This window comes from Ipomoea nil, unplaced genomic scaffold, assembly GCF_001879475.1.
Source record: "Ipomoea nil cultivar Tokyo-kokei standard unplaced genomic scaffold, Asagao_1.1 scaffold0470, whole genome shotgun sequence".
In the NCBI taxonomy this organism is placed as follows: domain Eukaryota; kingdom Viridiplantae; phylum Streptophyta; class Magnoliopsida; order Solanales; family Convolvulaceae; genus Ipomoea; species Ipomoea nil.
Genome location: NW_017616898.1, coordinates 195516 through 267604, shown reverse-complemented (window position 1 = coordinate 267604; position 72089 = coordinate 195516). Strand labels below are relative to the sequence as shown.

The window sequence follows — 72089 nt, the reverse complement described above, 5'->3', positions numbered from 1 at the left end:
AGTCTCGGCACACCAACCGCCAATCTTCTCGGGGAACGAAGACCCCACGACCCTCGAGGAATGGATTGAGGCTTTTGACAAGATATTCAGGGCAACCAGATGCCCGGAAAACCACCAAGTAAGAATAGCCTCCTTCTACTTCAGGCACGAGGCCGGCACCTGGTGGGCTCACGAAAGACCCACATACGAACAAAGCCCCGAATTCAATTGGGAAACCCTAAAGACACGACTACGAGAACAATTCTACCCCAACCATCTAAAAGCCACCATATACGAAGAGTTCCTCCACCTAAAACAAGGGGCAGCCCCGATCACGGAATACTACCAACAATTTCGCAGACTGGCTCGCCTCACCCCCGAGCTGGTGCCCACCGAGATGAGCAAGATCAAGAAGTTCATAACAGGCCTTGATCCCGAACACCAGAAAACCCTAGCCACACAAGAGCCGAGAACCCTCGGGGAAGCCTATGCCAAGGCACTCCAACTACAACAAGTAATAAACCAACCCCGGGAGACACACCTGGGATACAAAAGGAAACCTGAGGGGAGTCACACAATTCCCACCCGAGGGCCTAAAAACCCCAGGACCGTCTCACCCCACAAGGTCGCAACGCCAACCATCCAATGAAGAATCCTTACCCTAAGCAAAGGCAGGATCGGAGACAGCAACATAGTCTCCGGAACCTTCATAGTACACGCCACCCCCGCCACTATACTATTTGATTCATTCGCTGCGCAACTCGGCCTCAACACCAGCACCAAAGTTCGACTCCAGGTCAAAGTGGCCTCCGGCGAAATCATAAAGTGCGAGAACATAATGATCACCATCCAAGGAGTGGAATTTCCCAGCAACTTAATACAATTCAGACTGGATGGGGTGCAAGTGATCTTGGGCATGGACTGGCTAGGGAAATTCCAAGCACAAATCCTATGCAGAGAACAAAAAGTGGTCCTACGGGGACCGAACGGTAAAAGGGTGTCGTACCGTGGAACCTGCCAGGGTCCAAAAATCAAACTTGTAAACATGGTGAAAATAAAGAAATACCTAAACCAAGGAAGCGAGGCCTTCCTATGCTCGGTCGAGGACCTCAACGCCAAAACACCCGAACCACAAACCATTCCAGTAGTAAACGAATTCACCGACGTCTTCCCAGACGAAATTCCCGGGGCACCCCCGGCCAGGGAAGTCGAATTCACAATAGACCTCGTACCCGGCGCTACCCCGATCTCTAAACAACCATACAGGTTAGCACCAAAATAAATGAAGGAACTGAAAACGCAACTTCAGGAACTACTAGATAAAAGTTACATCCGCCCCAGCACCTCCCCATGAGGAGCACCAGTACTATTCATTAAAAAGAAAGATGGGAGCATGCGCCTGTGCATTGACTACAGGGAACTTAATCAAGTCACAATAAATAACAGGTACCCCCTTCCCCGAATCGATGACTTGTTCGATCAGCTTAAAGGGACAGGGGTGTTCTCGAAAATTGACCTAAGATCCGGATATCACCAAATACAAATGGCCAAACTAGACATTCAGAAAATGGCCTTCCGTACACGCTACGTCCACTACGAATTTACAGTAATGCCCTTCGGACTCACCAACGCACCCGCTATATTCATGGACCTCATGAACCGAGTATTCCAACCCCACCTGGATGACTTCGTCATTGTATTCATTGACGACATCCTAGTCTACTCCCGAATCAAGGAAGAACATGAAAGGCACCTCCGCATAACCTTGCAAACTCTAAGAGAACACCAACTATACGCCAAGTTCTCCAAATGCGAATTCTGGAAAGACAGCGTGGCCTTCCTGGGCCACGTGATAACCAAAGAGGGAATTAAGGTGGACCCCGCCAAGGTCCATGCCGTTAAGGAATGGACCACGCCAAGCTCACTGACAGATGTCCGAAGCTTCCTAGGCTTGGCTGGTTACTACAGGAGGTTCGTACCCGACTTTACTAAAATAGCTCAACCTCTCATCAAGCTCATGAAAAGGAGACCCCCTTCCGATGGGACGACAACTGCATCACGGCCTTTCAGGAATTGAAGGATAAACTAACAACGGCACCCGTACTAGCCATCCCCTCCGGGGTGGAAGGGTTCGAGGTCTTCAGTGATGCGTCCAAAAAGGGGTTGGGGTGCGTGCTAATGCAAAACAGCAAGGTAATAGCATACGCATCTAGGCAACTCAAAACCCACGAAGAAAATTACCCCACCCATGACCTCGAGCTAGCCGCTATCGTATTCGCACTGAAAATTTGGAGGCACTACCTATACGGAGTGCAATGCAAGATTTACACAGACCATAAAAGCCTAAAGTACATCTTCACCCAGAAAGACCTAAACATGAGACAACGAAGGTGGCTAGAACTCATAAAAGACTACGACCTAGACATCCAGTACCACGAGGGAAAAGCTAATGTTGTGGCAGACGCCCTAAGCAGGAAGGCTAACCACTCCCTCAACGCCACCTGGATCCTACCCGACCAACTGTTCAAAGACTTCCAGAAGCTGAACTTGGAAATAATAGAGCAAAATCAAACCCACCCCGAGATCCACATATTCAACACACAAATCATACCCACACTCTTCGAAGAAATCAAAATAGGACAACAGCAGGATCTGGAACTAGATAAAATCCGCCTCGACCTAACCCAAGGGAAAGAAGGACCCTTCGAAATACACGAAGATGGCAGTCTCCACTACCAAGGTAGGTGGTGCGTGCCCACGACGCATCCCCACTTAAAACAACAAATCTTGGAGGAAGGACACAACACCCCATACTCGGTTCACCCAGGGGGTGACAAACTATACCAAGAGGTGAAGAGGTCGTTTTGGTGGCCTGACATGAAGAAGGAAGTCGTAGATTTCATGGCCAAATACCTGAACTGCCAAAGGGTGAAGGCCGAACGATGCAAACCCAAGGGGCTCGTACAACCTCTTGAGATACCACAAGGAAAGTGGGATTCCATATCCATGGACTTCGTCGGAGGGTTACCCCCAACAAAAACCGGCAAGGATAAAATCTGGGTCATAGTGGACCGACTAACCAAAACGGCGCGATTCATTGCCATGAAGAAAACCTGGACGATGACACAACTAGCCCAAGCCTACCTAAGCCGAGTGGTGAAATACCACGGAATTCCCCGAAGCATTGTGTCCGATAGAGACTCCAGGTTCCTCTCACAATTCTGGAAATCACTGCAATCGGCCTTGGGGACACAACTAAAACTAAGCACTGCATTCCACCCCACCACCGACGGCCAAACCGAGAGAACCATCCAGACTCTCGAAGACATGCTAAGAGCCTGTGCGTTAGACTTTCAAGGGACATGGGAAGAACACCTAGACCTCATTGAATTCTCGTACAACAACAGCTACCACGCAAGCATTCGTATGGCACCCTACGAAGCCCTATACGGACAAAAATATAGAACCCCCCTATGTTGGGAGGACATGGTCGACCCGGTGACACTAGGGCCCCAATACCTACAAGACACCATAGCCAAGGTCAAACACATCCAAGAAAGGATGAAGGCTGCCCAGGACCGCCAGAAATCCTACGCCGACCTAAAGAGAAAACAAGCCGAATTCAACCCCGGGGACAAGGTCTGGTTGAGAATCTCACCCACATGAGGGGTAATGAGATTTGAAAGAAAAGGAAAACTCAGCCCTCGATTTATCGGCCCCTATGAAATCATCGAAAGAGTCGGGAATCTGGCCTACCGCCTCACGCTACCCATCGAACTAGAATGAGTACACAACGTATTCCACATATCCCAGCTAAAGAAATACGTACACGACCCAAACCACGTGCTACAACCCGAGGTCGTGGACCTCGACGAGTCACTAGCATACGAAGAAAGACCCGTAAGAATCCTGGACACCAAGACAAGAACCACCCGTCGTCGAGCTATAGAAATGGTAAAAGTCCTCTAGACCAACCATGGGACCGAAGAAGCAACATGGGAACTCAAGGACACGATGAAGGAACGCTACCCCGAACTCTTCACACCAGGTAACCAAGAGGAAGTCGCTCGGCAAGAACCAAGCTTCGGGGGCGAAGCTTCCCGTTAAGGGGGGGGGGGGGGGGGGGAGAGTGTAACACCCCATGTTACGATCCCTAAAACCTACTAATCACTTAACCAATTACCCAAAGAAAGAATTAAATTACAATAATTAATTTGGAAAAGGCCCACCATAGTCCGTGGGCCCTCATCTCTAAACCCAACCCCTAGTCCTAAAAGGAATAGAGTTAGCAAGCCTATAGTATTTGGGCCCTAATTAGGACTCTTAAATATATAAATAGGGGAACATAGGAGGCACCTAGAACCCCCACTACAATAATCCCTCACCCCACAAGGAGCTCCATGAATTCCCCTAGGAGAAATCAAGAAAGAAGAAAGACTTAAAGAAAGATCCTTCATAGCCAAGGAAATTAATTAAGGCTAAGAGGTAACCCATGTCTCAACAAAACCTATTTTCATAGCTATGATTCCCCTCTTAGGATTTCCCCCATATTCTTGTGTGTTGATGATTCGTTATAATGACCTTGATAATTGGTGTTATGATTACATGGATGATAAGAGGTTCTTGATAATGTGGTGTTCTTGATGTTCTTGATGATTATATGGTGTTCTTGATGATGATTATATGATGTTCTTGATGTTTATATGATATTCCTACCGAATCTTGATATTAGAAGACGAATTGTGTTCTTATTGATTTAAAAATAATTAGAACCCTAGGTTGTATCGTGGAATTCGTATGGTATTATTCTTGGTATATTGGGTGGGAATTCGTATGGTATTATTCTTGGTATATTGGGTGGGAATTCGTATGTTTGGGTGTTGATTATGTTTAGAAAAGCATGATAGGTTATGTGCCGTATGTTTTGAATTCGTTGACTGTCTACGTGTTGTTGTCAATTGCGTTTGAAAGTGTCTAAGCATGGTCTCGGGTTCCACAATGGTTCCCGGGGCGTTGTTTTGTGATGAAAGAGTCAGTGGGGGGTAGGTGGGGGTAGGGGACCCGCCACCTACCCGCGGCCAATGTTGGTAACGTCGGCAGCGGGCAGCTGCCCGCCGGGCACCCGTTGCCCGGAAAGCTACCGCCGGCGGATAGCAGGCGGGTGACCCCACACCCACCGGCTACCTGCGGGATTTTACCCCACCTTGGGATTTTGGCTTCCCCGTTTGATGTTCCCCCGACCCCCGTGGTGTCCCAACGGACTCCGTCTATCGTGCCTAAGTCTAGTTTGATGTTTCGGGTACCGTTGGTAGGATAAATGAGTCTTATATATCGCATGCTAGTTGAATTGTATCCCGTTGGCCTAGGTGAAAGAAGTATGAACCCCTTAGGATTATTCCTAGTTTGTGGATGACCACGCATAGGTTTCATTATATGTTTTCTCCCCTTCCCAATGTGTTAATGTGGGTTGCATGTGCTTGCTATGTGTTATGTGTGCATGATACCCCAATTCGGTTGCGATCGAATTGGTTATTCCTGAGCTGCGGTTCAGAAGCTGGCTGCGGTCAGATTTACACTCTCGGACTGCGATCAAACGTTTCTACATGAGTTGCGGTTCATATTTCCTGGCTGCGGTCAGATGACTACTCCTGGGCTGCGGTCCACTGTTTGGTAGCGATCAAACATTATGATGAGATGCGGTTCATCGGTCGGTTGCAATCGACCCCTCCATGTTGCGATGCGGGGCAGGGTGCTGCGGGGCCGTGTCAGAGCTATATGCGCTGACCCTCATGTATGGGCATTCGATTGGTCTTGTGGCGCCAACAAAGTGTGCTATGTGATGAGATAGGGATGGTTTGATTGTTATGGTTGTTATGAAAACGTGACCATAGGATGCATGCTAGTAAACTGTATATGCTTGATTATGACTATTGGATGTGCTTATCTCTATCTGTCATATATGTTCCCTATACCTGAGAATTGTGCATGCTTGGTTATGACTGGTGGTTGTGCTTATCCCTATCTGTCGAGTCTATTCCCTGTTTTGAAAGCTAGAGTCTCTTAGGATATATCTTCATGCTTCGAAATGGTTTTTCGTATATCTATGTATATATCTATATATATTGTATTTCAACGCGTTGGAGTGGGTTACCAGCATCTCTCGCTGAACAGATATATTTGGCTTTCAGGCACAGAAGAGTAGACACTGGAGCGCGCTAGAACCATGGAGCGTAGAAGTAGATAGTTTCCCTTTCGGCCTGCGTGCCATGTTTATACATTTACTTGTTGAGGATATTAGTCAGTTAGCCTGTGCACCTGAGTTCTCTAGCTCAGGTGTGGCATAACACCCCGCACTCTTTATATTATGTTTTGGAATTTAATGAGATCTTACCTTCTTTATATAAGTTTCAAAAGTTTTCGAAAATCTGGGGTGTTACACATACGAGGTCAGATCCCTCGTATACTATGGTTCATTATAGTTAGACTATTTAGATCTAACAGGTATTGGATGCATCCATTGGTTAGTTAGATTTAAAAAAAAATCAAGAAAAAAAAAACTAGATTTTCTCGCCCAATAAATGCTCGAAATGCGCACGTCTAATTTTTCTTCGTTTTTCTCTCTAATGGGGCCCACAAAAAAAGTGTATAAACATTTCACTACAATGATTTCTTGTTTCTATTGATAGTACTAATTCCGGGCTCAGCGTGAATGTATGTACCGTGTATGTATGTGTATGAACAATATAGTAGTAGAACAAAGGCATTTAGAGAGAGGGTGTCTCTAGGGAGGAAGAGGGGGAGGAACCCTTAACAATGAGGGCCAAAGCCCTTTTTATAGGCCAAGGTTTGGCGGGTTTGACCCGCCATCTTTGGCCTTGACTCGTAGACTGGGATCCGAACCGCTTGACCTCGACTCGATTATAAAACGGGAACTGCAATGTATAGAGAACCCAAACCTAGGGTATATAGCCTATCATCTATATTTTTGAAGCTTAAGAAATACTGGGGATTTGTGAGTGATGCATTTTAATTTGCATTGGGGTGATACAACAGTTTCTACTTCAAATATAACAAATAATATTTGATGATCAAATGTGGAAGTAATATAATGATTGTTAAACCTGTTGAATCACCATGATTTACATCCTCCCAAATGTTCTGTCGGGGCGGTGTGTGGGGGGCCCTTAGGGTTGGGGTTCAACCTTTTGGAAGAATATAATAATTGTTAAAGCAAAAAAAGATATAACTCAAATTAATTAGTAATATATGAAACTATCTAACACTAGCTAGGTAGAATAATAAAATATTAATATTAATATTTATATTAATATTGAATTGGTAGTGGTGTGGTGAAATTATGGCAATGGCCATAATGAATTAATGATTATAAATAAATACTAATTATATTTCTATATTTGGAAAATTTTATGAATTATTTTTGTAAGTTTCATTTTACTTTACTTTTAAATTTTTTTTAATTATAGAAAATTAAAAAAAAATTCAATCACTAAACATGGACAAAAGTTATATATCTAATATTTATTCTAAATCTTCAAGTGAAAACAGCGACGAGGGCGACGATCATAATAATAATAATAATAATAATAATAATAATAATAATAATAATAATAATAATAATAATAATAATAATAATACTAATAATAATAATTATTATTATTATTATTATTATTATTATTATTATTATTATTATTATTATTATTATTATTATTATTAGGAGTCCTACCGGTGCGAGATTTGTGGCGCCCAACTAAATGGCACGTGGTTAGATCGGTCGTGCCACATGTTTGTACTACGACGACTAAAGTTGATGTGACAGCTAAGAGAATACTTCATGAATTGTTTGTTTGTCTAAGCGGATTCATCCTCTCGACCTCGAAGGTCGGAAAGTGCATTGACTAGGGTCATCATTAGGTTTGGAACTTGTGAGTGGTGCATTTGAATGTGCACTGGGGTGTTATAGTGGTTTTTACTGCAAAAGTATTGATTATAGTTTTATCACCACAGACAAATATTTGACTGCAAATGGAGAAACATATGATGACAACAATTGCGGTGCAAAGGGTGGGTATTTTTTTTTTTTTTTGCTCCCTTCACTATTGCATTTTGCTCTTTGCAAAAATTGACCATTTGGGATCTTGTCTCCTCAATTTTACTCATTCTTCTTTGATCTTTGATCTTTGATCAAGAAAATTTTTGTGATTTCGAAATTAGTTAATTAATTTTGTCCATTATTTTGGTGATTTTGGCATGTCAGCAAGTGATGATGGTATCGGATGCATTCATTAATTAGTTAGATTTAAAAAAATTCTAGAAAAAAATAGATTTACTAGCCTAGTAGATCATATGCTCGAAACGTGCACGTATCTTACTTTTCCTTGGTTTTTCTCTCTCTAATTGGGGCCTATAAAAACGTGTACAAACATTTGACCGCAAATGGTGAAACATATGATAAAAACATTTGCAGCGCAAAGAGTGGATATTTCATTTGCTCTCTTCACGATTGCATTTCGCTCATTGTAAAATTAAAGTTTGCCATCTGGGACCTTTTCTCCTCACTCTCACTCATTCTTCCTTGATCTTTTATTTGTGTATGATTAAGAAAAATTTTGTAATTAGGAAATTAGTTAATTAATTTCGTCCATTATTTTGGTGATTTTGGTATGTCGGCTAGTGATGACGGTATCAGATGTATTCATTATTTAGTTAGATTTTTTAAAAAAAAATCAAGAAAAAAAAACAAGATTTACTCATCCAATATATGCTCGAAACGCGCACGTACGTGTTACTTTTTCTTTTTTATTTCTCTCTCTAATGGGGCACACAAAAACGTGTACAAAGAATTGACCGCAAATGGAAAAATATGAAAACAACATTTACGGTGCAAAGAGTGTATATCTCGTTTGCTCTCTTCACGATTGCATTTCGCTCCTTGTAAAAATTGGCTATCTGGGATCTTGTCTCCTTACTTTCACTCATTCTTCTTTTATCTTTTATTTGTGTATGATCAAAAAAAATTGTAATTAGGAAATTAGTTAATTAATTTGGTCCATTATATTATTTTTGTGATTTGGCCATTTTGGCATGTCTGCTAGTGATGGTGGTATTGGATGTATTCATTGGTTAGTTATATTTAAAAAAAAAATTCAAGAAAAAAAAAAACTAGGTTTACTCGCCCAGTAGATGCTCGAAACGCGCACGTCTTATTTTTCTTCGTTTTTCTCTCTAATGAGGCCCACAAAAATGTGTATAAACATTTGACTACAATGATTTCTAGTTTATATATTTTTGAAGCTTAAGAAATACTGGGGATTTGTGAGTGATGCATTTTAATTTGCACTGGGGTGCTACAACATTTTCTACTTTAAATAATAATTGATGATCAAATGTGGAAGTAATATAATAATTGTTAAAGCAAAAAAAAAAAAAAAAAAAAAAAAAAAAAGAAATAACTCTAATTAATTATTAATATATGAAAGTATCTAACACTAGGTAGAATAATTAAGTATTAATATTAATATTAATATTGAATTGGTAGTTGTGTGGTGAAATTATGGCATTGGCCATAATGAATTAATGATCATAAATAAATACTAATTATATTTTTATATTTGGAAAATTTTATGAATTATTTTTGTTAGTTTCATTTTACTTTACATTTAATTTTTTTTTAATTCTAAAATATTAAATAAATTTTCAATCACTAAACATGGACAAAAGTTATATATCCAATATTTACTCTAAATCTTCAAGTGAAAATCGCAACGAGGGCAACGATTATTATTATTATCAATATAATTATCAATATTGGGAGTCATATCGGTGCGGGGTTTGTGGCGCCCAACTAAATGACACGTGGTTAGATCGGTCGTGCCACATGTTCGTACTAAGACGATTAAAGTATGTCATGAAGACATTCGTCTAGAAGGCAAAAAAAACCAGCAAATTTATAGGTGCACCCAAAATCATAATACTGGGGATTCGGAATGACCAGATACAAATATCTTTGGGAAATGTCTAGAGTCTGGTTGAATTAGAAATTGCCATTATTTTATACATATGGAAGAAATTTATGAAAAATGTTATAGTTGTCGAGAACAGAATTGCCTTTACAAATTGCTCTCGTTATATGAGAATCTGGATTTCAGAGCTAGGCACCAGTTGTGCCTTGGTAATTTTTTTTTTATTTATGTATAAAGGAGCAATTAAGGCATATACAGCTCAGCTTGCTAAAACTATATTCTCTTTATGACATGTACACCTTTTAATGTTAACCTTGAAGGTTACAAATGGGTGTTTGTACAAAAGAGAAATACAAATAATCTGGTGGTATGATATAATGCGAGACTGGTAGCTTAAGGGTTTACGCAGAGACCCTAAATTGATTTTGATCAAATAATGTTCTCTCCCATAACAGATGGCATTACGTTCCGCTAATTAACGTCATTGGCAGTGAATTATAAATTTAGATATGCAGTTGATGAACGTCATGACCACAAACTTATCGGTCATTAGACGCTAAATTTATTTGTAAATCCCTGATGGATTCAACACTTTTGAAATAAGGAAAGTGAAAAATGGCAACGTGTATCATTAAACTACTAAAGTCTTTGTATGACTTGAATATTATTGACTGGGCGTTTTCCTCCCGAAGAAGGAATATGCAAATAATATGTACCATTATGTGTTCGTTAGCAAATTTCTAATGGAGTTATTTATTTATCATTTTAGTCGATATTGATGGTTTAAATATCATTGAAACACATAGAGAGCTTGGTGATATCAGCTCATGCCGAAAGACAGAGTTTTGAAATAAAAGACTTGGAAATCCAAGTATTGTCTCGGCCTGAAGATCGAGCTTCTCCTTGAAGAAGTTTTATACACCAGTTAGCCTACTTGAAAAATGTCATGAAGATGTTTTATATGGATAAGTATTATTTACTTATCACACAAACGGTTGTCCAATAATCTCTTGAAGTAGATAAAGGACCATTTAGACTCGAAGATGATAATGAGGATATTTAGGGTCTGGAAGTTCATTACTTCATTCCTATTGGAACATTATTATTGAACTAGAAGTTCTATAATCGCATCAGGCCTGATATTGAATTTGCGATGAAATTGCTAGCAACATTTAGTGCTTCCCTCTACAATGAAATATTGGAATTGTGTTTAACATATCCTCCAGGATTTTCGAGGTACAAAGATTTTGATGTTTATGTGAGAAACCAATATTTGGTTTTGATGGGCTACTTGGGTACTGGCTCTTTTATTTGATCCCTATGATGCCAAGTCCCAAACTGGTTATGCTATGTTTTACCCCCAATGTCCCATATGAGGACGAATAAAGATTGTGTTGCCCAAGCAAGTAATAGGTTTGTTAAGGGAAACCTTACAAATCATATTGCACCTAAATCCTGCTACACACGTGAACTCCATAAGAGTGGTAAAATTCTTTTTGAGAAAGTTCGCCCTAGTGAATAATCTTGTAGATATGTTCACTAAGCCTCTACATACATCCACTTCTGAGTAATATGTTTATAAAATTGGGATGTGTTGGCCTTAAAAGATTGTTATCTTCAAGGGGAGCGACAACCCCTAGTTGTGCTAGAATGGACAATCTAGAGGACTTTTGAAATCCTGAAGATTATGCTCCGAAAGCATATAGTTGTACTCTTTTTCCCTTAGCTAAGTTTTTCCCACATGGTTTTCTTAGGCTAAGGTTTTTAATGAGGCAATCGATGTAGGTGCACTTGAGTGGATAGTCCTGAAGACCCTTGAAATCTTGAAGATTATGCTCTGAAAGCATATGGTTGCACTCTTTTTCCTTTAGCTAAGTTTTTTCCCACTGGGTTTTCTTAGGTTAAGGTTTTTAATGAGGTAACCGGTGCAACACAATGGTTTAATATACTTCGTGTACTCTTTTCCTCGTCTAGTTTTTCCCACAGGGTCGAGGTTTTTAACGAGGCATGAGTGTAGTTATTTAATGGCCAAGGGGGGGTGTTATTAATATTTCAATTAGTGGCCATTAATCTTGAGACTCTTTATTTGCCTTCCACTTAATATCTTGTTTATGATGAGTATGTGAAAGGTTGTAATGGTCCCTATAAATTGAGGGTGAAGGCTTAATGAAAAGATAGTCTTATAAAATTGTGTTCTATACATGTGTTCTTCATCTCCCTTTCAAATGAGGACAAGTATATTATAGAGGACTGTAAGGACAGATATATTGTGTGCCATTAGTCTGTATGTCGTGTACATGACCGAATGTAGTCGTGTGCCACAGTTTGTATGTCGCGTGCATACATTTGTTAATTAATAGAGCCTGGGTTCGAAACCTGATGTTTACATGTATTCTTGTTTGTCATTATGTATTAAATTATGTGCTTGATAGTAATTTGTTGTGTGCCCATTATTTGTCATCACAGTCCTCTATATATTGTTGTCCTCATTTGAACTCAACCCTATATATATATATATATATATATATATATATATATATATATATATATATATATATATATATATAATTAGGTTCTGGTGCGGTTGCGGTGCCCAGGTGCGATTGTGCGGTTTAATCTGGGCCATTCAACTCGCTTAAATCAACGTCCAGGATTACCAAAATTTTTTAAAAAAAAACGCGGTGGCAATTTTGTAATTTTTGCATCTAGGCCAAAATTAAGGTGAGCGGACTTGTGATTAATATGCGTGAGGTTTGTGCGTAAGGTGCGTGAGGTTTGTGCGTAAGGTGCGTGAGGTTTGTGCTTAATGTGCGTGGGGTTGTGCTTGATGTGAGTAGTTGTTAAAACTTAAAGTCTGTGAGTTAATAATTAAAGTGCGTGAGTTTTGTGATTAATGTGCGTGAGGTTGTGCTTAATGTGCGTGAGTTTTGTACTTAATGTGCGTGAGTTTGTGCTTAATGTCAATAGTTGTTGAAACTTAAAGTCTGTGAGTTAATATTTAAAGTGCGTGTGTTTTGTGCTTAATGTGCGTGAGGTTGTGCTTAATGTGTGTGAGTTTTGTACTTAATGTGCGTGAGTTTGTGCTTAAGATCTAACACTTAAGGTGCATGTTTCTATCACTTAAGGTGCGTCATTTTTAGCTTATGCTTCTTTCTTCCAGACACGCGTTTTTTTTTTATAATTTTCATTGATTTGAGCCGTTGATCTAAATTTGATCAACAGCTCAGATCTAACCGCACAACCGCACGGGAAGCTATACCCGCACCTGAACCCTTCCCTATATATATATATATATATATATATATATATATATATATATATATATATATATATATATATATATATATATATATTACATTGGTTATTTGGTTTTGAATATAACCGGTTGAATATATAAATACTAATACGTATTTAGAAATAAAAAATAAAAAAAAATAAAAACAAAATTAGAAGACCATACCACGTGGTATGACTATATTTTAAAAATAACTAAATATAATATAATATAATATATTTTGTCACAATTACATTCGTTCCCCCCATAATTATAATGTCGTCAAAATGCAAACAAACAAATAGTAATTTTTGTTACGAAATTAAATAGCGTCACAAATATCTGTAACAATTGCATCAAAAAAAATAAAATGACAATATTAGTGACAATAATATTTTTCTCACAATTGTTTCTCATTTCTAATGGTACTAACCAATTGTATATTTTGACAAAAAAATTTGTCACAAATATTATAAACAAGAGAGACCAAAACTATTTGTCACAAAAAGTACAAAAATTTGTGTCCACATTATATTTTTTCACAATTACATTCGTTCCCGTCATAATTATAATGCCGCCAAAATGCACATACATATAGTGACACCAAATAGTGACAACGTATGTTACGACACTATTATTCTAGTAACAATGACAACTTACTCGTAACAAATACTTATTTGTCACAATTACCATACTGTCTGTGACCAAAAAAATGTTATCACAATTATCCCACACAATAGTGTCGATTTTTTTTTTTTTGGTCACAAAAAGTATATTATTTGTGACTAAATTGCGAAGTATCAAAAATGATTTGTCACTAAATATCTTTATTCTTGTAGTGATACTTTATGAATTGTTTGTATGTTTAAGTGGATCCATCCTCTTGACCTCGAAGGTCGGAAAGTGCATTGACTAGGGTCATCATTAGGTTTGGAACTTGTGAGTGGTGCATTTGAATGTGCACTGGGGTTTTATAGTGGTTTTTACTTCAAAAGCACTGATTATAGTTTTATCACCACAGACAAATATTTGACTGCAAATGGAGAAACATATGATGACAACAATTGCGGTCAAAGAGTGGGTATTTTGTTTGCTATCTTCACGATTGCATTTTGCTCCTTGCAAAAATTGACCATTTGGGTTCTTGTCTCCTCAATTTTACTCATTCTTCGTTGATCTTTGATCAAGAAAATTTTTGTAATTTGGAAATTAATTAATTAATTTGGTACATTATTTTGGTGATTTTGGTATGTCAGCAAGTGATGTTGGTATCAGATGCATTCATTGTATAGTTAGATTTAAAAAAATTCAAGAAAAAAAATAGATTTACTAGCCTAGTAGATCATATGCTCGAAACGTACACGTATCTTACTTTTCCTTGGTTTTTCTCTCTCTAATGGGGCCTATAAAACGTTTAAAAACATTTGGCCGCAAATGGAGAATATGATAAAAACATTTGCAGCGCAAAGAGTGGATATTTCATTTGCTCTCTTCACCATTGCATTTCGCTCATTGTAAAATTAAAGTTTGCCATCTGGGATCTTTTCTCCTCATTCTAACTCATTCTTCTTTGATCTTTTATTTGTGTATGATCAAGAAAAGTTTTGGAATTGGGAAATTAGTTAATTAATTTGGTCCATTATTTTGGTGATTTTGGTATGTCGGCTAGTGATATCGGTATCGAATGTATTCATTATTTAGTTAGATTTAAAAAAAAAAATCAAGAAAAAAAATACAGGATTTACTCACCCAATAGATGCTCGAAACGCGCACGTGTCATACTTTTTCTTCTTTTTTCTCTCTCTAATGGGGCCCACAAAAACGTGTACAAACAATTTACCGCAAATGGAAAAATAAATGATAACAACATTTACGGTGCAAAGAGTGGATATCTCGTTTGCTCTCTTCACGATTGCATTTCGCTCCTTGTAAAAATTTGTCATCTGGGATCTTGTCTCCTTACTTTCACTCATTCTTCATTTATCTTTGATTTGTGTATGATAAAAAAAATGTAATTAGGAAATTAGTTAATTAATTTGGTCCATTATTTTGGTGATTTTGCCATTTTGGCATGTCTCCTAGGGATGGTGGTATTGGATGCATTCAGTGGTTAGTTAGATTTAAAAAAAAAAAAAAATCAGGAAAAAAAAACTAGGTTTACTCGCCCAGTAGATGCTCGAAACGCGCACGTCTTATTTTTTTCTTTGTTTTTCTCTCTAAAGGGGCCCACAAAATGTGTATAAACATTTGACTACAATGATTTCTAGTTTCTATATTTTTGAAGCTTAATAAATACTGGTATTTGTGAGTGATGAATTTTAATTTGCACTGGGGTGCTACAACAGTTTCTACTTCAAATATGACAAATAATATTTGATGATCAAATGTGAAAGTAATATAATAATTGTTAAAGCAAAAAAAAAAAAAAAAAAAAAAAAAAAAAAAAAAAAAAGAAATAACTCTAATTAATGAGTAATATATGAAAGTATCTAACACTTGGCAGACTAATTAAATATTAATATTAATATTCATATTGAATTGGCAGTGGTGTGGTGAAATTATGGCAATGGTCGTAATGAATTAATGATCATAAATAAATACTAATTATATTTCTATATTTGAAAAATTTTATGAATTATTTTTGTAAGTTTCATTTTACGTTACTTTTAATATTTTTTTTTAAATTCTAGAAAATTAAATAAGTTTTCAATCTCTAAACATGGTCAAAAGTTATATATTCAATATTTACTCTAAATCTTCAAGTGAAAATCGGGACGAGGGTGACGATTATTATTAGTATCATTATAATTATCATTATAATAATAATAATAATAATAATAATAATAATAATAATAATAATTATTATTATTATTATTATTATTATTATTATTATTATTATTATTATTATTATTATTGGGAGTCCTACCGGTGCGGGGTTTGTGGCACCTAACTAAATGGCCGGTGGTTAGATCGATCGTGCCGCATGTTTGTACTAAGACGACTAGAGTTGATGTGACAGCTATGAGAATACTTCATGAATTGTTTGTATTTTTAAGTGGATCCATCTTCTTGAACTCGAAGGTCGGAAAGTGCATTGACTAGGGTAATCATTAGGTCGGGAACTTGTGAGTGGTGCATTTGAATGTGCACTGGGGTGTTATAGTGGTTTTACTTCAAAAGCATTGATTATAGTTTTATCACCATAGACAAATATTTGATTGCAAATGGAGAAACATATGATGACAACAATTTCGGCCAAAGAGTGGGTATTTTGTTTGCTCTCTTCACGATTGCATTTGCTCCTTGCAAAAATTGACCATTTGGGATCTGGCCTCCTCAAATTAACTCATTCTTCGTTGATCTTTGATCAAGAAAATTTATGTAATTTGGAAATTAATTAATTAATTTGGTCCATTATTTTGGTGATTTTGGTATGTCACCAAGTGATGGTGGTATCGGATGCATTCATTGTTTAGTTCGATTTAAAAAAATTCAAGAAAAAAATAGATTTACTAGCCTTGAAGATCATATGCTTGAAACGTATCTTACTATTCTTTGGTTTTTCTATCTCTAATGGGGCCTATAAAACGTGTACAAACATTTGACCGCAAATGGAGAAACATATGATAAAAACATTTGCAGCGCAAAGAGTGGATATTTCATTTGCTCTTTTCACGATTGCATTTCGCTCATTGTAAAATTAAGGTTTGCCATCTGGGATCTTTTCTCCTCACTCTCACTCATTCTTCTTTGATCTTTTATTTGTGTATGATCAAAAAAAATTTGGAATTGGGAAATTAGTTAATTAATTTGGTCGATTATTTTGGTATGTCGTCTAGTGATGACGGTATCGGATGTATTCATTATAGAGGTTGCCAAAACCCGGGCCTGGGCCTCGGTTAGCATAGCTCGGGACCGACCCATAATGTTTAAGGCTGGTCCCATGCCGGGCTAGGCCGGGAATTTTTTTATATATTTTTTAAATGTATAGTTTTTATAAATTGAAATGTTTTCATTTGAAATGAGATTTGAACCCTCAACCTTAGTGTTATCAAATTAAGTTCTTTCCAATTAAGCTAATTCAACCTCTTGATACATTAATAATTGTTAATACTTTAATATCAATTAAACCTGTAGTCTTGAACAAAAAAATATAAGACTAATATTTTATTTTGAACACACAAAAATATAGGACTAATATAAGATTATAAGAATTAAAAATATAGGATATTATAAGAAATTAAACATATATAAATTGAAATTGAAAATTTGAAGTATTGAAATTTGAGAGGTTGGAAGAAATTAAAGAATGAAAAATAAATAATAAGAGTAATAAAATGTGTAAATATTAAGAGAATATATAGAGAATTGTTGTGAGTAGAAGTAAGAGAGTGTAGGATTGAGAATTTTGGTGTGATAAAAATGAATTGAGTAAGTGTATTTTTAGAGTTTATTAGTTGAAAAACAATAATTAATAAAAAAATAAAAAAAGAATAAATATTCATCCAGTGCAACGGCCAAAAATTTGGCCGTTGCACTGGAGAAAACAAACAGTAGTCTGCCGGAGGCCAGGCCTAGCCTAGCCTCCGGCGGAGACTACTAATGCGATGCAATGTGCAACAGCTAAATATTTGGCCGTTTCACGTTGCAGCTAACCTAAATATATTTTTTGCCAGCTGCCACATTTGTAGCAGTGAGCCAAAAGTACTTTAATATTTTTTTTATATAGGCTTATAGCCATATAGCCAATATTAAGCTATTTGCCATGGCAGATTGGCAGCAAAGCTGCCATGCTTTGCATGCTTTGCTGCCAATCTGCCATGGTTCCGTTTTCCAGGTCCTAGGCCCGGGCTTTTGAAAGTATTGTGTTATGAAATATTGTTGATGCCTATGTAGCTAAAGTTTCTTGTTTTGTGAGCTTATGTATAGTATGATAGGGGTATATTATGACTTCGATATAGTTTAAAGATCAAGTTTTGCATCCAGTTATTACTCTAAAGTTTTTGTATTATATTGGGGTCACTTATCCGGGGTTGAGAGGAGTACCACTTACTGGGCATTAGCTCATTATTTGTATTTTGTTTCCTAATGTTTCAGAGTAGTTAAGGACATGTGAATAGCACGAGCACAAGTGGTGGGGTCTCGGAGGTGACTTTTGGAACCTTGGAGACTTAGTCCTACTATTGGAGCTCATCACAGATTTTTGTTTCTTTTGGATATTCCTGTTGACCCTTTGTATTTTGGTAAACCATTGTGCTTGGTTTTGGTGCTTGTAATGCATTTTGTCATGCTAGTCTTGATTGTAAATATTTAATAGTGGTGATTTTGTGAGTTTTTGGGAAGAACTAGTTGTTTATATTTTCCATAAAAGTGAGGAATTATTATGTATTAAAGTGTTGTTATGAAGGTTCCAAGAGGTATGTATGGCTAGGCTTCGTATTATTACAGGTTTTCGTGTAGCGATACGGCCGGGTCATGTCCTAGAAGCGGGGCGTGACAGAGTTGGTATTAGGGCCTAGGTTTGAATCCTTAGTTGGTCAAGAACTTAAGTTTAAATTTTTGCAAGATTAGGCTTTAACCTTGTGGCTGATAAGTTTAGGCTTTGAGCAAGTTTTAGGTGTGGATTCCTAAACATTTTTTCTAATGTGCTCATACTTTCTCTGTTGTGAATTTAAGGAGTGTTGCTTCACTATGATTAGGAGGGGTGTTCGTACACGTGGTCAAACTCATCGAGGTAGGCCGTCGACGAATGTGTCGCCTATTCGAAACATAGCTGTGGATGCAGGACCATCAAGGAGTCCCCCGGTTCAGGGAGTCAATCCTGGAGCTACTGCGGCCCCTCATGGTACAACACCTACAGCTCCCCCAACTACTTTGCCAAATACACCACCATTAGCTACGCAAGCAGATATCATTGGGATCAGTACTATTGTAGCTAATCTAATTCAACAACAACAAGATGTCACTACCCAATCTTCATATTTCGAAAGGTTTAGGCGAGTGAACCCCCATACCTTTAATGGTGGCCCAGATCCTACAGCAGCAGAGAGATGGATTAAGGAATTGGAAAAATTATTTGATGCAATGCAATACCCTAACGACGTCAAGGTAGCAGTAGCCGTTCCTTTATTGCAATGGAATGCTGAGCATTGGTGGGAGGTAGAAAGGGCTGCCCACCCTGATGGTGTTAATTGGCAAGATTTCAAAAGGATTTTCTTTGACAATTTCTTCCGTGATAGTTTGAAGACAATCAAGGAAAATGAGTTTCTGGACTTAAAGCGAGGAAGTATGACTGTGTTGGAGTATGCTCACAAGTTTCATGAGTTGGGCCAATTCTGCTTGAGATATATGATTGACGAGAAAGACAAAGCTAGAAAGTTTGAGCGGGGACTAAGACCTGATATTCGAGATAAGTTGTGTGGGACCATCTTCACCACCTACTTGGCTGTGTATATGAGCGCTCTTAAAGCTGAAGCCGAATTGAATAAGCAAGCTGAATACTGGGCAAGGAAGAAAAGAGCAGGGCCCAAGATATCTAAAGAAGCTAGCGGTTCTAGCAATAAGAAAAGAGATGTTGGATTTCAGAAAATGGAAAATACATGTGGATATTGTCATCGATCTCATACCGGTCCATGTCACCGTAAGACTGGAGCTTGCTTTGGATGTGGACAACAAGGCCATTTGATCAAGAATTGTCCCTCCATGAAGAAGAATGAAGCACAGTCGACTCATCCCAAAAGGGCTAATGCTCGGGTTTTTGCCATGACACAGGAAGATGCAGATAAGGTGGACAATGTAGTTGCAAGTATTATTCCCCTAAACACTGTGGATACTTATGTGTTGTGTGATTCTGGTTCTTCGCATTGTTTTATTTCTGAGAGGTCTGCAAAGAGCTTAATTTTGCAAGCTAAGAAGTTGAGTGAACCTTTATATGTTAGTACCCAGATGGGGAAAATTGTGGTGACAGACACTTGGTGTCAAGATTTTCATCTACAACTTAATGGGAGTAATGTGTCAATTGACTTAATTCAACTACATATGCGGGATTTTGATGTGATATTAGGAATGGATTGGCTATCCAAAAACTATGCCTTCATTGATTGTGCTCGTAGGAAGGTGGTATTTCAAATTCCTGGGCAACCTATTTTTACATTGGAACACTTTCCGAGGAGTGGGGTGTTAGTTTTGAGGGTGCCATTAAAAGTAATTTCAGCATTGAAGGCTAAGAAGGAATTGAGAAAATGGTATATCGGTTTCTTGGCTTATGTAATGGATACCCACCGTAAAGAAGTTAAATTAGATGATATCCCCGTTGTTAAAGAATTTCCGGATGTGTTCCCAGAGCAATTACCTGGATTACCTCCAGATAGAGAAATTGAGTTTGAAATAGAGGTTGTTCCCGGAACCACTCCGATCTCAAAGGCCCCTTACCGCATGGCACCATCTGAGCTGCGTGAGTTAAATGTGCAATTACAAGAGTTGCTTGATATGGGATTTATTAGACCTAGTGTATCTCCTTGGGGTGCACCAGTGTTATTTGTGAAGAAAAAAGATGATAGCTTGCGATTGTGTATTGACTATCGGGAATTAAATAAAGTCATTGTGAAGAACAAGTAACCTCTACCTCGCATAGATGATTTATTTGACCAGCTGCAAGGTGCTAAATACTTCTCAAAAATTGATTTGAGATCAGGGGTACCATCAATTTAAGGTTAAAGCTAGCGATGTACCCAAGACTGCTTTTAGGACCCGGTATGGCCATTATGAATTTTTGGTGATGCCGTTCGGGTTAACTAATGTTCCTGCCTTCTTTATGGATTTAATGAATAGGGTCCTCAAGCCATTTCTAGACAAATTTGTTGTGGTATTTATTGATGACATTTTGATATATTCAAAGAGGGAGGAAGAGCATGTTCAACATTTGAGAATCATCTTGCATACCTTGAAGGGAAATGAATTGTATGCCAAGCTAAGTAAATGTGAATTTTGGCTTAAGGAGGTATCTTTTCTTGGTCATGTGATTTCTGGAGATGGGATTTCTGTGTCGGGCCCCGAATTTTTTTTTAAGGGACCTGACACGGCCCTTAACAACTCGGTTCCGATTCGAGCTAAGCCCGGCCCAGGCCCAGTAACGCCCAAGCCCACTTTTTTTCCGGGTCGATTCAGGGCTGGTTCGACCTTGAACCGGCCCGTGGCCACCTCTAATTCATTATTTAGTTAGATTTTAAAAAAAAATCAACAAAAAAAAACAAGATTTACTCACCCTATAGATGCTCAAAACACGCACGTGTCTTGCTTTTTCTTCTTTTTTCTCTCTCCAATGGGGCCCACAAAAACGTGTACAAACAATTGACCGCAAATGTCAAAACATATGATAACAACATTTACGGTGCAAAGAGTGGATATCTCGTTTACTCTCTTCACAATTTCTACTTCAAATATGACAAATAATATTTGATGATCAAATGCGGAAGTAATATAATAATTGTTAAAGCAAAAAAAATAATAATAATAACTCTAATTAATTATTAATATATGAAAGTATCTAACATTAGGTAGAATGATTAAATATTAATATTAATATTAGTATTGAATTGGTAGTGGTGTGGTGAAATTATGGCAATGGCCATAATGAATTAATAATTATAAATAAATACTAATTATATTTCTATATTTAGAAAATTTAATGAATTATTTTTGTAAGTTTTTACTTTTATTTTTTTTTAAATTCTAGAAAATTAAATAAATTTTCAATCACTAAGCATGAAAAAAAGTTATATATACAATATTTTCTCTAAATCTTCAAGTGAAAATCGCGACGAGGGCGACGATTATTATTATTATTATTATTATTATTATTATTATTATTATTATTATTATAAAATAATAATAATAATTATTATTTTTTTTATTATTATTATTATTATTTGGAGTCCTACCGGTGCGGGGTTTGAGCCGCCCAACTAAATGGCACGTGGTTAGATCGGTCGTGTCACATGTTCGTACTAAGACGACTAAAGTTGATGTGACATCTAAGAGAATACTTCATGAATTGTTTGTATGTTTAAGTGGATCCATCCTCTTGACCTCAAAGGTCGGAAAGTGCATTGACTAGGGTTATCATTAGGTTTGGAACTTGTGAGTGATACCTTTGAATGTGCACTGGGCTGTTATAGTCGTTTTTACTTCAAAAGTATTGATTATAGTTTTATAACCACAGACAAAGATTTGACTGCAAATGGAGAATCAAATGATCACAACAATTGCGGTGCAAAGAATGGTTATTTTGTTTGCTCTCTTCACGATTACATTTTACTCCTTGCAAAAATTGACCATTTGGGATCTTATCTCCTCAATTTTACTCATTCTTCTCTAATCTTTGATTTGTGTATGATCAAAAAAAATTGTAATTAGAAAATTAGTTAATTTATTTTGTCTATTATTTTGGTGATTTTGCGATTTTGCCATGTCTGCTAGTGATGATGGTATTGGATGCATTCATAGGTTAGTTAGATTTTAAAAAATTTCAAGAAAAAAAAAAAACTAGGTTTACTCGCCCAGTATATGCTCGAAACGTGCACGTCTTATTTTTTTCTTCGTTTTTCTTTCTAATGGGGCCCAAAAAATGTATCTAAACATTTGACTACAATGATTTCTAGTTTCTATATTTTTGAAGCTTAAGAAATACTGGGGATTTGTGAGTGATGCATTTTAATTTGCACTAGGGTGCTACAACAGTTTATACTTCAAATATGACAAAATATTTGATGATCAAATGTGGATGTAATATAATAATTGTTAAAGCAAAAAAAAATATAATAATAACTCTAATTACTTATTAATATATGAAAGTATCTAACATTAGGTAGAATAATTAAATATTAATATCAATATTAGTATTGAATTGGTAGTGGTGTAGTGAAATTATGGCAATGGCCATAATGAATTAATGATCATAAATAAATACAAATTATATTTCTATATTTGGAAAGTTTAATGAATTATATTTGTAAGTTATACTTTTATTATTTTTTTTTTTAATTCTAGAACATTAAATAAATTTTCAATAACTAAACATAGTAAAAAGTTATATATACAATATTTTGTCTAAATCTTTAAGTGAAAATCGCAACGATGGCGATGATTATTATTATTATTATTTTAATCATTATAATTATAATTATAATAAAATAATAATTATTATTATTATTATTATTATTGTTTTTATTATTATTATTATTATTATTATTATTATTATTATTATTATTATTATTATTATTATTATTATTATTATTATTGTTATTGGGAGTCCTATTGGCGCGGGGTTTGTGGCGCCCAACTAAATGGCACGTGGTTAGATCGCTCGTGCCACATGTTCGTACTAAGACGACTAAAGTTGATATGACAGCTAAGAGAATACTTCATGATTTGTTTGTATGTTTAAGTGGATCCATCCTCTTGACCTCAAAGGTCAGAAAGTGCATTGACTAGGCTTATCATTAGGTTTGGAACTTGTGAGTGGTGCATTTGAATGTGCACTGGGGTGTTATAGTGGTTTTTACTTCAAAAGTACTGATTAAAGTTTTATAACCACAGACAAAGATTTGACTGCAAATGGAGAAACAAAAGACGACAACAATTGCGGTGCAAAGAGTGGATATTTTGTTTGCTCTTTTCACGATTGCATTTTGCTCCTTGCAAAAATGGACCATTTGGGATCTGGCCTCCTCAATTTTACTCATTCTTCTTTGATCTATGATCAAGAAAATTTTTGTAATTGGGAAATTAGTTAATTAATTTTGTCCATTATTTTTGTGATTTTGTTAAGTAAGCAATTGATTATTGTATCGGATGCATTCATTGTTTAGTTAGATTAAAAAAAATTCTTGAAAAAAATAGATTTACTAGCCTAGTAGATCATATGCTCGAAACGTGCACGTATCTTACTTTTCCTTGATTTTTCTCTCTCTAATGGGGCCTATAAAAACGTGTATAAAAATTTGATCGCAAATGGAGAAACATATGATAAAAACATTTGCAGCGCAAAGAGTGGATATTTCATTTGCTCTCTTCACGATTGCATTTCACTCATTGTAAAGTTAAAGTTTGCAATCTGGGATCTTTTCTCCTCACTCTCACTCATTCTTCTTTGATCTTTTATTTGTGTATGATCAAGAAAATTTTTGTAATTGGGAAATTAGTTAATAAATTTGGTCGATTATTTTGGTGATTTTGGTATGTCGGCTAGTGATGAAGGTATCGGATGTATTCATTATTGAGGTGGCCAAAACCCGGGCTTGGGCCTCGGTTAGCATAGCTCGGGACCGGCCCATAATGTTCAGGGCTGGTCCCATGCCAGGCCTCTTGTGGGCCGATCCCGGGCTAGGCCCGAAATTTTTTTATATTTTTTTTAAATGCATAATTTTTATAAATTGAAATGTTTTTGTTTGAAATGTAATTTGAACCCTCAAACCTTAGTGTTATCAAATTAAGTTCTTTCCAATTAAGCTAATTCAACCTCTTGATAAATTAATAATTGTTAATACTTTAATATCATTTAAACCTGTAGTCTTAAACAAAAAAAATATAAGACTAATATTTTATTTTGAACGCACAAAAATATAGGACCAATATAAGATTATATAAGAATTAAAAATATAGGATATTATAAGAAATTAAAAATATATAAATTGAAATTGAAATTTTGAAGTATTGAAATTTGAGAAGTTGGAAGAAATTAAAGAATGAAAAATAAATAATAAGAGTAATAAAATTTGTAAAGATTAAGAGAATATATAGAGACCAGGACTATGTGGTCAATGGTACTCGGGTTGGACTTCATTTGGAAGATTATGAGTTCGAGCCTCAGTGGAGGCGTAATTGGTTCTTTGTGTTTGAGAAAGTATATGAACAGATACTACAATGTAAAAATGAATTGAGTAAGGGTATTTATAGAGTTTATTAGTTGAAAAATAATAACTAATAAAAAAATAATAAATATTCATCCAGTGCAAAAATAATAATTTGCACGTTGCAACTAACCTAAATATATTTGTGGCAGTGAGCTAAAAGTACTTTAATATATATATATTTTTTTATATAGCCATATAGCCAATATTAGGCTATTAGCCATGGCAGATTGGCAGCAAAGCTGCCATGCTTTGCTGCCAATCTGCCATGGTTCCATTTTCCCGGCCCTAGGGCCGGGACTGGGCCTGGGCCGTTTAGGTGCCTAGGCCTGGGCTATGGGCCGGTTCCGTGCTGGGCCACGATTTTTTTTAAGGGACCTGAACCGGCCCTTAACAACTCAGTTCCGATTCGAGCTAAACCCAGCCCAGGCCCAGGCTCACTTTTTTCCGAGTCGATTCAGGGTTGGTTCGACCTTGAACCGTTCCGTGGCCACCTCTAATTCATTATTTAGTTAGATTTAAAAAAATCAAGAAAAAAAAAAAGATTTACACACCCTATAGATGCTCGAAACACGCACGTGTCTTACTTTTTCTTCTTTTTTTTTCTCTCTCCAATGGGGCCCAAAAAAATGTATACAAACAATTGACCGCAAATGTAAAAATATATGATAACAACATTTACGGTGCAAAGAGTTGATATCTCGTTTACTCTCTTCACGATTGCATTTCATTCCTTGTAAAAATTGGTCATCTGAGATCTTGCCTCCTTACTTTCACTCATTCTTATTTTATCTTTGATTTGTGTATGATAAAAAAAAAAATTGTAATTTGAATATTAGTTAATTAATTTTGTCTATTATTTTGGTGATTTTGCCATTTTGACATGTCTTCTAGTGATGATGGTATTGGATGCTTTCATTGGTTAGTTAGATTTAAAAAAACTTTCAAGAAAAAAAAATTAGGTTTACTCGTCCAGTAGATGCTCGAAACGCGCACGTCTTATTTTTTCTCTAATGGGGCCCACAAAAATGTGTATAAACATTTGACTACAATGATTTCTAGTTTCTATATTTTTGAAGCTTAAGAAATACTGGGGATTTGTGAGTGAGGCATTTTAATTTGCACTGGGGTGCTACAACAGTTCCTACTTCAAATATGACAAATGATATTTGATGATCAAATGTAGAAGTAATATAATAATTGTTAAAGCAAAAAATAAAAATAATAACTCTAATTACTTATTAATATATGAAAGTATGTAACATTAGGTAGAATAATCCTATATATAATAAAGCCATATGATCTTGTGAAAATTAAATGGTAATAATCAACATTTAATTTTTACAATATCATAATAATATTGTTAATTATAATAACAATAACAATAATAATTGCAATAATAATAATGATAATAATTTCCACTAACCGTTTCTAATATATATATATATATATATATATATATATATATATATATATATATATTTACTTATTTATTTAATTATTATATTTATTTATATTTCAATTTTTACTGGCAAATTATTGTGTGAACGATGGTCCTCATAATTGTATGGATCATGAATATCAAATACATTTTTAATATATTAAAAATACATTATTTTTATATTGAAAGTACCTTACATACATATATAATGTACCCTTAGTATATTTAAAATATACTTTTTTATTGCATGCAACCCCAAAGTTCATAAGTTTGAAATTAATATATGGCATAGCTAGGCGGCCTAATATTTAAGATTGTTGATGTGCATATTGAGGACTACGAAGACAAAGATGCGTTATTCGTGGATTCATCGGATACTATCCAACAACACTATCCAACTTAATTGACGTGAAGTAGGCTTAGTAACATTAAGATTATATTTTCGAATTATTAGTTCTCATCTTTTATTGATTACACACTTAATTCGATAGTATTTGGAAGAAAAAATCAATGTTCGAACTAAGATTGTGATTTTGGTCTTTAAATGTCAATTGTATGTTGCTACATCTAGTGTTAGAAATCTCAAAGGTCGAAAAATTTTGATAAGTGGTGACTCTAAAATTGTAATTCAATTACTATTGTAGTTTATTAAGTTCTTAAAAATTTGTATTATTAAATATTATGTACTAAATTTTTAATATAGTTTAAGATTTGTAGTAATCACCCACCTTAAATATTATTTTAATTGTAATTATATTTATGTTCATAATTTTAATTATTATTATAATTATTATTATTATTATTATTATTATTATTATTATTATTATTATTATTATTATTATTATTATTATTATTATTATTATTATTATTATTATTGGGAGTCCTACCGGTGCGGGATTTGTGGCGCCCAACTAAATGGCACGTGGTTAGATCGGTCGTGTCACATGCTCGTACTAAGACGACTAAAGTTGATGTGACATCTAAGAGAATACTTCATGAATTGTTTGTATGTTTAAGTGGATCCATCCTCTTGACCTCAAAGGTTGGAAAGTGCATTGACTAGTGTTATCATTAGGTTTGGAACTTGTGAGTGGTGCATTTGAATGTGCACTGGAGTGTTATAGTGGTTTTTACATCAAAAGTATTGATTCTAGTTTTATAACCACCGACAGAGATTTGACTGCAAATGGAGAAACAAATGATGACAACAATTGCGGTGCAAAGAGTGGGTAATTTGTTTGCTCTCTTCACGATTACATTTTGCTCCTTCCAAAAATTGACCATTTGGGATCTTGTCTCCTCAATTTTACTCATTCTTCTCTTATCTTTGATTTGTGTATGATAAAAAATAATTGTAATTAGAAAATTAGTTAATTAATTTTGTCTATTATTTTGGTGATTTTGCCATTTTGCCATGTTTGCTTGTGATGATGGTATTGGATGCATTCACTGCTTAGTTAGATTTAAAAAAATTTCTAGGAAAAAAAAAAACTAGGTTTACCCGCCCAGTAGATGCTCGAAACGCGCACGTCTTATTTTTTCTCTAATGGGGCCCACAAAAATGTGTCTAAACATTTGACTACAATGATTTTTACTTTCTATATTTTTGAAGCTTAAGAAATACTGGGGATCGGTGAGTGATGCATTTTAATTTGCACTGGGGTGCTACAACAGTTTCTACTTCAAATATGACAAATAATATTTGATGATCAAATGTGGAAGTAATATAATAATTTTTAAATCAAAAAATAATAATAATATCTCTAATTACTTATTAATATATGAAAATATGTAACATTAGGTAGAATAATTAAATATTAATATAAATATTAGTATTGAATTGGTAGTGGTGTGGTGAAATTATGGCAATGGCCATAATGAATTAATGATCATAAATAAATACTAATTATATTTCTGTATTTGGAAAATTTAATGAATTATTTTTGTAAGTTTTACTTTTAAATTTTTTTTTTCAATTCTACAAAATTAAATAAATTTTCAATCACTAAACATGGAAAAAAGTTATATATACAATACTTTCTCTAAATTTTGAAGTGAAAATCGCGACCAGGGCGACGATTATTATTATTATTATTTTTATCATTATAATTATAATTATAATAAAAAAAATAATAATAATAATTATAATTATTATTATAATTATTATTATAATAATAATTATTATTATAATTATTATTATTATTATTATTATTATTATTATTATTATTATTATTATTATTATTATTATTATTATTATTATTATTATTATTATTATTATTACTATTGGGAGTCCTACCGGTGCGGGGTTTGTGGCGCCCAACTAAATGGCACGTGGTTAGATCGGTCGTGTCACATGTTCGTACTAAGACGACTAAAGTTGATTTGGCAGCTAAGAGAATACTTCATGAATTGTTTGTATGTTTAAGTGGATCCATCCTCTTGACCTCAAAGGTCGGAAAGTGCATTGACTAGTGTTATCATTAGGTTTGGAACTTGTGAGTGGTGCATTTGAATGTGCACTGGAGTGTTATAGTGGTTTTTACTTCAAAAGTATTGATTCTAGTTTTATAACCACCGACAGAGATTTGGCTGCAAATGGAGAAACAAATGATGACAACAATTGCGGTGCAAAGAGTGGGTATTTTGTTTGCTCTCTTCACGATTACATTTTGCTCCTTGCAAAAATTGACCATTTGGGATCTTGTCTCCTCAATTTTACTCATTCTTCTCTTATCTTTGATTTGTGTATGATAAAAAACAATTGTAATTAGAAAATTAGTTAATTAATGTTGTCTATTATTTTGGTGATTTTGCCATTTTGCCATGTTTGCTAGTGATGATGGTATTGGATGCATTCACTGCTTAGTTAGATTTAAAAAAATTTCTAGGAAAAAAAAAACTAGGTTTACCCGCCCATTAGATGCTCGAAACGCGCACGTCTTATTTTTTTCTTCGTTTTTCTCTCTAATGGGGCCCAAAAAATGTGTATAAACATTTGACTATAATGATTTCTAGTTTCTATATTTTTGAAGTTTAAGAAATACTGGGGATTTGTGAGTGATGCATTTTAATTTGCACTGGGGTGCTACAACAGTTTATACTTCAAATATGACAAACAATATTTGATGATCAAATGTGGAAGTAATATAATATAATAATTGTTAAAGCAAAAAATATATAATAATAACTCTAATTACTTATTAATATATGAAAGTATCTAACATTAGGTAGAATAATTAAATATTCATATTCATATTAGTAATGAATTGGTAGTGGTGTGGTGAAATTATGGCAATGGCCATAATGAATTATATTTGGAAAATTTAATGAATTATTTTTGTAAGTTTTACTTTTAATTTTTTTTTTTAATTCTAGAAAATTAAATAAATTTTGAATCAATAAACATGGACAAAAGTTATATTTACTATATTTTCTCTAATTCTTCAAGTGAAAATCGCGACGATGGCGACGATTATTATTAGTATTATTATTATTATTATTATCATTATAATTATAATTATAATAAAAAAAATAATAATAATTGTTATTATTTCTATTATAATTATCATCATCATCATTATTATTATTATTATTATTATTATTATTATTATTATTGTTATTATTATTATTATTATTATTATTATTATTATTATTATTGGGAGTCCTTCGGGTGCGGGGTTTGTGGCGCCCAACTAAATGGCACGTGGTTAGATCGGTCGTGTCACATGTTCGTTCTAAGACGACTAAAGTTGATGTGACAGATAAGAGAATACTTCATGAATTGTTTGTATGTTTAAGTGGATCCATCCTCTTAACCTCAAAGGTCGGAAAGTGCATTGACTAGGGTTATCATTAGGTTTGGAACTTGTGAGTGGTGCATTTGAATGTGCACTGGGGTGTTATAGTGGTTTTTACTTCAAACGTATTGATTATAGTTTTAAAACCACAGACAATGATTTGACTGCAAATGGAGAAACAAATGATGACAACAATTGCGGTGCAAAGAGTGGGTATTTTGTTTGCTCTTTCACGATTGCATTTTGCTCCTTGCAAAAATTGACCATTTGGGATCTGGCCTCCTCAATTTTACTCATTCTTCTTTGATCTATAATCAAGAAAATTTTTGTAATTGGGAAATTAGTTAATTAATTTTGTCCATTATTTTGGTGATTTTCGTATGTAAGCAAGTGATGATTGTATCGGATGTATTCATTGTTTAGTTAGATTTAAAAAAATTCTTGAAAAAATTAGATTTACTAGCCTAGTAGATCATATGCTCGATACGTGCACGTATCTTACTTTTCCTTGATTTTTCTCTCTCTAGTGGGGCCTATAAAAACGTGTACAAACATTTGACCGCAAATGAAGAAACATATGATAAAAACATTTGCAGCGCAAAGAATGGATATTTCATTTGCTCTCTTCACGATTGCATTTCGCTCATTGTAAAATTAAAGTTTGCCATTTGGGATCTTCTCTTCTCACTCTCACTCATTCTTCTTTGATCTTTTATTTTTGTATGATCAAGAAAATTTTTGTAATTGGGAAATTTGTTAATTAATTTGGTCGATTATTTTGGTGATTTTGGTATGTCGGCTAGTGATGACGATATCAGATGTATTCATTATTTAGTTAGAATTTTTTTAAAAAATCAAGAAAAAAAAAACAAGATTTTCTCACCCAATAGATGCTCGAAACACGCACGTGTCTTACTTTTTCTTCTTTTTTTTCTCTCTCTAATCGGGCCCACAATAACGTGTACAAACAATTGACCGCAAATTATTATTATTATTATTATTATTATTATTATTATTATTATTATTATTATTATTATTATTATATTATTATTATTATTATTATTATTATTATTATTATGATTATTATTATTATTATTATTATTATTATTGGGAGTCCTACCGGTGCGGGGTTTGTGGCGCCCAACTAAATGGCACGTGGTTAGATCGGTCGTGCCACATGTTCGTACTAAGACGACTAAAGTTGATGTGACATCTAAGAGAATACTTCATGAATTGTTTGTATTTTTAAGTGGATCCATCCTCTTGACCTCAAAGGTCGGAAAGTGAATTGACTAGGGTTATCATTAGGTTTGGAACTTGTGAGTGGTGCATTTGAATGTACACTGGGGTGTTATATTGGTTTTTACATCAAAAACATTGATTATAGTTTTATCACCACAGACAAATATTTGACTGCAAATGGAGAAACATATGATGACAACAATTGTGGTGCAAAGAGTGGGTAATGTGTTTGCTCTCTTCACGAATGCATTTTTCCCTTTGCAAAATTTGACCATTTGGGATCTTGTCTCCTCAATTTTACTCATTCTTCTTTGATCTTTGATCAAGAAAACTTTTGTAATTTGGGAATTAATTAATTAACTTGGTCCAATATTTTGGTGAGTTTCGTATTCAGCAAGTGATGATGGTATCGGATGCATTCATTGTTTTCTTAGATTTAAAAAAACTCAAGAAAAAAATAGATTTACTAGCCTAGTAGATCATATGCTAGAAACGCGCACGTATCTTACTTTTCCTTGGTTATGCTCTCTCTAATGGGGCCTATAAAACGTGTACAAACATTTGACCGCAAATGGAGAAACATATGATAAAAACATTTGCAGCGCAAAGAGTGGATATTTCATTTGCTCTCTTCACGATTGCATTTCGCTCTCACTCGTTCTTCTTTGATCTTTCATTTGTTTATGATCAAGAAAATTTTTGTAATTTGGAAATTACTTAATTAATTTGGTCCATTATTTTAGTGATTTTGGCATGTCGGCTAGTTATGACGGTATTGGATGTATTCATTATTTAGTTACCTTTAAAAAAAAATCAAGAAAAAACAAAAAACAAGATTTACTCACCCACTAGATGCTCGAAATGCACACGTGTCTTACTTCTTCTTCTTTTTTCTCTCTCTAACGGGGCGCACAAAAACGTGTACCAACAATTGACCGCAAATGGAAAAACATATGATAACAACATTTACGGTTCAAAGAGTGGATATCTCATTTGCTCTTTTCACGATTGCATTTCGCTCCTTGTAAAATTTGGGCATCTAGGATCTTGTCTCCCTACTTTCACTCATTCTTCTTTTATCTTTGATTTGTGTATGATCAAAAAAAAATTGTAATTAGAATATTAGTTAATTAATTTGGTCTATAATTTTGGTGGTTTTGCCATTTTGACATGTCTTCTAGTGATGATGGTATTGGATGCATTCATTGGTTAGTTAGATTTAAAAAAATTTAAAGAAAAAAAAAACTACGTTTATTTGCCCAGTAGATGCTCGAAACGTGCACGTCTTACTTTTTCTTCGTTTTCACTCTAATGGGGCCCACAAAAATGTGCATAAACATTTGACTACAATTATTTCTAGTTTATATATTTTTGAAGCATAAGAAATACTGGGAATTTGTGAGTGATGCATTTTAATTTGCACTGGGGTGCTACAACAGTTTCTACTTCAAATATGACAAATAATATTTGATGATCAAATGTGGAAGTAATATAATAATTGTTAAAGCAAAAAAAAAAATAACTCTAATTAATTATTAATATATGAAAGTATCTAACACTAGGTAGAATAATTAAATATTTAAATTAATATTTATATTGAATTTGTAGTGGTGTGGTGAAATTATGGCATTGGCCATAATGAATTAATGATCATAAATAAATACTAATTATATATCTATATTTGGAAAATTTTATGAATTATTTTATGAATTTACTTTCAATCACTAAACATGGACAAAAGTTATATATCCAATATTTACTCTAAACCTTTAAGTGAAAATCGCGACGAGGGCGACGATTATTATTATTATCACAATAATAATAATAATAATAATAATAATAATAATAATAGTTATTATTATTATTATTATTATTATTATTGGGAGTCCTACGGTGCGGGGTTTGTGGCGCCCAACTAAATGGTACGTGGTTAGATCGGTCGTGCCACATGTTCGTACTAAGATGACTAAAGTTGATGTGACAGCTAAGAGAATACTTCATGGATTGTTTGTTTGTCTAAGTGGATCTATCCTCTTGACCTCGAAGGTCGGAAAGTGCATTCACTAGGGTCATCATTAGGTCGGGAACTGAATGACATTGTTTCTATTCCTTTATCAGGGTTAATACTCAAACTCATTAAAGTTTGGTCAATTCAAAATTAAAGCCCAAACAATATTAGCCTAATAAAATTTGTTCAAGACATTGAAATGTATTTGGAGAATTGAATTTGGGTAGTTACATTTGAAATCAAACCTTATAAAATTGGAAGAAGAATCTCTTGCTAGGCAACAATTTCCACTATATACTCTTATGGAACTAGACTAGAAGGCATGAAGGAAAAGATAAAGACCCCGTCAATAATTTCATGAAAGAAATCTTAGGTGTATTTTTATACTTTAATTTGATTGGATTAGTCCAGTTAACTTGTTTGACATAATAATAACCTTCAATTAGTTGGAATTGAATAGTGTTAAATAAAAGGAACGAGTTGTACAATGAAAAGTTTATTACAATCTTAATTAGTTGGGTCCAATAGAATACAACAAATTATTACATTTTTTCTTAAAAACAATTAATGAATTATGAAGAAAAAAAATACAATTAATTAAATTGATAGAGAGAAAAACTAAATTGAAGAATGAAGCTAGTTCAAAGCACCTCAAACTTTTCTAATAATCTCATTTTGACCTGTGAGTGATTGAATTTCAGATATTTTAATCATGACTAATACAAAATCTGTTTCGAATGCTCGAGGGCTCCTTGCATATTCTGAAATTATGATGTCTGTAGCTCCACCACTGAATAGAACTTGATCCGATTGAAGCAAACCTTTCTTTTGTAATAGGTTCTTGTAATTAGTTGTTATCGAAGGAGTTTAGAGTCACAAAATCAAGTGCTGCCAAATTTCCATTTCCGGTGTCTTTAGGACGTTGGCGTCTTCTGGTGCTAGCAAAACCGGCATCAATGTCAGTACCATTGCCATAAATTCTATCACGAAATAGGAAGCATTGAGCTTGGCCGAGAGTGTGTGCACTATACAAGGCAACCATGTCTCTTGTATTAAGGTCTTTGCTAGCGAAGCTGGATATGAGTTTATCCGGATTGTCTGAAGGGCCGGGAATATCGGTTTCAGCTAGGGTATGGCTAGCCCCATGGTGGAATCTCTTCTTCCCAGCAACACTGTCCAAGACGAACCTCCCATAGCAACATATGCATCACGTGCCGCCACCGACAATACATCAGCACAAGACACAATATCGGGACAAGATTTCTCCAGCTCGCGCTTGGCAGCCTCTATCACATCATAACCCCTAGCAGAGCCAAGGTTAGGTAATTCCGTCTTTTCACTCTCCGTGGTTGGTGTTTCTTCCAATAAGATTGAAGCGTCGCAACCTTGGACAAAACAATCGTGGAGGCGGCCATGCGACGCTCACGAGACACAGCTTGCCTAACGGCAGTGTGAATGATTTTGAGAGCATTGGGGCATGTTTTATCGTAAAATGAAGGGGAGAGCGGGCCTTGGCATTGCGAGGAAGAGAGTGATGAATTATCTCAGGTCATGCATGAGAATCAACCATATTGTTGAGCAAAGTATACTAGAGTCTAAGCAGAGAAGAAAGGGAATTGATTAACATTGAAAAAGGAAGGTCAACATGAGCTTATATACAGAGATAAGAAAGAAGCAGTTATAACTGCCAAAACTGTCCACTACCAAAGGCGAAAGCTTCTACCGAAGACGTCTACCAAACGCGTCTACCAAAGGCGTCTACCAAAGACGTCTACCAAACACGTCTACCAAACACGTCTTCTTGTCTCCATTTTGTTGCTGCGCTGCACCATTGCACTATATACTTCATCACCCCCCCCCCCCCCCCCCGCTTAAGCTGGAGCATGAAGATCTTGAAGGCCTAGCTTAGAGTGGAAAAAATCAAAAGATGTCTTACGCAAAGCCTTAGTGAAACCATCAGCATTCTGATTGTGTGAAGATATTGACAGTAGCTTGATAACCCCTTCATGAATCTTTTGTCTTACTACATGACAATCGATTTCTATATGTTTGGTTCTCTCATGGAACACAAAGTTTTCCCCTATAGCAATAGCAGATCTGTTATCACAAAACAAGGCCACAGGGCTGTCAATGTGTATCTTCAAATCTGCCAACAGATATATCAACCATTGGATCTCACAAACAGTTGATGCTAAAGCTCTATATTCAACCTCAGAGGATGACCTGGAAATGGTAGCTTGTTTCTTGGTTCTCCATGAGACTAGAGACTTTCCAATGTAAATGCAATAGCCAGTTATGGACTTTCTACTTTCTGCACATGTTGCCCAATCAGAATCAGAAAAGCCTTGCAAGTGAAAGGAGTTATTATTATTATTATTATTATTATTATTGGGAGTCCTACCGGTGCGGGGTTTGTGGCGCCCAACTAAATGGTACGTGGTTATATCGATCGTTCCACTTGTTTGTACTAAGATGACTAAAGTTGAAGTGACAGCTAAGAGAATACTTCATGGATTATTTGTTTGTCTAAGTGGATCCATCCTTTTGACCTCGAAGGTCAGAAAGTGCATTCACTAGGGTCAACGTTATGTCGGGAACTGAATGACATTGTTTCTATTCCTTTATGAGGGTTAATACTCAAACTCATTAAAGTTTGGTTAATTCAAAATTGAGTTAATACCCAAAATCGTCCTCGACTATAGTGGTTTTTCTCAATTTCGTCCTAAACGACTTTGGTGACCTAATATCGTCCCAGACTTTTGTGTTTCGCTCAATTTAGTCCCAGACTTTTGTGTTTTTGCTCAATTTAGTCTCTCATTTGTTATTCTGTCCATTTGGTGCTAAATAAATAGACAATTCAGTAATTTTAATATTGGCATCTCTTTACTCATAGACATGTGAACTGCGAAATTCCTTTTTGCGAAATTACTCCCAAAATTACTCCTAAAACTGCGAATATAAAATTTGATTTGTAGGTCCGGGAGTAATTCTGGGTGTAATTCGTACAAGAAAGAAGAATTTCGCACTTCACAAGTTGAAAGTAAAGAGAGATCAATATTGACATTATTGAATTGTCCCTTTATTTAACACCAATTTGACGGAATAACAAATGGAGGACTAAATTGAGCGAAACACAAAAGTCTGGGACGATATTAGGTCAGCAAAGTCGTTTAGGACGAAATTGAGAAAAATCACTATAGTCGAGGACGATTTTGGGTATTAACTCATTCAAAATTAAAGCCCAAACAATATTAGCCTAATAAAATTTGTTCAAGACATAGAAATCCATTTAGAGAATTGAATTTGGGTAGTTACATTTGAAATCAAACCTTATAAAATTGGAAGAAGAATCTCTTGCTAGGCAACAATTTCCACTATATACTCTTATGGAATTAGATGGCATGAAGGAAATGATAAAAGACCCCGTCAATAATTTCATCTTTGGGAGAAGATGAAAGAAATCCTTAGGCCTATTTTTATACTTCAATTTGATTGGATGAGTGCAGTTGTTTGACACAATAATAACGTAACCTTCAATTAGTTGGAATTGAATAGTGTTAAATAAAAGGAACGCGTTGTACAATGAAAAGTTTATTACAATCTCACTTAGTTGGGTCCAATAGAATACACCAAATTATTATTTACACTTTTTCTTAAAAACAATCAATGAGTTATGAAGAAAAAAAAAATACAATTGATTAAATTGATGGAGAGAAAAACTAAATTGAAGAATGAAGCTAGTTCAAAGCACCGCAAACTTTTCTAATAATTCCATTTTGACATGTGAGCGGTTGAATTTCAGACATTTTAATCATGGCTGATGCGAATTAATCTGCTTGGAACCCTCGAGGGCTCAGCTCCTTGCATATTCTGAAACTATGTTGTTTGTAGCTCCACCACGAAATAGAACTTGATCCGATTGAAGCAAACCTTTCTTTTGTAATAGGTTCTTGTATGGTAATAGTTGTTAGCGAAGGAGTTTGGAGTCACTAAATCAAGTTCTGCCAAATTTCCATTTTCGGTGTCTTTAGAACATTGGAGTTTCTGGTGCTAGCAAAACCGGCATCAATGTTAGTACCGTTGTCGTAAATCCTATCGCGAAATAGGAAGCATTGAGCTTGGCCGAGAGTGTGTGCACCAGACAAGGCAACCATGTCTCTTGTATTAAGGCCTTTGCTAGCGAAGCTGGTGAGTTTATCCAGATTGTCGGAAGGTCCCGGAAGATATGAGTTTCACGCTTGGCAGCCTGTATCACGTCATAACCCCTAGCAGAGCCAAGGTTAGGCAATGCCGTCTTTTCACTCTCCATGGTTGGTGTTTCTTCCAATAAGATTGAAGCGTCGCAACCTTGTACAAAACAATCATGGAGGCGGCCATGAGACGCTCACGAGACACGGCTTGCCTAACGGCAGTACGAATGATGTTGAGAGCATTGGGGCATGTTTTGTCGTAAAATGTAGGGGAGAGCTGGCCTTGGCATTGCGAGGAATAGAGAAGCAGATGTAAACATGATAAGACAACAATGCATGGCGTAGTATGAGAAGCCATATATTATATATGATAGATAGAGAAATGTAGGTTAGTTGCAGAGGGCCGGGATTATAGCTCTGAAAACTCAAGAGGCTAAGGTTGTATATATTGGTTTGATGATTGAGAATGGGAAGGTCTGCATGCCAATTCTATATTTTTGTAATCCGACTAATATAATAACTGGCCGCTTCACTTTTAGCAATGAAGAATATATCATAAAGTCTAACCAAAAACAGTTTGAATTTTTTTTTTTCACCTAAGAAACTTACTTACATACTTGAAAAATTTATCTGGCATTTTTAAAAAGTCTTAACTAAAAAAATAAGAAAAGTAAACTAAAATATATATAAATTGGAAAAGTCATTTAAAAAAAAAAAATTGGAATTGTCAAAAGATTTTGTGGTTGACTTAACATTCAGTCAAATGGATATGCCATATTATATAATATAAAATTTTGAGATTTGTATTTTATTATGGAAGTTGGTAGACAAGGAATGTGCATGGCATGCACTGTCCTTGTCATTCAATCCTAATAACTTTCATCGAAACTTCGCATTTTGACTGCGACATTTTCCATTGTTTTTCGGCAAGTGCTATTGTAAACAATACCATTTCAATTTCAATTTCTTTTCAATTTTCCCTAAAGTGTAAGCAATGATAAAATATACATACAAAATTAGAAATTGATAAATAATGAGCAATGGGTGTTTATTTTTAGAAGGTGATAAAATTAATTTGACTAAATGATAATTTTACATGTAAAATACAAAATATAAATTAAAGTAAATTACATAAAATAAGCAAGACATGAAAATTTTAACCTAAAATTATAATGAAAATCATAGTCCCTCTTGGAATAGAGCTGTTCAAATTCTATTGTGTTTTTGGGTGTATTTCAGTACATGTAAATTATATAGAACTCATGTTAATATACCTTTACGAATAATAATTTAATGTCAATTTTGAGTATTCCTTGTCAATATGTTTTGATTTCGGTTAATTAAAGAATAACTATAGCATCTTTAATTTAATGATTTATTTAATTTTTTTAATCTTGATTAATTAATGAATAGCTACTACATCATATTGAACTAGCTAAGATTATTAAGTTTCAATCACATAAAGGTTAGGTAAGGACTTGATAATTGTCTAGTGATCTTTTATTTTTACTCTTGGTAATACAAATTTGAAACTGCATGAGAGCTCGCTGTTTGGACAAGTTCAAAAACCGTACGTATTCTTGTTGTGGTTACATGGTAATAGACAACAAAAGAATCATGAATGCTTATGTCTAAGGAAATACATTATGAAAATCTACATGATGTGTTCACATTTTTTACATCAATACTAATAGGTGCCTGCGCATGGTATTTAAGTCATGGAGCTTATTTACAAATTTTCCGTGGAGTGGAAAGAAAGAAATCCAATTATGCCAAAAGAGAAGAAAAGTTTCATTAGATCATCTGAATTTTAAAGTGGAGGTGTCCACTGTCCACACCAGTGACAACGAGTTCAGAAGAAAGGAAAAGCATTATATCTGGTGTCATTGACTGCAGATCTGAGAGGCTACCATTTCAGCATGCTACTAATTGTTTGTTGGAACTGAAAACATCTATCCAAAACCTTCATCACAAGAACCTTTTTCCATATAACCCCAAAGTGCTTCTACAGCGGCGTGTAATTTCTCCTTTACCATTCCTATTTTGGTGTTACATTTCTTACCCCTTCCATTCATCTCTGAATCAATCTTGTGATGCCAATTCAACGCGAGGATCAAATTTTACATGTTTAATTTACTGCAGCTTGACAACGTTTCAGGAGCTCGATCTGCCAAAAGCAGTAGGCTGTAAGAAGCCACATAGGTTCCTCACCTTTTCCGAGTATGCAACACAGCTCGAGAATACAAGAATGACAAAACTCCAAGGATAAGATCGGAGAGCTGTTCTCCTGTTGAATTTGCAGCTGAATCCAAATACTTGGTTGAAGAAATGGCTAAGATGAATGTCTCTGCCTGATAGCACAGTTTTTGATATTTAGTTGACATTCCATACCCAGAAAATTGTTTTAGTTTTTCTTATGGGATTTTCATATGTATAGCTATGTGCTAATTCATTTTTCCATTGTAAACCTAAGCAAGAAAAGGAAAAAGAACTATAGAAAAGGGGACTAGAAATGAGAAGAAAGGAGCAAAGTATTCTTGTTCCCTATATCCCACATCGAAACAAAACGGAAGTAAGAGTTCAACAGCGGCTAATAAAAGGGGGCCCAGGAACAACAAAGAATATACTTACCTGGACGGAGTCAATGAGCGATCATCAAGGCTCATGGCTTAGACTAGTGACCTCTATTGCACTCTGGAAGGGCGTTAGGCTAAGGTCTACCTAATAGGTGGAGCCTACGTCATAATTTGTGGAAGTGGGGGCTTGCGTTCGCGCAGCCCCTATCCAAATCATGTTTAATGTTTTATTTAATTAATAATTAATAATTAATTTTATAAAATTGTTATTTGGTTTATTATAAAATTTATTGTAGTGTTTAATTTGGTTAGGTTGAAGAATAGAAATATACAGTAATAAACATTTGAAACACAAAATTATCCTCTTGATTTAGCAAATAGAGATAAGCGTAATACTAAGGATAGATCTTCAGAATAAATAATTATTGTTATTATAATAGAATACATAGTAAATAGTAATTGTTTTTATTGTTATTATAATAAATACATATATAGTAAATAATAAAAATAAATAATGATAAAATTATATATTGCCAAATGCCAAATTATGCTAATTGTGAAATGTATAAATAATAAAAATAAATAAGGATTAATGATATATTACCAAATTATTCTCATTATAATTTGTCAAATGACGGAATAGGTCTATTTTCTCGATAATGATATTTTATTTCTAACCTATTCGATAAACCAAACATACTATTATAGTCTTTGTGATTTTAGTTGGCAAAAGATTTTCTGTTTGGTAAAATAGTTAGCTTATAGGTCAATTTTGACTTATTTGACCACTATTAGTTGTTTGACTTGATTTAAAAATCAATATAAGTGTTTGGATAATTAGCTTTTTGTACTCTAAAATGTTAAAATTCAAAAAGCTACTCAAAGCAACTTTTTCAATTAGCTTTTAGAGAAAATAAATTATACTAAACAGCTAATTTACCAAACACTTTTCTACAATCAGCTAATGTTATCAACTAGTTATACCCTTTAATTAACCAAATCAGATAACGGCTAACAGCTATCATCTAACAGTCATTTACCAAACAGGGTCTAAAAGCAGCTTAAATTGTTCATAGCTGATTGATTTAATTTAGGTTGTTCCCACGTAATTAAACTGGTTACCAAACTGTAATTTTGCATTCCCTCTTTTTTAAACAGATTAACTGGATTAATCAACTGACGAAATGTACTGACTGATTCAGCAATGAAGTCAGTCAGTAATAATAAATCATAGAGAAGATAAAATAGAAACGAACAACACAAAGCCAAAGACAGAGAATGTTTACCCAGTTCGATACAGTGTGTCTCTACGTCTGGGGGACGATCACATAGGCGTCCAATCCACTAAATCATAATCCAATGTACAAAGGTAGATATATAATAATCTTACCCAAGTGCCCCACACAAGGTACATACCCAGTCTACACAGGTTTAGTGGATTGTTGAAGATGGAGATCTATGCATACAGAAGTCCAATGAAATCCCTTCACTTGGAGAGCCCACTCTGATGCAGTCCACTTCAATGGCGCTCTATACAGTTGTTCCCACAACAGTGTGATCACAGTGTCCTTTCGCTTAAGCAGCAGTGATTCTTCTCAAGTTCATCATCTTAATCACCATGAACATGTTGTATTAAGAAGATGCATGACAATCAAAGATCTAGTCTCATATAGCAGATGTGGAGTTTTTCTTCTTGCGTAAGGCGTAACCCTAATTCTCTTAGAATGATGGTACTTATAGATCCGTCGATAGAACACTCCTTCCAAAGATGTCTTTGATTGTAGATGGTAGGACAATATTTGAAGAAAGTAATCTTAAAGATTCGGTCCATACCTTTCCAAAGCAGATACGCTGATCTTCCTTCCAAATCTGTCTCCTGTAAACCGCGTACAACTTTTAAGTCAATACCTTCTTAAATCAGATCTTCAGTGTCAGTCCTTCTGTTGTTGCCATCAAAAACATAAAGAACTAAGATAGGTTATTATAAAGAAACAACCCATGAGTCAGACCTGATTACATAGCAGAACGAAAACAAAACAAAAGATCAAAACACAGTTTAAGATCAATCTTCAAAAACATGCAGTGGTGCCATCAAAACAACGCCCAGCCAGGGCCAAAAGGTACACAAACACAAAAACTCCCCCTGAGTTCATACTACTCCCCCTTTTTTCCAATGAGAGCCAAAGATCAAGCATTAGAGGGAGCGTCACTGTCGGACTTCGCAGGTTCAGCAGCAGCAGCTTCAGATAGGCTTAAACGAAGAAGAACGGTTTCCAGCTCAGTACGGGCCCCTGTCAGTTGTTTAGCAATAATGTTGTGTACTGTCTCAAGGTCAGAGACCCTTGCCTTCAACTGATTGGAGAGATGAACATCCTTTGCATGGGGTGAGTCATCAGCCACAGTATCAGGTTCAGAATTAGAGGGGGCAGTCACCGGATCAACATCGCGAATGTGATATCCAGTCAGAAGACGCTTATCAACAGTATAAAGCAGAGTTGGACTGATCACTTCGCTCGGCATAGGCTCAAGACCCTGAGTTGTAAGAATGCCATAAATCAGATTTGGGAAGGGTAGCCTTACCTTCTGCTCTCGTGGGCGAATCATGGTGAGGATGTGGTGGTAAATCCAGTTTCCCAGATCAATCGGCATCTTTGCTCCAATTCGAAACAAGAAACCTGCCAGATGCTTGACAACCGTGTGGAAATGAGCTGATGGGAGCCAGTTGTGAAGAGCCAGGCGATGCAGAATAACATATCTGGATGTGAGTTGAGAGCTCTGCAGATAATCTTTGTCACCCGTAGGCCAGGCTTCAATTTGTCCACCCGTAAGAGTTTTGGCCACCAAGTTCCAGTTTGTGATTGCCTCTTCTTGCACAACAGTCAGTCTATAGTATTCATTGATCATGTCAGGCCAAAAAATGTACCACTTCCCTCTGATGAAAATCTGCATTGGTCGTGGCCCGGTTAAGATGTCAATCTCGCCATTGAGATTACAGTAGAATCCATACGTGAGGAGCTTTGAGTATGGGCAGATGGCAGTGACAGTCTTCAGCAATCCTACTTCATTCAGCAGAGGTAGAATATCACATACGGAGTTCAGCTGGTTCTCATCCACAGATCGTTGAACAATAAGATCTCTTCTGACCATAGTAGACCATTTGTCCTGAGCAGCAGGAGATACAAATTGAGGCTTGTAAATAGATGTGTCAGATCCTTCAACAGGTTGAACTTCAGGAGTTATGCTTCGACCTCTGGAACGTGTGGATGGTTTCTTTCTGATAGATGATGTAGGTACAGCAGCAGGTTGAACAGCCGTAGGGCCCTTTTGTTTAACAAAAGATCGCAGTGCCTTGAAAACTTGTTGGATAGTGGATTAGCTTCAGATTTGACTGTTTCACTAGACATCCTTTTCTTCTCAGGCTGATCTGCATCAGCACTGTCATCACCTGTCTCAACAACAACTTTCACAGGAACATTCTTCCTTTTAGACCTTCTCGTTTCTTTGGTTGGGGATTGAACATGAGTCACAGAATGACTGGAATTAGATACTTGAGCAGAAGAGCCACCAAGCAGATTAGTAACCTCTCGTATTTTAAATTTTGTTGAGTTAGGATGAGTAGTGGCCTCAATGGTTGGAATGTCAGATGGAGGTGCTTGAGACCCATAAACTTTAGCCAGAATCTTATCATCTTCGCTGGAGGATTCAGATGGGTGAATCACTCGATACGGTTGAGGAATCGAAGCAGACGGTAGGCTAGCAAAATGTCGCACATGCTCCAGACTTTCACCTAACGATGTCGCAGTGTAGATTGGGATTCCACCTGTTTTCTCAGACTTATGGGGGCTTGAGAGGTCAACAAACTCAAAATTAGCAGGTAAATCAGAAGGATCATCACCAGGACAAATTTCTTTGGGATTAACGGCAATCTCAGTAGGAGGCAGAACAATATTATCAAAAGAAAATACAACTAAACTCAGATTATTGAGCTCATTAGATGATTTTTCTTTCTCATCAGACACATGCAAAACATCATTTTTCACACAATCAGACTCACTCAAGGGCAGGGATGAAGGATCAACATTCACAAGGGGTTTCTCAGAGTTCAAAGCAGATAAGTTTTCAGTATTAACAGGCATACAAGACGGAGTAGCAGAATCATCAGGTTTATCCGGTGAAATTTCAATAGGAGAATCAGAATTGTTTGACCTGTTTCGGAGGATCTCTAGTCTCTGAACTTTTATTATATACTCATTCTTTTCCTTCTGAACCCTTATGCACAGAGTTTTAGAGAATGAGTCTATAATCACTCCTCAGTCTCTGAACTTTTATTATAAACTCATTCTTTTCCTTCTGAACCCTTATGCACAGAGTTTTAAAGAATGAGTCTATAATAAAAGTTCAGAGACTAAGGAGTGATCATGGAAAAGAATTTGAGAATTCACTATATTCAGATTTCTGCTCCGAACACGGTATATCACATGACTTCTCGGCTCCTAGAACTGCTTAACAGAATGGTGTGGTGGAAATAAAGAATCGAACATTACAAGAAATGGCTAGAGTTATGCTACATGCCTCTCATCTGTCGCAGCGCTTCTGGGCTGAAGCAGTACACACAACCTGTCATACTGTAAATAGGGTCTATCTTAGACCAGGAACGACCAAAACACCATATGAGATCTGGAAGGGAAAGAAGCCAAACTTGAAGTATTTTCATGTGTTCGGGACAAAGTGTTATGTGCTGGCTGATAGAGAACAAAGAGGGAAGTTTGAACCTAAGAGTGATGAGAGCATCTTCCTTGGATACTCTCCAAATAGTCGTGCCTACAGAGTCTACAACAAGATAACTCAATCTGTGATGGAATTAGTAATGCGGTTATAGATGACAGTCCAGAAGAATCAGTAGACACAACAATGACAGATCCAGTGACAAAGCTTCCTCTTAGTGAACCAAATACTGCAGATAGCAACAGTCAGCCCAAATCACAAGAATCCTCAGATGAAGATCAAGAAAGTTCGAAACAGGAGACAAATCTCATAAATGATACATGTAAAGACAAACCTACCAGAACTCAGAAAAAGCATCCATCAGATAATATCATTGGAGATCCAACATATGGGATGAAGACCAGGAGCAGAATAAGAAATAATCTGATAGAAATATCTGGGTCTGCTTGCTATACCTCAAAGATAGAACCCATGAATGTTAAAGAAGCCTTACAGGATGATCTGTGGATCAAGGCAATGCAGGAAGAGCTACATCAGTTTGATCGAAATCATGTTTGGGGTCTAGTTTCAAGACCTGATGGTGTCAACATAATTGGAACAAAGTGGATTTTCAAAAATAAAACTGATGAAGCTGGGAATATAGCCAGGAACAAAGCTCGGCTAGTGGCTCAAGGGTATACTCAGATCGAAGGGATTGACTATGATGAGACATTTGCTCCTGTAGCAAGACTCGAGTCAATTAGGATTCTGTTGGCTGTTGCATGTATTTTGGGATTCACACTATTTCAGATGGATGTTAAGACAGCATTCCTGAATGGCTATCTGCACGAAGATATCTATGTGGCTCAACCTAAAGGGTTTGAAGATCCAGACCATCCATCATATGTCTACAAGCTTTGAAAAGCTCTCTATGGTCTCAAACAAGCCCCACGGGCATGGTATGAACGACTGACACAGTATCTGCTACAGCATGGGTATAAACGAGGAAGTGTCGACAAAACCTTGTTTGTGAAGACTACTGGAAGTCATGTAACCATTGCCCAAATCTATGTTGATGACATTGTGTTTGGGTCAACTTTACAGAGATACACTGACGAGTTAGTAAAAGTCATGAAGGAAGAATTTGAAATGTCCATGGTTGGTCAACTGACGTACTTTCTAGGACTACAAGTCAAGCAATGCCTTGAAGGATACTTTATCTCACAAGAAAAGTATGCTAAAAATCTAGTCAAGAAGTTTGATCTGGAATCATGTAAACCATCTAGGACACCAATCTCTACCTCCACAAAAGTATCAAAAGATGAAACCGGTGTATCAGTGGATAACACAGTCTATCGAAGCCTGATAAGCAGTCTGTTGTATCTAACTGCCAGTCGACCAGACATAATGTTCAGTGTTGGAATCTGTGCAAGGTATCAATCAGATCCAAAGGAATCACACCTGATAGCTGCGAAACGCATTCTGAAATATGTAAAGGGAACGATGCAGTATGGCCTCTGGTACTCCAAGGACAGTGAACTGAGTCTTGTTGCGTACTGTGATGCTGATTGGGCAGGAAACATTGATGATCGAAAGAGTACATCTGGAGTATGCTTCTTTATTGGTAAGAACTTGGTATCGTGGCTAAGTAAGAAACAGGATTCAATTTCATTAAGCACTGCAGAGGCAGAATACATAGCTGCTGGTGGATGTTGTACTCAGTTGGTATGGATGAAACAGATGTTGCTGGATTATGGTCTTACTCAAGGGATTATGACACTCTATTGTGACAATGTCAGTGCTATTAATATCTCCAAGAATCCAGTTCAACATTCTAGAACGAAGCATATTGATTACAGCCATCATTACATCAGAGACCTAGTTGAATCCAAGGAGATTGAATTGGAATATATTCAAACTGACAAACAACTGGTGGATATTCTGACTAAGCCACAAGACGCAAATCGTTTTGAAATTCTCAGGTCTGCTCTGGGAATTTGCAGAATTGACTAATAAAGTAGTTGGTCAATTAGAGAGGAGTGAAGGTTTTCTTATACGGGTCAGTATTATGGTTCGACTTCCTTTTAAGACTCCTCTCTATTTTGTTAAGTGGATTCTATAACCTAATATATCTTAAAGATATCTTAAAGATCCTAATCTTATTTCGAAATTCAAATTTCCTTGGGTTCCGTTTCCTTCCTAAAAAAAAGTTGTACTGTTGTGTCAATCAATCGCGTCTGCATGCTATTTGACTAGCCACATTAATTAGGGTTCATCACCCTTAAGTCTATTTGTTACCGGGCCAAGAAGAAAAATATCTACGAGTATCTCAGCACTCAGTCTTCCTCTCTCTCTGCATCCTTGCCTTCCTTGATTTGTTCTTCTCCTCTCACAAAAATCTCCAATGGCGGACCCAGTAAGAAATATCATTATCAAACTCGGAAGCAAGACACATTCTCCAGAGGTGGCTTTTAAGCATATTCAGACGCTATTGCAGTTTTCTATGAAGAAGAAACTCAAGCTTGATCCTCTGCTTCGTGATGAGATATTGGTGATTGTTATGACGAACTACCCAGAGTTTTATGCTGAATGGTCTGAAGACGATGCAACTGAACTGCTGATGATGGTTTCTGAAGCCAGTGATGAGGTTTCTCCAGTGTCTATTCCAGAACCCTCGGATGGGAATCGGGCCAGGGCATTTCTTCGACATTTTGCACAACGAGCCCTAGAATCTGCTGAGGTCTCTCGACGGCGAGCAGAGTCGCAGCCCCTGTATCTCGAAGCTGCTCAAAAAGAGACAAGACACAAACTGGAGATCCTCCGAAATAGGTCAAACAATTCTGATTCTCCTATTGAAATTTCAACGGATAAACCTGATGATTCTGCTACTCCGTCTTGTATGCCTGTTAATACTGAAAACTTATCTGCTTTGAACTCTGAGAAACCCCTTGTGAATGTTGATCCTTCATCCCTGCCCTTGAGTGAGTCTGATTGTGTGAAAAATGATGTCTTGCATGTGTCTGATGAGAAAGAAAAATCATTTAATGAGCCCAATAATCTGAGTTTAGTTGTATTCTCTTCTGATAATATTGTTCTGCCTCCTGCTGAGATTGCCGTTGATCCCAAAGAAATTTGTCCTGGTGATGATCCTTCTGATTTACCTGCTAATGTTGAGTCTGTTGACCTCTCAAGCCCCCATAAGTCTGAGAAAACAGGTGGAATCCCAGTCTACACTGCCACATCGTTAGGTGAAAGTCTGGAGCATGTGCGACATTTTACTGGCCTACCGTCTATTTCGAATCCTCAACCGTATCGAGTGATTCACCCATTTGAATCCTCCAGCGAAGATGATAAGATTATGGCTAAAGTTTATGGGTCTCAAGCACCTCCATCTGACATTCCAACCATTGAGGCCACTGCTCATCCTGACCCCACAAAATTTAAAATACGAGAGGTTACTAATCTGCTTGGTGGCTCTTCTGCTCAAGTATCTGATTCCAGTCATTCTGTGACTCCTATTCAATCCCCAACCAAAGAAACGAGAAGGTCTAAAAGGAAGAATGTTCCTGTGAAAGTTGTTGTTGAGACAGGTGATGACAGTGCTGATGCAGATCAGCCTGAGAAGAAAAGGAAGTCTAGTGAAACAGTCAAATCTGAAGCTAATCCACTATCCAACAAGTTTTCAAGACACTGCGATCTTCTGTTAAACAAAAGGGCCCTACGGCTGTTCAACCTGCTGCTGTACCTACATCATCTACCAGAAAGAAACCATCCACATGTTCCAGAGGTCGAAGCATAACTGTAACACCCCAGATTTTCAAGACATTTTAAGCTTATATAATAAAGGTAATATCTCATTACATCCCAAAGTATATCATAAGTGTACGGGGTGCTATGCCACACCTGGGCTAGAGAACCCAGGTGCACAGGCTGTCTAACTAATATCCATTGAACACAATGCATAACATGGCACGCAGGCCAAAAGGGAAACTACTCTACTTCTACGCTCCAGTTCTAGCGCGCTCCAGTGCTCTAGTCCTCTGTGCCTGAAAGCCAAATATATCTGTTCAGCGAGAGATGCTGGTAACCCACTCCAACGCGTTGAAATACAATACATATAGAGATATATATAGATATACGAAAACCATTATGAGCATGAAGATATATCCTACGAACTCTAGCTTTAAAACCGGGAATGACTCGACAGATAAGGCCAGACACAAGCAACAGTTATAACGAGCATATGCAGTTCACAATAGAAAAGGCAGATAAGGCAAGGCATAAACAATAATCATAACCCAACATGAACAATCCCCAATATAAGTCCCATAGTCACATCCCCCAAGACACTCATAATCACAACTCATCCATATCACAACACATAACACACTTTGTTGGCGCCACAGGACCAATCGCATGCCCATACATGAGGGTCAGCGCATATAGCTCTGACACGGCCCCGCAGCACCTTGCCCCGTATCGCAACACGGAGGGGTCGATCGCAACCGACCTACGAACCGCAGCTCATCATAGTGTTTGATCGCAACCAAACAGTGGACCGCAGCCCAAGAGAATGTCATCTGACCGCAGCCAGGAAAAAGGACGAACCGCAGCTCGTATAGAAACGTTTGATCGCAACCAAACGGTGGACCGCAGCCCAAGAGTACCAATCTGACCGTAGCCAGCTTCTGAACCGCAGCTCAGGATAACCAATCCGATCGCAACCGAATTGGGGTAACACACACATAACACATAGCAAGCACATGCAACCCACATTACACATTAGGAAGGGGGAGAGAACGTATAACAAAACCTATGCGTGATCCATCACTTACTAAGAATAGTCCTAAGGGGTTCATACTTCTTCCACCTAGGTCAACGGGATACCAATTCAACTAGCATGCAATATAATAGACCCTTAAACCTACGAACGGTACCCGAAACATCAAACTAGACACAGGCACGATAAACGGAGTCCGTTGGGACACCACGGGGAACGGGGGACGTCAAACGGGGAAGCCGGGGTCCCGAGTGGGATGACTTTCCAGCGGGTAGCCGGTGGGTGGTGGGCCACCCGCCGGCTGCCCGCCGGTTTCTACTGTTCCGGGCAGCGGGTCGCCGGCGGGTAACTACCCGCCCGCCGGCCACCCGCTGCCAGGCGGTGGTTTACGGCTATGGGTAGGTGGCGGGTCCCCTACCCCCCACCTACCCCCCACTGACTCCTTTCACACACTTTACGCCCCGGGAACCGTTATGGAACCCGAAACCATACTTAGACACTTTACAACACAATTAACGACAACCCGTAGACAATTAACGAATCAAATACGAGGAACGAACGGCACATAACCTATCATGCTTTTCTAAGTATAATCAACACCCAAACATGCGATTTCCCCACCCGATAATCCAAGAATAAGATCATACGATACAACCTAGGGTTCTAATCACTTTTATATCAACAAGAATACGGTTCGTCTTCTAATTGCAAGATTCGGTAAGAATAACACATAATCATTAAGATCATCACCCAATTATCAAGAACAACACATAATCATCAGGAACTCCATATAATCATCAAGAATATCATAATTATCAAGAATCTCTCAATATCAAGATTATCGAGATCCCCCATGGGATCATCACATCAATCATCAACAATAATTATCACAAGTCATTAATACACAATAATATGGGGGAAACCCTAAGGGGGAAATCATAGCTATGAAAATAGGTTTTGTTGAGACATGGGTTACCTCTTAGCCTTAATTAGTTCCTTGGCTATGAAGGGTCTTTCTTTAAGCTTTCTTGCTTTCTTGCTTTCTTCTAGGGGAATTCTTGGAGCTCTCCTGGGGAGGTGGGGCGTTTAGGCGTGTGGGAAGTTCTAGGTGTCTCCTAAGTCCCTTATTTATATATTTAGGAGTCCTAATTAGGAACTAATATTATAGGCTTGCTAATTCTATTCCTTTCGGAACTAAGGATTGGGTTTAGGGGTTGGGTTTATATATGAGGGCCCATGGACTATGGTGGGCCTTTTTCCCTAATTAATCATTATGATTTATTCATTCTCTTGGGCTTATTGATTGATTAATTAAATGGTTTTAGGGGCCGTAACACGAGGTGTTACACTCTCCCCCCCTTTACAAGGGGCTTCGTCCCCGAAGCCCGGTGTTATAGTCCATCCTTTCACCCCTAGACACCTCGTAGCTCGGCCTCCTGATTAGGGTTGCGGCCTTACGTTTGTCTTGGCTTGGGGTAGGCTGAACTTTTGATGGTGTTGTGATAGGGAAGTTTTCGGTTGTACCTCGGTTTCCTGCGCTGGGACTGGGTGCACCGCGAGTGCCCAAGGCGGCCTCGATCGCTGCTACCTTTTGATCGAGTGCGTGTGTGGTGCGGATCAGGGATGAGAACCCTTCTTCCATGATTTGATTCTGTCGGTCGAGCTATGTGAGTATGCGTTCGTTGACCGAACCCTCGTCTTGCCCCCTCGGGTTCCCTCCTGGCCGTGGGTGCACTGACGGGTTAGGCCCGTCTTCCTCCTCTTGTCCTTCATTTTCTTCCGTGCCTCCGCAATCTTGCATGGCCCGCTTGAGCTTTTTGTTGGAGATGTCCAACCGATCAACCAATTCCCTACGTTCCTCATCGGGTTTTTGGCAAATTTCTTCGAGGGTGAGATAGTGTCCTCCTTCGATGAAGTAGATATCGTTGCGGCGGAGGTTTTGGGCATTGAAAACCATGCCATTGGCGGTTTTGACCTCGGTGTGGCTTAGGTCTACCCCCTTTTTCTCCATGATCCAACTTAGGATCATCCCGTAAGGTAGGCTAAGCCGGTTGTTTATTTTGCAGAACTCTATGTGCTTTAGCATGAGTGCCGGCAGGTTGAACTTGATTTTATGTTTTAGGAGATACGCAAAGGTGCACTCCAAGCTTCCCACATCCTTGCTCTTGTTATTGGTGGGCAAGAGGCTATCGGTTACAATCATAACCAATATCTTTTGCTCCGCCGATAGCCATTTCCGGTTTGGTCGGGTGGCCAAGGTGAACCCATCCTCTTTCCCGAGTAAGTACCCGAGATAGTCCTTGTATCCCGTAGTTTGGGTGTCAATCCACCCCTTCCGGTCATAGTTGGACACACCCGTGGTGGTCAATTTCAAGAGCTTGGCCAAACGGCCTTCAGAAAGCACAATTTCCTTGCCGCGGACTTTGGTGGTGATTTCTACCTTGTCACCCCGTTTGGTGGCTACAAGGTGTTGATAGAACTCCTTCACCAATTCGGGGTACGTATCCCCTTTGATGGTGAGATACGTATCTAAAAGTCCTTTGTGTTTAAGCATATCAACCAATTCTGGAGAGAATTGGTCGGGTTCAAGTGCTTTACCTCCGATCACGGTGTAATCGGCATTGTTCCACTCCGGGGTGCGGATTCCGAGGGGTTTCTTTGGCATCGCGATAGGTGGTACTTTTCCGGTGGGTTTTCCGGCGAGATTTCCGGCGAGTCTCCGGCGAGGTGGGCAGCGCTCCGGCGTGTTTTTCCGGCGGGCGTCCTCGACGAGGCGGCGTCTTCCGGTTGCGAGGGAGGCGGCGGCGAGGCGGGGTTCACGATGAGGAAGAGGTGGCGTGGGATTGGCGTTCGGGTGGAGGCGGCAGTGGGTCTCGGCTGGGCGGATGGCGGGTGGTCTCCGGCGGCTTGGTCTGGACGGCGGCGAGGCGAGCGACTCTGCCGGGGTGCGTCCGGGCAGTGGCGGCGTCGGTGGGAGATGGTGGCTGTGGTGGGGCAGTGGGGTATGCGAGAGGGAGGAGGAGAGGGTGTGGGGAGGGAGAGAGAGAAGAAGAAGAAGAAGAAGAAGAAGAAGAAGAAGAAGAAGAAGGGTTTTTGATTTGGGGATTTTGTGGGTTTTAGGGATTTAGAGGGGTTTAACAAGGAAGTGTCCCCTTGAGGTTTTAAGAAACACTCATGGCTTGGTGGTTGGGACTTGGACTTATAAATGGGAGGTTTAAGGTTCAATCCCTAGTGGTGACATTAGGCATTCCTTGATGAGGTGATTTTTGTCCTTTCCCTTGTTTCGTCTTTTAGTGAGGAAGGGTTGGGTGGATGGCATAACTTGTGTTTTACTCTCGTAGTGGAATCGGAATTTGAACGAAAAGGAATCTTTATTCATAATACTTTCTAAGTAGCTAAGCTAAGTAGACATAATGCTCCCGAAGTAATTAAACTGAATAAGTGGTTTATACGATACAGGGGGCGGTTACAAGGGGGTGATGGCTTATCCTAGACAGAATTCGCTTTCGGGATTTTCTTTGGCGGGGTCCGTATGGTCCTCGTCTTCAGGGATTGGGTTTTCCCCTTCTAGGTCTTCTTCGTTTCCGAGGTCGGCTTGCGTTTGGCTCATGACGAATACTTTTCCGGGAGCGCCGTAGCCCCCTTGGTGACCGGTACCCCCGTGTTGGCCTGTGGTGGTGGGACGCGGTCTTTGGGGCCGAGTGCATTGGAAGGCCTTGTGTCCTTCCTCCCCGCAGTTGAAGCATCGCCAGGGGTTGCCTGCGCAGTCCTTGCCTCTGTGACTTTTGTTGCATCTCGGGCAAGGAAAGTTTCTTGGGTTCGCTTCGTTGCTTCCCGGGGGCGGTCTTGGGTTAGTCGGGTTGTTTGACCTCGTGCCGATGTCGTTCCTTGTTCTTTTCACCGGTGGTGCCCCACTTCCGGTGTTCCTTCTTCGCATTTGTTCCTGAGCTCTGCGTTGAAGTAGTTGGATCCGATAGAGGTTCGCGGCACTGACGTAAGCCTCGTTGAGGGTCCGGGGCCTACTTACTACTAGTGCCTTCCGGGCTTCGAAGTTGAGGCCCGATACGAATCTTTCTACCTTGGTCACCTCGGTGGGGACAAGTTCGGGTGCGAAGCGCGCCAGTTCGAGGAATCGTTTATGGTACTCCACGACGGTGGCCGTCCCTTGCTTTAGATGAAGGAACTCTTCATACATGGATGCTTTTATGTGGGTTGGGTAGAACCGTTCACGTAATCGTGCCTTGAGGCTTTCCCAGTTGAACCCTGGTTCTTGTCGGTGGGTGGGTCCTTCGTGGATCCACCAGAGGTCGGCCTCGTGTCCGAAGTAGAACGAGGCTATTTCTACACGACGCTCCTCGGGGCATTCTACTACCCCTAGAATCTTGTCAAGAGTCCGAATCCATTCCTCCAGGACTGCGGGGTCCTCGTCTCCGAAGAACGTGGGTGGTCGGTGATTCGAGACTTGTCGAGCGACGTCAGAGTTTGCATTCACCGGAGGCGGTGGGGGCCTGGCGTTGCGAAGGGCCGCGTCGCTTAATGCCTGTGCGACTTGTGTTAGTTGCTGTAGGGTTTGGGTCAAGGGGTCGTCGGTGGCGGGTTCCGGAGTCCTTGATTGCCTTCTGTTCGGTGCCATGCTATTGTCTTTCTGGTCAGTGTTTATAAGAATGTTAAGTTAGAGTTCGACGCACTTCTGGTGAAGTGATAAGTGGGGAAGGGTTTTAGAATGGGGAAGGGCAACGTGTAGGGAAGTTATGTGTAGGTTTCACAATCTCGCCGCGCGTCCTAAGATTCCTGAGTCCTATGTTCCTAGGTACTTAGAGTTCAAGCCTAACGTCCTAAAGTCCGGTCTTAAGAGTCTTTTCCTAGGGTCAAACTTAGGCTCTGATACCAACTGTAACACCCCAGATTTTCAAGACATTTTAAGCTTATATAATAAAGGTAATATCTCATTACATCCCAAAGAATATCATAAGTGTACGGGGTGCTATGCCACACCTGGGCTAGAGAACCCAGGTGCACAGGCTGTCTAACTAATATCCATTGAACATAATGCATAACATGGCACGCAGGCCAAAAGGGAACTACTCTACTTCTACGCTCCAGTTCTAGCGCGCTCCAGTGCTCTAGTCCTCTGTGCCTGAAAGCCAAATATATCTGTTCAGCGAGAGATGCTGGTAACCCACTCCAACGCGTTGAAATACAATACATATAGAGATATATATAGATATACGAAAACCATTATGAGCATGAAGATATATCCTACGAACTCTAGCTTTAAAACCGGGAATGACTCGACAGATAAGGCCAGACACAAGCAACAGTTATAACGAGCATATGCAGTTCACAATAGATAAGGCAGATAAGGCAAGGCATAAACAATAATCATAACCCAACATGAAAAATCCCCAATATAAGTCCCATAGTCACATCCCCGAAGACACTCATAATCACAACTCATCCATATCACAACACATAACACACTTTGTTGGCGCCACAGGACCAATCGCATGCCCATACATGAGGGTCAGCGCATATAGCTCTGACACGGCCCCGCAGCACCTTGCCCCGTATCGCAACACGGAGGGGTCGATCGCAACCGACCGATGAACCGCAGCTCATCATAGTGTTTGATCGCAACCAAACAGTGGACCGCAGCCCAAGAGAATGTCATCTGACCGCAGCCAGGAAAAAGGACGAACCGCAGCTCGTATAGAAACGTTTGATCGCAACCAAACGGTGGACCGCAACCAGCTTCTGAACCGCAGCTCAGGATAACCAATCCGATCGCAACCGAATTGGGGTAACACACACACAACACATAGCAAGCACATGCAACCCACATTACACATTAGGAAAGGGGAGAGAACGTATAACAAAACCTATGCGTGATCCATCACTTACTAAGAATAGTCCTAAGGGGTTCATACTTCTTCCACCTAGGTCAACGGGATACCAATTCAACTAGCATGCAATATAATAGACCCATAAACCTACGAACGGTACCCGAAACATCAAACTAGACACAGGCACGATAAACGGAGTCCGTTGGGACACCACGGGGAACGGGGGACGTCAAACGGGGAAGCCGGGGTCCCGGGTGGGACGACTTTCCAGCGGGTAACCGGTGGGTGGTGGGCCACCCGCCGGCTGCCCGCCGGTTTCTACTGTTCCGGGCAGCGGGTCGCCGGCGGGCAACTGCCCGCCCGCCGGCCACCCGCTGCCAGGCGGTGGTTTACGGCTATGGGTAGGTGGCGGGTCCCCTACCCCCCACTGACTCCTTTCACACACTTTACGCCCCGGGAACCGTTATGGAACCCGAAACCATACTTAGACACTTTACAACACAATTAACGACAACCCGTAGACAATTAACGAATCAAATACGAGGAACGAACGGCACATAACCTATCATGCTTTTCTAAGTATAATCAACACCCAAACATGCGATTTCCCCACCCGATAATCCAAGAATAAGATCATACGATACAACCTAGGGTTCTAATCACTTTTATATCAACAAGAATACGGTTCGTCTTCTAATTGCAAGATTCGGTAAGAATAACACATAATCATCAAGATCATCACCCAATTATCAAGAACAACACATAATCATCAGGAACTCCATATAATCATCAAGAATATCATAATTATCAAGAATCTCTCAATATCAAGATTATCGAGATCCCCCATGAGATCATCACATCAATCATCAACAATAATTATCACAAGTCATTAATACACAATAATATGGGGGAAACCCTAAGGGGGAAATCATAGCTATGAAAATAGGTTTTGTTGAGACATGGGTTACCTCTTAGCCTTATTTAGTTCCTTGGCTATGAAGGGTCTTTCTTTAAGCTTTCTTGCTTTCTTGCTTTCTTCTAGGGGAATTCTTGGAGCTCTCCTGGGGAGGTGGGGCGTTTAGGCGTGTGGGAAGTTCTAGGTGTCTCCTAAGTCCCTTATTTATATATTTAGGAGTCCTAATTAGGAACTAATATTATAGGCTTGCTAATTCTATTCCTTTCGGAACTAAGGATTGGGTTTAGGGGTTGGGTTTATATATGAGGGCCCATGGACTATGGTGGGCCTTTTTCCCTAATTAATCATTATGATTTATTCCTTCTCTTGGGCTTATTGATTGATTAATTAAATGGTTTTAGGGGCCGTAACACGGGGTGTTACAATAACTCCTGAAGTTCAACCCGTTGAAGGATCTGACACATCTCTTTACAAGCCTCAGTTTGTATCTCCTGCTGCTCAGGACAAATGGTCTACTACGGTCAGAAGAGATCTTATTGTTCAACGATCTGTGGATGAGAACCAGCCGAACTCCGTATGTGATATTCTACCTATGCTGAATGAAGTAGGATTGCTGAAGACTGTCACTGCCATCTGCCCATATTCAAAGCTCCTCACGTATGAATTCTACTGTAATCTCAATGACGAGATTGACATCTTAACCGGGCCACGACCAATGCAAATTTTCATCAGAGGGAAGTGGTACATTTTTGGGCCTGACATGATCAATGAATACTATGGACTGACTGTTGTGCAAGAAGAGGCAATCACAAACTGGAACTTGGTGGCCAAAACTCTTACGGGTGGACAAATTGAAGCCTGGCCTACGGGTGACAAAGATTATCTGCAGAGCTCTCAACTCACATCCAGATATGTTATTCTGCATCGCCTGGCTCTACACAACTGGCTCCCATCAGCTCATTTCCACACGGTTGGCAAGCATCTGGCAGGTTTCTTGTTTCGAATTGGAGCAAAGATGCCGATTGATCTGGGAAACTGGATTTACCACCACATCCTCACCATGATTCACCCATGAGAGCAGAAGGTAAGGTTACCCTTCCCGAATATGATTTATGACATTCTTACAACTCAGGGTCTTGAGCCTATGCCGAGCGAAGTGATCAGTCCAACTCTGCTTTATACTGTTGATAAGCGTCTTCTGACTGGAGATCACATTCGCGATGTTGTTCCGGTGACTACCCCCTCCAATTCTGAACCTGATACTGTGGCTGATGACTCACCCCATGCAAAGGATGTTCATCTCTCCAATCAGTTGAAGGCAAGGGTATCTGACCTTGAGACAGTACACAACATTATTGCTAAACAACTGACAGGGGCCCGTACTGAGCTGGCAACCGTTCTTCTTCGTTTAAGCCTATCTGAAGTTTCTGCTGCTGAACCTGCGAAGTCCGACAGTGATGCTCCCTCCAATGCTTGATCTTTGGCTCTCATTGGCAAAAAGGGGGAGTAGTATGAACTCAGGGGGAGTTTTTGTGTTTGTGTACCTTCTGGCCCTAGCTGGGAATTGTTTTGATGGCACCACTGCATGTTTTGGAAGATTGATCTTAAACTGTGTTTTGATCTTTTGTTTTGTTTTCGTTCTGCTATGTAATCAGATCTGACTCATGGGTTGTTTCTCTAAAATAACCTATCTTAGTTCTTTATGTTTTTGTCTATCTATATAGTCGAGTTGTTTTGCCAAATAATAGCCAAAGGGGGAGTTTGTTAGTGTTTTTAATTGTTCAAGAAATCCCATCTTATAATTGGCAATATTATTATGGCATACTAAGATAGGTTTAGTTTGTGTCCGTCCTGCTCTACAAACAACTGATCAATCAGAAGCAACAACAGAAGGACTGACATTGAAGATCTGATTTAAGAAGGTATTGACTTAAAAGCTGTACGCGGTTTACAGGAGACAGTTTTGGAAGGAAGATCAGCGTATCTGCTTTGGAAAGGTATGGACCGAATCTTTAAGATTACTTTCTTCAAATATTGTCCTACCATCTACAATCAAAGACATCTTTGGAAGGAGTGTTCTATCGACGGATCTATAAGTACCATCATTCTAAGAGAATTAGGTTACACCTTACGCAAGAAGAAACACTCCACATCTGCTATATGAGACTAGATCTTTGATTGTCATGCATCTTCTCAATACAACATGCTCATGGTGATTAAGATGATGAACTTGAGAAGAATCACTGCTGCTTAAACGAAAGGACACTGTGATCACACTGTTGTGGGAACAACTGTATAGAGCGTCATTGAAGTGGACTGCATCAGAGTGGGCTCTCCAAGTGAAGGGATTTCATTGGACTTCTGTATGCATGGCTCTCCATCTTCAACAATCCACTAAACCTGTGTAGACTGGGTATGTACCTTGTGTGGGGCACTTAGGTAAGATTATTATATATCTACCTTTGTACATTGGATTATGATTTAGTGGATTGGACGCCTATGTGATCGTCCCCCAGACGTAGATACACACTGTATCGAACTGGGTAAACATTCTGTGTCTTTGGCTTTGTGTTGTTCTCTTCTCTTTTATCTTCTCTATGATTTATTATTACTGACTGACTTCATCGCTGAATCAGTCAGTACATTTCGTCAGTTGATTAATCCAGTTAATCTGTTTAAAAAAAGAGGGAATGCAAAATTACATTCTATATTTTTGAAGCTTAAGAAATACTGGGGATTTGTGAGTGATGCATTTTAATTTGCATTGGGGTGCTAGAACAGATTCTACTTCAAATATGACAAATAATATTTGATGATCAAATGTGGAAGTAATATAATAATTGTTAAAGCAAAAAAAAAAAAAGAAAAGCAAAAGAAATAACTCTAATTAATTATTAATATATGAAAGTATCTAACACTAGGTAGAATAATTAAATATTTATATTAATATTTATATTGAATTGGTAGTGGTGTGGTGAAATTATGGCATTGGCCATAATGAATTAATGATCATAAATAAATACTAATTATATATCTATATTTGGAAAATTTTATGAATTATTTTATGAATTTACTTTCAATCACTAAACATGGATAAAAGTTATATATCCAATATTTAATCTACTCTTCAAGTGAAAATTGCGACGAGGGCAACGATTATTATTATTATCATTATAATAATAATAATAATAATAATAATAATAATAATAATAATTATTATTATTATTATTATTATTATTATTATTATTATTATTATTATTATTATTATTATTATTATTATTATTATTATCATTGGGAGTCCTACCGGTGCGGGGTTTGTGGCGCCCAACTAAATGGTACGTGGTTAGATCGGTCGTGCCACATGTTCGTACTAAGATGACTAAAGTTGATGTGACAGCTAAGAGAATACTTCATGGATTGTTTGTTTGTCTAAGTGGATCCATCCTCTTGACCTCGGAGGTCAGAAAGTGCATATTCACTAGGGTCATCATTAGGTCGGGAACTGAATGACATTGTTTCTATTCCTTTATCAGGGTTAATAATCAAACTCATTAAAGTTTGGTCAATTCAAAATTAAAGCCCAAACAATATTAGCCTAATAAAATTTGTTCAAGACATTGAAATGCATTTAGAGAATTGAATTTGGGTAGTTACATTTGAAATCAAACCTTATAAAATTGGAAGAAGAATCTCTTGCTAGGCAACAATTTCCACTATATACTCTTATGGAACTAGACTAGAAGGCATGAAGGAAAAGATAAAGACCCCGTCAATAATTTCATGAAAGAAATCTTAGGTCTATTTTTATACTTTAATTTGACTGGATTAGTCCAGTTAACTTGTTTGACACAATAATAACCTTCAATTAGTTGGAATTGAATAATGTTAAATAAAAGGAACGAGTTGTACAATGAAAAGTTTATTACAATCTCAATTAGTTGGGTCCAATAGAATACAACAAATTATTACATTTTTTCTTAAAAACAATTAATGAGTTATGAAGAAAAAAAATACAATTAATTAAATTGATAGAGAGAAAAACTAAATTGAAGAATGAAGCTAGTTCAAAGCACCGCAAACTTTTCTAAAAATCCCATTTTGACCTGTGAGTGATTGAATTTCAGACATTTTAATCATGACTGATACAAAATAGTTGATCCGATTATGCTGAAATTATGCTGTCTGTAGCTCCACCACTGAATAGAACTTGATCCGATTGAAGCAAACCTTTCTTTTGTAATAGGTTCTTGTAATAATAGTTGTTATCGAAGGACTTTGGAGTCACTAAATCAAGTGCTGCCAAATTTCCATTTCCGGTGTCTCTAGGACATTGGCGTCTTCTTGTGCTAGCAAAACCGGCATCAATGTCAGTACCATTGCCGTAAATTCTGTCACAAAATAGGAAGCATTAAGCTTGGCCGAGAGTGTGTGCACCAGACAAGGCAACCATGTCTCTTGTATTAAGGGTTTTGCTAGCGAAGCTGGATATGAATTTATCCGAATTGTCGAAAGGGACGGGAATATCGGTTTCAGCTAGGGTATGGCTAGCCCCGTGGTGGAATCTCTTCTTCCCAGCAACACTGTCCAAGACGGACCTCCCACAGCAACATATGCATCATGTGCCGCCACCAATAATACATCAGCTCAAGACACAATATCGGGACAAGATTTCTCCAGCTCGCGCTTGGCAGCCTCTATCACGTCATAACCCCTAGCAGAGCCAAGGTTAGGTAATTCCGTCTTTTCACTCTCCGTGGTTGGTGTTTTGTCCAATAAGATTGCAACGTCGCAACCTTGGACAAAACAATCGTGGAGGCGGCCATGCGACGCTCACGAGACACGGCTTGCCTAACGGCAGTGTGAATGATTTTGAGAGCATTGGGGCATGTTTTGTCGTAAAATGTAGGGGAGAGCTGGCCTTGGCATTGCGAGGAAGAGAGTGATGAATTATCTCAAGTCATGCATGAGAATCAACCATATTGTTGAGCAAAGTATACTAGAGTCTAAGCAGAGAAGAAAGGGAATTGATTAACCTTGAAAAACGAAGCTCAACATGAGCTTATATACGGAGATAAGAAAGAAGCAGTTATAACTGCCAAAACTGTCCATTGCCAAAGGCGAAAGCGTCTACCAAAGACGTTTACTAAACGCGTCTACCAAAGATGTCTACGAAAGGCGTCTACCAAATGCGTCTTCTTGTCTCCATTTTGTTGCTGCGCTGCACCATTGCACTATATACTTCAACACCCCCCTTGAGCTGGAGCATGAAGATCTTGAAGGCCTAGCTTAGAGTGGAAAAAATCAAAAGATGTCTTAGGCAAAGCCTTAGTGAAACCATCGGCATTCTGATTGTGTGAAGATATTGCCAGTAGCTTGATAACCCCTTCATGAATCTTTTGTCTTACTACATGACAATCGATTTCTATAAGTATGGTTCTCTCATGGAACACAAAGTTTTCCCCTATAGCAATGGTAGATCTGTTATCACAAAACAAGGCCACAGGGCTGTCAATGTGTATCTTCAAATCTGCCAATAGATATATCAACCATTGGATCTCACAAACAGTTGATGCTAAAGCTCTATATTCAGCCTCAGAGGATGGCCTGGAAATGGTGGCTTGTTTCTTGGTTCTCCATGAGACTAGAGACTTTCCAATGTAAATGCAATAGACAGTTATGGACTTTCTACTTTCTGCACATGTTACCCAATCAGAATCAGAAAAGCCTTGCACTTTGATATCAGAATTTGATGAATAAAATAGGCCCTTTTCCAAAAGACCCTTTCAAGTATCTCAGCACTCTATGAGCTGCTGTTAAGTGAGTATGTCTTGGCTTATCAACAAATTGGCTTAACTGTTGCACAGCATAGGAAATATCAGGTCTAGTGTTGGTTAAATATAGCAATTTTCCAACCAATCTTCTATAGATTTCAGGGTTATCAAGTAGATCTCCTTCCAGATTAGTGAGCCTTAGACCTGTAGTGAAAGGAGTATTTGCAGGCTTGGATTCCAGGAACCCATTCTCTTCTAAGATCTCAAGAGTATATTTTCTCTGACAAATGTTAAGCCCCTTGGAATTTCTGAAAGCCTCAATGCCAAGAAAAAAAATTCAATTGGCCAAGATCTTTGATCTTGAAAGATCTGTCCAGAAACTGCTTCAATTGATCAATCTGGACTGGATTGTTGCCTGCAACTAAAATGTCATCAACATATACCAATAATGCAATAAAGGAATCATTAAGACACTTTGTAAACAGTGATGGATCTGCAGATGACTGTTGGAAACCATTGCTTAGCAAAGCTCCAGTTAGCTTAGCATTCCACTGCCTACTAGCTTGCTTTAAACCATACAGGGATCTCACCAATCTGCACACTTGATTAGGATTATCACTTTGAAAACCTGGAGGTAAAACCATATATACTTCTTCTTGCAAATCACCATGTAAGAAAGCATTATTAATGTCAAGTTGTTGAATGTCCCAACCTTTAGCAATAGCAACAGTAAGAAAGGTTTTAATTGTTGTCATCCTAGCCACAGGAGAAAAAGTCTCAATGTAATCAACTCCAAGCTGCTGAGTATATCCTTTGGCAACCAACCTAGCTTTGTATCTTTCAATGGAACCATCTGACTTGTATTTGACCTTGTACACCCATTTACATCCAATTGGGGTTTTTCCAGGTGGCAAATCTGTTAAAATCCAAGTGTCATTCTGGATCAGTGCCTCTATCTCATTCTGCATTTCATTTCTACATTGCTCATGTTTCACTACCTCATTATAAGTTTGGGGCTCATGTATTTCAGTGATAGAAGAGGCACAGATCCTCAGACTGGAAGGCAAATTGTCATAGGAAATAAACTTGCTCAATGGATGAGGTGAAGTTCTAATAGCAGACTGACAATGGTAATCTTGGAATCTGGAAGGGATGGTTTTTATCCTAGCTGACCTTTTTGGCTGTGGAGGATCAATGTCATCAGTAGGTGGATGCTCCATCTGTTCAGTATTCTGTTCTGGTGAATCAGAACCAAGCTGTGGGAGTTCTATATGAATATCCGGTGACAAGTCATGAGGAATTTGTAGAGGTGCATCATAGGCTGTCACCAGGACTAGTATTAACATCATGAATTCCACTACTTGGGGAAGTGTCTGTAGGAATGACTTGTGTTGAATCCAAGGCAGTAGCATCAACTTCAACTGAGATGGGAATAAGAGGTAGAGTGGGATTGAATAATTCTGATGTAGTATTATGTAGATTGCCTTGTTTAAAGGGATAGGTCAACTCATAGAACCTAACATCCCTAGAGATAAAGGTAAATTTGTTAGCAATATCATAAGTAAATAACCCTTTACATTGGCAGCAAATCCCAGAAAAACATATTTCTTAGCTCTTGATTCCATTTTGTTTCTTCCTTGTGCAATTGTGGCAGCAAAGCATAAACAACCAAAAGGTCTGAGCTGACCATAGTCTATGTCTGTGCCAAATAAAAATTGGTAGGGAGTGGATCCATCTAGAACATCAGTAGGTAGCCTGTTGATCAGGTAAGAAGAGTGTAGAACACAATGACCCCAGAATTTGTCAGGCAGTCAAGATTGAAATTTTAGAGCCCTTTCCATGTTCAAAATATGCTGATGTTTCCTCTCTGCCACCCCATTCTATTGGGTGTGTATGCACAAGATTTCTGATGTAGAATTCCATTCTCACCAAAAAAAATCATTCATCATAAATTCACCACCATTATCTGTTCTAACAACCTTGATCTTGGCTAGGAACTAAGTGCAAACCATATTATAAAAATTCTGGAAAATAGGCTTCACTTCTGATTTGTGCCTCATTAGATGTAACCGAGTAAACCTGCTGTGATCATCTACCATAGTCAAGAAGTAATGTTCCCCTTTGAGGGATGCAACAGTAAGGGGCACGAAACATCCCTATGCAATAAATCAAAACATGCCTTAGCTCTATTAACACTGACAGGAAATGTGGATTTCTTGTGTCTTGCAAAGTGACAAACATCACAAACAAAATTAGGACATTTCAGAGAAGAGGCAAGTTTTATTCATTTCAACAATTGTATCTTATTTACAGGAAAATGGCCTAATCTGTCATGCCACAGCTGTAAAGAGAAACTATTACATGATCTAGAAACTTCATCTGAACTACCAGTCTTCTTCTTGACAGGGGGGTTGTTTATCAAATATAGCCCATTTCTTTCTTTAGCAAAACCATCCATTATCCCAAGAGGTCCCTGAAGTTTACAAGAGTCAGCTTTCATAATGATTTCATAACCTGACTGCCTTATCAATTTTGTTGCAGATATAATGTTGAAATTGAAGGATGGCATGTACAAAACATTTTGCAACAATATGTTCATGTCTAGCCTGACTTGTCCTATGTGTGAGACACTCATCATTTCCCCATTAGGCAACTTAACAGAAACTTCATGAATGACATAGCATGTCTCAAAAAAATCCAAAGAACATGTAATGTGATCTGTGGCACCAGAATCAAGAATCCATACACTCGATGAAAATAAGGCATTGTTAATATGGAGATTAGAGATGAACCTGCCTTCAGTAGAGTTTTTGAAATCTGGCTTAAGAACATTTTTACCGACAGTCACAACTGCACTAGTTGATGCTTGGTTCCCCCCTGGTTCTGATTCTGTAATATAGACAGCAATTTCTGAAATTGTTCAGATGTGAGACCTACATCACCAACCTGATTCACAAGGGAATTAGGAGCTTGTTGTGAGTCCTGAGTTTGTCTAGTTTTAGACTTATATCCTGGGATCCAGCCAGGGGGAAAACCATGTTTCTTGTAGCATTTGTCAATGGTGTGACCAAGTCTCCCACAGAAAGTACACTTAGGCATACTCTTTCCTGATCCATTCCCATTTCCACTGCCATTATTGTATTTTTTCTTACTGTTTAGGGCTGAGACTGCCACTAGAGGCTGTTCTTCTTCATACTGATCTTGACTGTTTTGCAGAACATTTGCTTGAACTGTATCATTGTTCCTTTGATTGAAAGTGTTTTTAATTTTCCTTTTCATTTTTAAAGCCATACTCAACACTTTCTCAATGGCAGGAATAGGTTTCATAACAAGAATTGCAGATTTAATACTCTCATACTCTTCACTTAGGCCTTCCAAAAACCTAATGATTTGATCCTCTTCTTTTTCCTTTTGGATTTTGCTTACTAGGGAGCAGGTACACTTAGGAACACATTCACAAGCAGGAATTGGGCTCATAGCATTCATTTGCATCCATAAACCATTGCTTTTAGTAAAATACTCGTTTATTGAGAGATTACCTTGTGAGCATCGATAGATCTCATTTTGCAGTTCAACAATCCTGTGTGAATCTATCTGAGAATATCTCTTCTTCAGAGTGTTCCACACATCTGATGCAGTCTCAAGGTACAAGACTCCTTCTGCAATCGTGGAGTTAAGAGACTTGAGGATCCACGAGCAAACAATGTCGTTGCACCTCCTCCAAACAGAGAAACTCCGATCAGTTTCCTCAGGCCTAGTGATGGATCCATCAACAAATCCATATTTTTCTTCACCTCGAGAGCAATTTTCATTGATCGACTCCATGACACATAGTTTACTTCGGACAGAGGCGGAGAGACGAGAATCAAATTAGGATTCTCCGTGATATGGAGATACCAAGGATCGTCAAATTTCTGTGCATGATCGACGTTCATCGGAATCTGACTCGAAGAAACTCCGGCTCCGGCTTGTTCTGTTGAGCCTCCGTCGTTGTTGTTCTGATTTTCTGACATCACCACCGCTGCGTAGCTGCGGTGCTCTGATACCATGATGAATTATCTCAGGTCATGCATGAGAATCAACCATATTGTTGAGCAAAGTATAGTAGAGTCTAAGCAGAGAAGAAAGGGAATTGATTAACATTGAAAAAGGAAGCTAACATGAACTTATATACAGAGATAAGAAAGAAGCAGTTATAACTGCCAAAAGTGTCTAGTGCCAAAGGCGAAGGCGTCTACCAAAGACGTCTACCAAACGCGTCTACCAAGGGCGTCTACCAAACGCGTCTTCTTGTCTCCATTCTGTTGCTGTGCTGCACCATTGCACTATATACTTCATCAGAGAGAAGCAGAAGTAAACATGGTAGACAGCAATGCATGGTGTAGTACGAGAAGCCATATATTATATATGATAGATAGAGAAATGTAACTTAGTTGCAGAGGGCCGGGATTATAGCTCTGAAAACTCAAGCGGCTAAGGTTGGATATATTGGTTTGATGATTGAGAATGGGAAGGTCAGCATCCCAATTCTATATTTTTGTAATCCGACTAATATAATAACTGGCCGCTTCACTTTAAGCAATGAAGAATATATTATAAAGTCTAACTAAAAACAGTTTGAATTTTTCTTTTTCACCTAAGAAACTTACTTACATACTTTAAAAATTTATCTGGCATTTTTAAAATGTCTTAACTAAAAAAATAAGAAAAAAAATAAGAAAAGTAAACTAAAATATATATAAATTGGAAAAGTCAAAAGATTTTGTGGGTGACTTAACATTCAGTCAAATGGGCCATATTATATAATAAAATTTTGAGATTTGTATTTTATTATGGAAGTTGGTAGACAAGGAATGTGCATGGCATGCACTGTCCTTGTCATTCAATCCTAATAAGTTTACTCGAAATTTCGCATTTTGACTGCGACATTTAATTTTCCATTGTTTTCCGGCAAGTGCTATTGTAAACAATACCATTTTAATTTCAATTTCTTTTCAAATTTCCCTAAAGTGTAAGCAATGATAAAATATACATACAAAATTAGAAATTGATAAATAATGAGCAATGGATTTTTATTTATTTTTTAGATGGTGATAAAATTAATTTGACTAAATGATAATTTTACATGTAAAATACAAAATATAAATTAAAGTAAATTACATAAAATAAGCAAGACACGAAAATTTTAACTTAAAATTATAATGAAAATCATAGTCCCTCTTGGATTAGAGCTGTTCAAATTCTATTGTGATTTTGGGTGTATTTCAGTACATTTAAATTATATAGAACTCATGTTAATATACTTTTACGAATAATAATTTAATGTCAATTTTTGAGTATTCCTTGTCAATATGTTTTGATTTCGGTTCATTAAAGAATAATCATAGCATCTTTAATTTAATGATTTATTTAACTTTTTTAATCTTGGTTAATTAAGCTAAGGAATAGTTACTACAACATATTGAACTAGCTAAGATTATTAAGTTTCAATCACATAAATGTTAGATAAGGACTTGATAATTGTGTAGTGATCTTTTATTTTTACTCTTGGTGATACAAATTTGAAACTGCATGAGAGCTCGCTGTTTGGACAAGTTCAAAAACCGTACGTATTCTTGTTGTGGTTACATGGTAATAGACAACAAAAGAATCATGAATGCTTATGTCTAAGGAAATACATTATGAAAATCTACATGATGTGTTCACATTTTTTACATCAATACTAATAGGTGCCTGCGCATGGTATTTAAGTCATGGAGCTTATTTACAAATTTTCCGTGGAGTGGAAAGAAAGAAATCCAATTATGCCAAAGGAGAAGAAAAGTTTCATTAGATCATCTGAATTTTAAAGTGGAGGTGTCCACAACAGTGACAACGAGATCAGAAGAAAGAAAAAGCACGCATCTGGTGTCATTGACTGCAGAACTGAGAGGCTACCATTTCAGCATGCTACTAATTGTTTGTTGGAACTGAAAACATCTATCCAAAACCTCCATCACAAGAACCTTTTTCCATATAACCCCAAAGTGCTTCTACAGCGGTGTGTAATTTCTCCTTTACCTTTCCAGTTTTGGTGTTACATTTCTTACCCATTCCATTCATCTCTGAATCAATCTTATAATGCCAACGCGAGGATCAAGTTTTACATGTTTAATTTATTGCAGCTTGTCAACGTTTCAGGAGCTCGATCTGTCAAAAGCAGTAGGCAGTAAGAAGCCACATAGGTTCCTCACCTTTTCCGAGTAAGCAACACAGCTCGAGAATACAAGAATGACAAAACTCCAAGGATAAGATCGGATACTTGGTTGAAGAAATGGCTAAAATGAATGTCTCTGCCTGATAGCTCAGTTTCTGATATTTAGTTGACATTCCATACCCAGAAAATTGTTTTAGTTTTTCTTATGGGATTTTCATATGTATAGCTATGTGCTAATTCATTTTTCCATTGTAAACCTAAGCAAGAAAAGGAAAAAGAACTATAGAAAAGGGGACTAGATATGAGAAGAAAGGAGCAAAGTATTCTTGTTCCCTATATCCCACATCGAAACAAAACGGAAGTAGGAGTTCAGCAGCGCCTAATAAAAAGGGGCCTAGGAACAACAAAGAACATACTTACCTGGACGGAGTCAATGAGCGATCATCAAGGCTCATGGCTTAGACTAGTGACCTCTATTGCACTTTGGAAGGGCATTAGACTAAGGTCTACCTAATAGGTGGAGCGTACGTCATAATTTGTGGAAGTGGGGGCTTGCGTTCGCGCAGCCCCTATCCAAATCATGTTTAATGTTTTATTTAATTAATAATTAAATTAAATTTTATAGAATTGTTATTTGGTTAATTATAAAAAATATATATTGTAGTGTTTGGTTAGGTTGAAGAATAGAAATATACACTAATAAACATTTGAAACACAAAATTATCCTCTTGATTTAGCAAATAGAGATTAGCCTAATACTAAGGATAGATCTTTAGAATAAATAATTATTGTTATTTTTATTATAATAGAATACATAGTAAATAGTAATTGTTGTTATTGTTATTATAATAAATTCATATATAGTAAATAATAAAAATAAATAATGATAAAATTATATATTGCCAAATGCCAAATTATGCTAATTGTGAGATGTATAAATAATAAAAATAAATAAAGGATTAATGATATATTACCAAATTATTCTCATTATGAGATTCAGTCCGTTAGAAAGGGGGATAAGATCATTTCTTGAAATACTATTTTCAAAAATAAAATAATTTGTCAAATGACGGAATAGGTCTATTTTTTCGATAATGATATTTTATTTCTAACCTATTCGATAAACCAAACATACTATTATAGTTTTTGTGATTTTAGTTGGCAAAAGATTTCCTGTTTGGTAAAATAGTTAGCTTATAGGTCAATTTTGACTTATTTGACCACTATTAATTGTTTGACTTGGTTAAAAAATCAATATAATTTTTTGGTTAATTAGTTTTTTGTACTCCAAAATATTAAAATTCAAAAAGTTATTCAAAGTAACTTTTTCAATTAGCTTTTAGAGAAAAGAAACTATACCAAACAACTATCAGCTAACAGCTAATTTACAAAATACCTTTCTACAATCAACTAATGTTATCAACTAGTTATACCCTCTAATTAACCCATCAGCTAACAGCTAACAACTATCATCTAACAATCATTTACCAAACCGGGCCTAAAAGCAGCTTAAATTGTTCATAGCTGATTGATTTAATTTAGGTTGTTCCCACAAAATTGAACTGGTTACCAAACCAAGCTAACCAACTTGGTTCTGGGTTGCCATGCTAATTCTATTTTGTCCTTAGGGATCAGAGAGGTTGCTTTTAACAGAGTTAATGGCCACCTTCTCTGCTTTTCATTCTTTTTTATGATGACAACAATTTCTTGAAAACTCAAACAGTGGCAGTATCACTTCCATTTCATGTTAGCATCAGCAATGATTTGCTGCAGGCTAAAGCAGAGCTCCTCAATTAAGTTTTGATAGCATGGCCATATGTCCAGTTGCAGCCATGGATTTCACGTCACAAGGAGGGCTGTTTAATTTGTATGTTATGTATCTAAAATTCTTGGTCCATAACTTGGTCATCTTCGCAGATAATATAAACCCTTTAATTTTCACTTAACCATATTTGTCTTTTGTCAGCAAATTTTGCTTTGCCATTTCCTCTACAAAAAGAGCTGCGCTCCTGGCCTGATTAACATTCTTCCTAGCTCCACTACATTTCAGTGAACTAAAAATCTCAGTTTCTTGATTCCAGAATTGTTTATAATTGAATGTTTTGAGGATAAATAAAAGTATTGTTCCTCTGGTTTGCAGTGTGTATAAACCATGGCTTCCATGAAATTGGAACCGAAAATAACAGAAGTGGGTGAATTTTCTAGTCTTTTGTCAAATGTTAATTGACAATCCATTAGAGTTTCCATTCCAATCCTTCCTGTTGTAATGTTGTTGTTTGTGCCCGTTGGCCTATAGCTCCTAACCGGTGAGTTTCAGGATTGAATCAACAATAAAAAGTAATAGACAAAGAGAAGGGAGTAATTTGATTTCATTTTCATGGCTTACTCTTATAAAAGGATTACACACATATATAATATAGAATAATAATGGCATACATAATGAGACATTAATATGTCTGTTACAAACGTTACAAAATAATGGCCACCATTAATATTTAATTACAACACTCCCCCTTTGGACATTATTTGTCCATAATCTTGCCTCGTTAAAAACTTGCTAGGAAAAACCTATACAAGAAAAGAGTACAAGGTATAGTATATTTAAATATATTCATGCCTCGTTAAAAACTTCACTAGGAAAACCACATGGGAAAAACCTAGTTTGAAGAAAAGAGTACATGATATTTGTAAACTCATATATTGTACTGATTGCCTCGTTAAAAACCTTAACTTGAGAAAAACCTCGTGGGAAAAGCTTAGTTAAGGGGAAAAAGAGCACAATTATAAGCCTTCAAGGCATAATCTTCAGGATATTTGGGGTTTGTTTACTTTAAGTCTTTATATACAACTTCCCCATTAATATATCATACTCATACCTCATAAAAAAAACTACATGATATGTATATGCTGCAAAAGGTATAACTATTAGTCATTTTAAAACCCAATCTACGGGATTGACTTGCGTGAATGTACTTCCTGTCTCCCCCTAAAGATAACAATCTTCAAATTCTACATTGCCTGTAAAATCATTGTTTCTAAAGGGTGTAGAGAAGGGATATGGTACAATTTTCAAGATTGGCATTAGAATTTATCATATTTTCTCATGATCATCTGGACCAATAAAATTATTTATAGTTTATATTTTGTTGCTCCCCCTAAATATAATAATTTTTCTTTACCTACACATATCAATCTTATGGATATTTTGTAGGTATACATTTGCTAACTTGTCACTGGAGCAAACCTTCTGTACAAATATTTTATCACTCTTCTGGAGTTCATGTGGATCAAGGTATTTTATATCATGAAAAACTATATATATTTTTATCTGTAACAAGTATGATGACTTCATGCCAAAAAGCATCAATACGAGTATTTTTACCTTGATTTTGCTATTCGTTATCTTATCTCATAACTTAACATCATCAAACTCTTTATATATTTCATTGATGTTTACACCATAAATATTGACTGAGATAATAA

The 72089-nt window shown here is 37.3% G+C and overlaps 1 protein-coding gene across 1 annotated transcript; it reads right to left on the bottom strand.

The window, feature by feature from the left end:
* Positions 1–42583: 42583 nt before the first annotated feature.
* On the bottom strand, positions 42584–44532 carry LOC109173324. The gene is made up of 2 exons (XM_019322556.1): positions 43754–44532; positions 42584–43670 (listed from the first exon to the last, which is right to left on the bottom strand). Exons 1-2 carry the CDS (start codon positions 44530–44532, stop codon positions 42584–42586), a joined length of 1866 nt encoding a protein of 621 aa, XP_019178101.1.
* Positions 44533–72089: the final 27557 nt, after the last annotated feature.

Bases quoted from the DNA above. Each gene is read 5' to 3' on its own strand.
- LOC109173324 (XM_019322556.1), bottom strand. From the start codon at position 44,532: ATGCCTGTTAATACTGAAAACTTATCTGCTTTGAACTCTGAGAAACCC. The intron at 43,671-43,753 runs GTTTTCAAGGCA...ATCATCTATCAG, and splicing joins GCTAATCCACTATCCAACAA to AAAGAAACCATCCACACGTT.